Genomic DNA, 72,089 nt, shown 5'->3' with positions numbered 1-72,089 from the left:
ATTAGTTTTTTTACCAGGGGCATAAATGTATAAGTTTTTTTCTGAGCTTACACGGGAGCAGGCAACATAAAATTGTCCGTGAGTGAAGCATGGATCGCTGATGTCAATTCCTGCAACTTTCATTGTCTGTCCTTGTGCCTTATTAATTGACATAGCAAAACAAAGTTTAACTGGAAATTGGACACGTTTAAATTCGAAGGGGTACTCGTTTGTTATCATTGGTATTCTTGGGATATATACCATTTGACCACTCGCTGAGCCGGTAAGAATTTCAGCTTCAATAAGGTTTTTTTTCAAAGATAATATTTTTAATCTGGTTCCATTGCACAATTTGGGAGCATTTAAATTTCGCATGAGAATAATAGGCGCACCGATTTTTAAATCAAGTTTGTGTGGGGGGAGACCTGATGGATTTAATGAGTTAAGAAATTCAGTCGGGATATCTATAGCTTCATCTTGATTAGTAAGTGTATCTATGGAAATATAGTTTTTTTTATCAGCTTCGAACATGGAAAGAACTTTTTCGTTTATGATGTTGACGATGTCGTTTTTAGGGGCCAAAATTGCACGTTCACGGAGCCATTCATTGGATTTATTGGAAAGATGAGAAATTTCAGGATAAACTTTGTTGATTAAGTTATTTTGATCAAGAACCGAAATTGCAAATGTAGAATTTATGTGTATTATTTATATTATCATCATTATTATCGCTGTTAATATTGCAGTTATCTGGCGAGCCATTGTTATTTTGACTTAATCTAAGTAAACGTTGACGTTTTATTATATTCGATGAACGACCTAAATTAATTTTCCTTTTCATTGTGATAAATTTTAATAATTAAAAGAAACGAATAAAAAATAAAAAATTATAGAAATTATTGTAATTTACTTATTATTAGTACTGTTACAGGCATCTTGAATATTCGACAATTCATCGATAGTCGATACACAAACATTAAGCAGCGTTCCGACTTTTACGAAGCTTCTCTTAAAATGTCGGTCGGTCCGTCCTTCGTTCACCATAATGCGGTGAATTTCTATAGAATATGCGAGAAATTGTGTTTTTTTTTGTACTTACATAGATTATGTTATTATTATATTATACACATTATAAATGTTAAAATGTGTTATTTTATACATTTAATCTATGGTATTGATTTAAGTTAGCAACGAATAACGCTATGAACTATCACGTCGCGCAACGGTGATATGGAAGGGGAAGTTTGGGCGGCCACGTCTAGCCGCCGTCCGTTGCCGTACCGCGAACCTCACCCACCCAGTCTACGTAACTGGTCATTATTTATGATTATGATAATTGATAACTCCTTTGTTTTTAAAGTTAGAGAATCTATCAAAAGCCATAAACCTTCTCCGCAATGAGCTCTTCAATTTAAAAAAAAAAATCATAAGGAGCGGTTCAGTAGTTTCCGAGAACATATCACTCAAAGGTTTTCATTTTCACATTTATATATTAGAAGATAATTGTCGCGCCAGAAGGGCCTTACACTATAATTATTGTTTTGTTCTTGGTGCTAATTGCTAAAGGCATCTTATATTTATATTATTTTACTGTTGTAAGCCATAAAGGCCAAATATTATTATATTATCGTTATCATCACTGTATATTTTTGCCTTTATTATTGTTAAGCTGAGAATTATATAGGCACCGGTAGCAGCTGGCCAGCGGTTTCGCCGACAAATATGTGAGTTTATATATATATATTATACTTTATTCTGTTGGGCCAGAAGGGCCAAAATATTATATATTTATTTGTCAACCACAAGGGCTGCACATTTGCAATTTTATATTTATCTTGTTAAGCCATAAGGGCTTGATTTATCACTATTATTATATTATTTTCATTGTGCCATAAGGGCTATACATATTTATTACCCCACAAGGGCCGTGCATTATTTATATTTATATTAGTTATTTTTACACGAGCATCAGTTCTAATAGCTGTGTTTATTGTTATTTGGTTTGTTCGTGTCATAAGGGCCGAGCTTTTTATTATACCTTTTTCTGTTGGGCCAGAAGGGCCACAATTTATATATACCATTATAGCCATAAGGGCTTTGATTTATTATTTATATTATATTTTTATACCTACTGTGTTGCTGTGATTTTTTATATATTTGTATCATTATTATTTAGATTTGTATTATACAGCAACTAGTTATTACCAGAAACCTTGTTACCATTTTTATTATTATTTGTTTTATTGTACACACATCTACATACATACACACATTAATACACAAATACACATAATCCACAACATACACTACATAGCTCGACAGTATTTGCCCGGCAATCATGACCACTGCTGTTCGAGCTATTACACCACTACACACCCAGCTTGTACTCCATAATATATTTTATAGTCCTAGGTGTTAGTGGCGTAAAAAAAGAGTTTGGTGTCCGGACTCGTATATTATTATTATAATATACTCCGGCCCGTACAGCTGTAAGTAGGCAAAATATTCAATTTTCACTGAATGTTTGTTTTAGCATTTTCTATAGACCATAACATTTTCAAAATATTTTAACTCGTGTTGTACTATTCATAGGCATATGAAATTTTCGATTATTATTTGTTTTTTTAAACTTATGTCGATAAAAAAATTTTCGCTCCGTCAAAAAACTTGTAAATATAATACAAGGTTAACAGTAAGTTTTTGTTAGTGGTATGTATATTGCATAATGCATAGGAAGGTAAGTAAGTATTAAGTATGAACATGTTAATATTAAGTAAAAATTCTATCAAAAAATATTCACGAGTCAACATGCAGCCGTTAAAATTACGAAATGTATTTGGGGACTGAGATGTGCCATATTTATTGCAATTTTAGTCAAAACGTATTAAAATCTTATTGTATGGTAAGACATAACAGTGTCATCATGGGGAATATAAATGTAATGAAAAAAGTGATGCCATATTTTCAGTCTTAAGTGGGATTGATTTTAGAGTAATTAAAAATGTGTATTTAAAACAGTTTAAGCACTTGGGTACTATTATAATCATTGATTGTTGACAAATGTCAATAGATCATTCAATTATTTACACATCAATTAAAATTCATTAAAAATTAAAACTGTACATAAATCTTATTTAAAAAGTATAAGCTACCATTTTAAATTTAAAATCTACCAATTATCTCTCTTTTGGAAGTTCATACATTTTGAGGAAAGCATGGTTCTAAATTTTTGAAAAAAAAACCTTGAAATAATCAACAATACTCTTCAATATAATCTATAATTATTTTACGTTAAACGAATCACCTCCTAGAATAAACAAAATTATGATCTTTTAACGTTATTATAAACAAATATTCATTCTTAGTTATAATTTGCACTAATATTCATAGCATTCTATAACTAAACAAAACCAATAATGGTTTGTAGATGAAGTTTAAAAAAATGAAAGGAATCAAAATAAAATGAGTAGGGTTTTCAATGATATATGTATCAAGAGTAAAAAATGGAAAAGGTGAACTAGAATTTTAATATTATAATCATTACGCAAAATAATTTGTAATCCTAACATTTTTATAGATGCTTTACGAATATAATCTGGTTGTCCTGGAGATATCATATGTGAAATAATAAATACCCAATGTCCAGTACTTGATTGAAAAATATTTTTAAAAAGAAGATTAATAAAAATATCATTGGTTGTTTGACAGTCAATTGTAGGTACGTTTAAAAACGCACTGCAAGTCGTGTTTTATTCGTTGTATTTTTGTTTTTAAAATGTACAAGACAAGTAAACATTTTAAAGTAACGTCATCCCAGGTAGTATCATCGATGTAAAAGATAATAGATATTTTGAAACTATCATATTATTATAATTTGTTATTATCAGAGTAATGGAATTTATTGGAGAAGAGTGGAATTGACGGATTTACCGAAATTAAAAAAAATGATAAACAAAGAGTCGAGTGAATTGTTCGGCGAGTTAGACATAGCACGAATCATGTACGTACAATATATTTGTGTGTATGTTAATTTCCGGATAGTAATTGTATAATATTTTAGCACCGATAACCCTCTGACTTTGGTTCAGGTCAATCCCAATGGAAAAATTACAATTTTTATGTCACTATCCGATCGCCCCAACATCGGCTGTATCGCGTCCGACGACTGGACAGAGTGGTTTAATTATTTTTATGAGTACTATTATTATTATTATTTAATATTTTTACGAACTGTTTAATTTATAGATAATATTATTAATGTTTTTTTTTAATATCGTTGCAATTTAATGATCACAAAAACATCGACTTCACGTGATTTTCAGGCAGAAAAACGTCGAGCTAAACAACACACTGTTTGTTAACGCGCTCCTATTCCGGTGCGTGGAGAGTTTAATTCATTTGCCGGTGCTGCTCGAAACGGTTTACGTCCAGATTCCACAGACCAAAAACATCATACTCGTCAAATTACCTGGAACGAAAATTTGTTAGCATTCGTGTGTACACCCGGGCTGTACGTGACATATATATATTGGCAATAGTATAACACAGCGTTTTTTTCACCCAATATATAGGCGCAGAAATATGTTTGCCGTTTTCCACTTTACTTGCCAAAAACGTCTCCATCGATCCGGAATTCGGAGGTCCCGAAATTCTGTATCACGCCAGAGAGTTCAGCATAAATAAAATCAATTTACGAGTAGCCGAGTATATATTATATAATTAATAACAATAGAAATAATTGGTACTCGTTAAGTAAGTACTTATATTGTGGCACTAATAGCAAATTAATTTCGTTAATTTTGCATCTCTTTGGTTTCAAAAACACAACCAACTTAGGTACTTTATTATAACTTATGTACCTAGGTAACGAAATAAATTTCTAGTTGATGTTTCAGTTATTAAAAAAAAAATATTTTAAAAAACTCACGATAAACGTATGATTACACGGTAACACTTTTACGATAGGTTGCCTAATTTATATACGCTAATCGACAGTCGCAACCAATTGACTCGATAACCATACTAAACAATATTATATTTATTTATGATAAATTATTCTAAAACTTGAAACACATAGCTAATAAGTGTGAGGAACACATTGAAATAATATACTATAAATAATATAGTCACACTTAGTTGTTAATTTTATCCATTGTTCGGAATATTCACTAAAAAAATTAATTGTTTCAAGTTCAGTACATTAAAAAGGAACTTCGGGTGTTTTTCAAATGAACGCGTTCACGTTCATATTAATTTAAAAAAATTAATGCATTCACTGGGTCGTTCATTTAGTTTTTTTTTAATTTTTTTATAATAGAAATTATAATATAAAAATACTATTATATAATATAATCAGGCAATGATATTTTAAACATATATTTATTGAATGGTAAATAACATTGATATTTGTTAAAAATCCTTAAAATTCATTATAATACAAATGTCATGTCGAAAACGATTGACGTTAGAGTATCGTTCACTAAATATGAATGTGAACGTGTGAATGAACGACGGTCTCTCCAAACACTGATTTTATCAATATTAAATATGATAGTAGCCTCTAGGTTGTATGTAGGTATAAAAGAAAATTTTAAAAAGTATATCTATTTAATCAAAAATCATCGTATAGGTAGCACATTATTATACTTAACGAGTACCTACCAAAATTAATAATAAAATATACTTTATTCGTGAGTGGTTTAATGAGATGAACCAAGATAATAACATATTTCTACCGCTATATTGTCTCACAGGGTAGACGACTTTATTGACTTGAGGGCCTATTTGGGACATCGATTAGACTTTTTGGATGGTTTCTACGGCGAATATAGCTTGGCAAAAATACTAGAGTTCCCCGGTGAAGGCCGTATTAACTTAGTTCCTAACGTAAGTAAATCGCATTTTTTAACACTATGACACACGTAATATTCTGTTCAAATGTCGTACATACATAATATTATTACCTATTATGTTGTTACTTGTTGTATTCTTCACGACAAAAACGTTATAATATTATACACATGTACAAAAGCATCGTCAGCCGGAATGTTTTCATCTAAAAAAAAAATTTCGTATAAATTTCCCCCCCCCCTTCATATAATTTAATAACAATTTAAGAACCGGGAAATTACTAGCTGTTGCGCCACTGCTGTTTTTCTATTTTACCTGACTCAAAGTCTTCATAATATTATGTTTAGTATTTTTATTCAGTACGAAAAACTACTCTACAGTGCAATTGCAATAATAAAAATATTTTTCTCATACTGTACATGTATATATATACATATATTATGCAGAGTAATTGGTACGACAAAAAAGTGCCTCTGTAATAATATTTATTTATATTTAATATTAATATATGTTTAACAATAATAAATTAATAGGTAACCATTATGTTGTACTTGTTGATTAGGTCAAAACGAATGGGTTGATCACTGTGTACGTGAATTTGGATTATCCTTTGTTGGACAGCGTATTTGATTTGTATCAATACCCAGGATTGGTCGAGTTGAAAGACGAAAAAAATAAATCAACCGAGCCCCAGATTATATTACGATTAGCTACAGACCATTCCAGAATGACGGAAAAGGAAAAAATTTCAAATAACCCTTCCGAAATAAACGTCCAATAGTAAATCATAATGTTATATTGAGGGGATTTCACGCTATTGTTTCTGCTAACCACAAAGTTGATCTCATACCCACTTATTTGTCTTGTTATAGTATTATATACATTTTACGATGTATGAAAATCATTAACAGAATAATTGCTATAAAAATATTGAATTTTTAAACACGGTTTCTAGTAAAAAGAATTGTTTTCAGTTACCATTTCTTGATAATTAAGTTCTCAATAATGGGTTAGTGAATTGTATGAGAAAGTTGTGAAGCTGTGACGTGATTTAGTTAAGGGTTTATTAAGTATTGTATTAAATCTTAATATCGATAACCGTGTGCTTTTGTAGTGAGTTTATATCAAATCAGTTCAAACAGCTTACAGATAAATCAATAAAACCGTTACAAATGCTTTTTAAAAGTAATATTCTTCAGAAAGAAAGAGACACACATTCTGTCGATTCACAGTTGTCTCACAAACTCTCCGTTACTTCCAAAAACAAAAATAAAACCATGTATTCCGGAGAAATGCACAATAGAGAAAACAAAAGTTAGCATTTCTTTTTTTTTTTCAAAAATTAAATACGATTTAACAAGGTACATAAAAAATATAATTTTATACTGAATTATAATAATGAACTATTAATAATTATTACCTATATTATATAATATCAATTATTTTCATTATCATTTACAAATTACAGATATAATTAAGGATTTTCTAAAGTTTCAAAATAAAGAATCTAAAAAAACGAGCGACTCGTACTATGTTAGCAGTTTTTACGATTCATCAGAGAACATAACTTATACAAAAACAGACTATAAAAAAACTGCTTTTATGATCGAATTAATGTTGATTGACGTTGACGAAGAAAATAAGTACCCTGACACTGATTTTTCTTAAAATCATTGCTTTTATTGATGTCGATATCTGACAAAATGTTTTCAGAGCCACGTGGGACTATTTGTTATCAATTTATAGACATTTCACCGAGTTCCCTCAGTATGAATACTGTTTGATGAACTTACACACAATTGCAACTCCACCAGAACTTAAAAAGTTTTTTTGTGTATGTGAATATAGTTGGACGACACTGTATGATTTCTATTAGAGTTTTATTAATTCAACGTATGCATTTCAGAATGCCACATTGAAACCTAATCGATCTTATCCAATGGGATTACTTTACATACTGCATCGATCTTTTCTAACCGGGTAAGCATAATATTATATTGCTACTTACACAAAATTCTTGGTTGCTAATTTTTTCTTTCAGTTTCATCACTAATTTACTTTATTATTTTAGAACCTTCTCGTGTGTAATGGTTACCAAAGAACATTTGGAACTCATGGAACTCATGATTGAAAATCACCCCCTCAAACATGTAATTTCAAATAATATATCCAAATCGGTTTTTGAAGATACGAGATATAGAACATATATTTTTCTATGTAACGACCAACCCATTGGGTATTGTGTAATTCGGTGATTGCATAACTATTTAACTTATTCATATTTACATTCATACATTATTTGGATTAAAAAAATCTCTTGAATTTCCTAATAAGTATACTCACATAAATTAAGTAGATTCATAGAAATTATAGATCTAAGGTTAGAAGAATTTATTTCGATAACCAGAAAAATATGTATGTTTACACACTTTTGAAGACGTTTCTGTATTGACATATATAAGTTATTTTAATCGATACGTCAAAAACTCAATACAAACAAATAAAAATCCATCAGAAATTATATTTATTAAAATATTGATGATTTTTTTCACTTCTAGATTAAACGATGAAATTAAATTTTTAAGCAGTTACTTTGACGTGTCTCGTTATGCATACCCCAAACTGGCTCGTAATCACATGGCTGTTTTGCTGAATATGGATTTGCAAAGAACTTTCATTAAGAAATCCCGTGGCTTGCTCAAGTTTGTAATGGAACACAGTGACATCAATTGTTTGTTTTATAAACTTTATGCGGACCCGATAATAATGGAAGAAGTATGTGACTAATAATTTGACACGATTTTATGTTATACAAAACGTTGACGTTTCTGTTTTAATAATGAATTAATGTGTATTAATATTGACATTAAAAATTTGAGAATATTTGTTATTTTAGTGCGAATTGTCTTACATAACTGAAATAAAAGAACTAATACCTGTTAAACCTCGTGTTCCCATACAATACGATGATGAAAAAGTGACTTGTGAAAGTGAAAAGTTTGCTCTATTTCACATGAATACACGGTTGTGCAGTACTCAATCAATGTCAATAGATGCCAAGATTGTTGTGGTTGGAGCGTCTGTTGTAGCTCTATCTTTCTTAGAAAGTCTCTTGTTCAAGTAAATAATAACTGGATTTTTTAAAATTTTCATTAAAAATAGACCTAATAAATAATCATATAGAAAAAATCACGTGTATATGATGTCAAGTTTTCATTGGAAATGATTTTTTTAAATATCAGTACTTTTGCTTGTTAAGTTTAGTAATTATTTTACACGTTGAGATTATTCGATTGCGTTGTGCTACTTATTATTTTTCGAAATAAAATCTTAACTAATTTTTTAAAACGTATGAATTCTTTGACAAAAATATTTAGGCTGTTTATGCTGGCGATTTTCAATTTTAAAGAATCTTAAAATTAAGATATCATTATTAAAGTTCCACAAAATAGTTTTCATTGTATTTGTATTTATTTTGGGTGCATTAGAATTTAAATAGAGAACGTGATTCCTACATAAACTAGTATAGAAACTTATAAATTCAGTAATTATTTTGAAACTACAATCGAACTTCAGGAACTATGGTTTATAACTTACTTATTTAGTTGTTACTAATGTTATGAAAACAAAAATATATTATTTTATGGTTATAATTATATTATTTTTTACGACGTATTGATATGTACGTGCGCTTTAGAAAGTTAAAAGCGATAACAGATCACTTACTATAATGTTTATTTATTAGTCACATATTAACAAAGCAAAAATGTACATGTCATATGAATTGCCTGAATATTATTCCTTAAACCGTGCCCCCTTAATGAACGCCTTCAATGAAAATACTTAAATACACCATACTAAGTTGTTATCGTTGCATTGGTTATGTACAACTGTTTATCAAAAAGTATAAATGTCTTCTACGCTAATCTAGGGTTGACGGTATTAAAATTGGAAACCGGTATTTCGGTATTAAATTCTGGTACCGGCATGAAAAAGTATACCATAATGCCGGTATGTACCGAAACCAGGAACACCGTAATACCTGAAAACAAAAAAATACTAAAATTATATTCTGAAGGAGTAAACAATTTTTAAAAAGACATTATATTATAATATATGTAATATTGTAACATTATATTTATTATTTTATTATTTAGAAAGTGTATCAAAGACTTATATAACTTATTAAAAAAAAATAATAATACACAGTGTAGGTGATGTATTTATTTCAATTTACAGTAAGGTACCTAATTTAATTTGACATTAAAGTTAAATTTTTTTTTTTTAATCATCTTATTAAGACGATGAAAATAATAAGGATCTTTCCTTTTATAATAAGACAAGATAGATGAAGGAGTACTTTCCCACCTCAGGCTTTTTTTTTAAATTGATTTTATATAATATATATTCAGCAATAATCGGTATACTAAAAAACCATCACCAAACGGTACTCAGATATTACGGTTTTCCGGTATGTACCGGTATTACAGTATACCACAGCAGCGGCATTTGAGAAAAACTGGTATACTGGTTAACCGGTATACCGGTATTAACGGTATACAGAAAAAACCGTCAACCCTAGGCTAATCAATAAACGATTGTGTAACAAATTGTGAACATGAAGGAACATTGTTTATGACTTTTTTGCTCAAGAATTTAGTTAATTATTTTTTCATTAATCATGGTTAATTTGTTATTTTTAGCCCAGTTAATTATTACATTAGATTCGACAATATAGTACTCATATCTGACTGTGGTACTCCATATCAACTTAAATTAACTGACCTAGAGAATCGAATGACTCCAAAAATAGCACACTTTGATTACGAGTATATGATTTCTATTGGTTTTAAATCATTCGTGGATGTCATCACCGGTACAGTAACATCAATTAACAGGTCTGTACAATTTACTTTGTGTCAAAAAAAAATAACAATAATACAATTCTTGCACTGAAAAATTATATTAACTATTACCTATGTACTTTAAAATAGGCAGTTACTATTAGTTTAATCAATAAATATTTACTGTGCTGAACTTAAATGCAAAAACAGTAAGTTCAATTTGATTTTTTAGGTTTTCATTTATATTACCTACCAGTGCTTAATAGTCATAGAAACAACATATATTTTAGAGCTAACTCATTTTTTTTTAGAGCCGATAAATGCGTAACCATTAATGAGGAAGAAGAAGTATACTACGATTATTTATTTTTATTATATGGTGAACAATTTGGGTATAGTGCTAAGGAAAGTGAAACCAAATCTGATACTTCTATCAAGTAAATGGTTTAAAATATTTTATATATGCATTTAATATTTTATCGGATGTTATATTCATATTATAGATCGAACGGCGAAAATAACATACCTGAAAATTTATTTTTATTAAACTCTGAACAAGATGTCACCCATGCTTATAAATATATCAACTCAATTAAAAATAATAATAAAGGTAATTTTTTTAATTACAAAACATTAAGTTGAATAGGTATGTACGAACAAATACATTTACTATAATATTGCCTAATATGTACATGCATTGAATAAAATAATGTTAAATAATCTATATTTTTATATTACATTTCCAAAAAAATCCCAGCTTTTTAAAATGTCTTAGATAATGTTTAAAGTAAACAAATTAGTCGACATAAATTTTACCGTTATCATAACTGACATAACTATAAGAAATTGTATTGCTGATTAGATTCGTTATCTTTACTCCTTTTGAAACTAACCTGTATACATAAAAACGTTTTCACCTGTCTTAAAATTAAACATATTCAGAAATAATGTGTATAGTGAATAATTAACACAGTTATGATTTAAACATACCTATGGAACTTATAGTGTTTTTCTTGCAAAACAATAATTATTGTGTTGCCGTTTACCTAATTCAAGTGAAATTACTTTTTAATATCATATTCAAATCGTTATTGTATTGTTCATTTTTGGACCATAAATAAATATTTTTTTGTCAACAAATAGACATTATCGTATACGGAAAATACCTGGGATCACTATCGGTGATTAATGTACTTCTTGAAAGCAATATTGATAGATCTCGCATAGTTTATGCGGAGACTCATGCTAAAGAAAACATCCCATTTATTACTAATAAGTATGTAAGTAACTTATCCGGAAAGTCCGATTTACAACTATCAGAAATAAATTTAAAAGTGCAATGTAACACACCTAATTAGATTTTAAATGGTGTTTATAACGAACTGCACAAACAAGGGATACGTGTGTATAAGAAATGTGAATTTGAAAAATTCACATTCAACGGAGATCAAACGCGTATTCGAAAAATGACGTTTACAGCGGCCGGTAACGGACGACTTACCATTGATTGTGCTGCTTTGTTTTGGTTTGATCAGAAATTTGTTAGTAAAGTGAATTGGTTTAGTAAGTATTTGGTATTCGTTTTTCTTTAGTACGGCCTTTATTTTTAATTAACTCTGCGATGCAGGTCTGTTGGGATTCAATTATAGTTAAGGGTATCCAAGTAGATTCAACCTAATATTAATTAAAATTTAACTCAGCAATTGTTTGTTATTAGTGCAATGTGGAGTGGACAGTGAAACGCATATAATTTAATCTGATCTTTTTAATTTTTTATGAATAAAAGTTTCGAAAAATATTTTTTATGTGTCCTATAGTAACTATATAGACCTAACCTCTTATAATCTTAACATTTTTATCGTGTCAAATTTTATTTTAGTATTATAATCGAACAATATTATTAGAAATATATAACGTAGCAGATGATATACATATTAATTACATGATATGTACTATTGATCTCATAGGGGGGATGGGGAAATTACGTGCATTCAAGTTTATTATATTATTATTGTTGACTAATACTAATTACTAGGTACTAACTACCAGTACTGTAATTAGGATTTTAAACTGGATAATATGATGCTAGTTAATTATTATTTTCAGTTATAGTATTTACATTTCAATTTGTCTGATTTATGTTTTAGCAATGTTACAGTCCGCGTTAAAGTTTGACGGACATTTAGTGGTAAACACCTCGTTCGAGACCAACATCGAATATGTGTACGCTGCAGGGCCGATGGCGAGGTTCATGCATAATGATTCTCTTATTGTATCAAATCATATGCATTATAATAGATTAGAAATTGGAATTCGATTAGCCAACGTGCTGATGAAACGTTTGGGAATTATAGAAGATGACAAGTCAAACGATCGGTACGTTCAGCCACTTTTTGTTTACTGTCAATTACCTGGAAAATACTATTTCTTGCATACCGAAATGCCCGTTTGGCGATCGCTGAAGACTTATACCAGATCACTCAGTACCGGAAATGTCACTGATGGATATTTTGAAATTGTCATCAACACTTATGGCGACGTATTAGCATTGTCATGTTATTCAAATAAAGTGAGTTTGTATCGAAATGTTTTCCATACTTTAGGAAATAGTATAAGTTAATATGTGTTTAATATGTACTTAATCTATTTATTAATTTTGGCCCACTTCGCAGGATTTCAAGTATTTAAACCTAATAAATTTGTGCGGAAAACACGTGAACGATTTTAATGATATGATGGGTCGCTTCAAAACAAATTCTATTCCGTGTTTCTTTGATTACTTCAACCAACCTTGGTCGTACGTTCTATACTCGGACAGGTTTTGGAAGCTATTAGACGAAATAAAACTAAAACGAGACAATAAAGTACGAAAATATAATATAAATTTATTTTGAGAGTCATCATTCATAATTTGTATACATAGCGCATCAAAGAGTTCATGGGCCATGGTGACGTTGCCAAGTTGATGCCCAAGCTGAATGACGATACGGTACATTTTAAATACCTATTATTTGTACATTGTACAATAATATTATAGTTTATTGTCATATCCATATTATGAGATATTTACATAGATTTCACAGTTGTTGGGATGTTCCAATTACGACAGTAGTTTCGATAAGATATATGGGCAAAAGTTTAACACAATTTTGATGAACTTTGTCGTCAACAACGTGGACGATTTTCCAATGTTTTCTCATACCACTCATCGGAGGAAGACAATAGATGAATATAACACTGTGTAAGATCAAAGTACTCTATAAATTTATTTTAATACATCAGTGGTTGTCCAGGTAATTATTTCTTTACGAAATGTATCGTTCTGTAACTATAATACATAATGTAAAACCAATTTCATCATTTTTTACGTTCATGAAACACCTTATACCAAATAAAATAATTATAATTTGTAATGTCTAATATTTATCTGAGTCCAGTAGCGGATGTCATTGGGCCAGACTAAAGCCAAGCAGCATACTGTGTATCTTTATGTGAATCAATTCACCTAGTTTTTCTTATAATAATATCTATGCTTTCTTACATCTTTGGTTTTTAAAATTTGAAATATACATTAATTATATTAAGCCTTTTTATCAAGAAAGACTTTCAATGTTTATTTTATTTTTTTACCGATTCAATGACTCATTATTTCATTATAAAAAGTAAAGTAATCATGCATTCATCAAGAACCTAAAAGTTCATAAAATGATTAGTTAACAACCATTTTCCAAAAAAAAGTAAGCCTATAAAAGTAGGGATGTATACATCATGGGGTCCAAGCAGTGACTTGAAATTGAAGAAATTGAAGACAATACACAACTTATGTCATACCTTTATTAAAATATTATAAAATATGAGTATATTTACTTGTTTTTTTAAACCACAAAACCAATACATTTTTGACTTTTCATTTAATTTAATTTTTGTTCATTCCACCCACTCAGTTATACGAGATTTCACATTTATTAACATGAATAATTCCAACAGAATCGTATTGAGATTCGTATATTGACAACACGTTAACACTTTTACACTGATACACTATATAATAAATGTATATATGTTACGGGCAGTGGAAAATTCGGGCAATGTATACAATGCCCGGGCATTGTACACAGTGACCGGACATTGTATACAATGTCCGGGTATATTGGACAATGTAAATTGTGAAGTATTTATACAAATAATCTGCGTAATATATTTTGTAATATATTTTGATGATCCTGATATGAACTAATATGAACTTATAATCGCCATCTGATTATGCTTGCATGTCGATCAAGTCAATTTGACAGCGAGAATTCATTTCTGAAGATATGATTGGTTTTACAACCAACCCTTTTTTAGCTGTACTTCCCTTCTTTTTATGCGATTCGCAATTATTTAAGTATAACATTATTACATCTCTAGTTATATTTTTGTACTTTTTATTAATCTCGTGTTCCATTCTATTTCTACCTCCATGTCCAATTGACAAATGAACTTCATGTATACTATCATATAACTGAACATTATGTACATAATATTTTATTGCATTACCTTTAAATACATTTAAAATTTAATTTATTAAAAAAAAATTGTAATACTCTTATATAAATAACCATATAAACGAGTATAATTAAATTAGTATATAATAATATCATTGATTAGGTAAAATAATATTATGCAGATTATTTGTATAAATACTTCATAATTAACATTGCCCAATATACTTCGGCCATTGTACACAATGCCCGGTCACTGTATACAATGTCCGGCCATTGTATACATTGTCCGAATTTTCCACTTTGCCCGTAACATAATAATTATATATATTTAGAGTTTTACCTAAGCACTTTATACAATAACAATTTTTTAATTTTGGAGAAAAATTAGTAAAATGATGTGTCTTTGATTTGTCAATAATTTAATATAGAACTTATTTATGATGATATCTACTTAAAATTATATAAAATAGTTTTTGAAAATATAATTATGTCACTAACGTTGGTCGAAAATTGCCAAAGAGCCAACATCCTGCTTAGAGAGGGAAAATACCATTAGACAAGATGGATTTAAGTTGATAGTTAACGGATTTGTTCTATTTTTAACTTATACAGCCATATAAGACGGCAGTAGAATATTGTAGTTGCACACTCTTGTACAAATGTTATAACTATTGTTAGCTGTGATGAAATGTATTATTTTAGTACAAGGACCAACACAAAGGTGGGGGGGGGCAAAATATAAAACAATCATACCAATGGTAACAGGTGGAGTTAACTCTGTTGAAATGTCAGATTGGACTACTGAAGACTACCACCGGATTAGTCCACTTTGGGCCCATACTAGTGGATTAGCTCATCATCATGGTTGAACAGAGTCCAAGTACAATTTAGCAAGACAGATAAAATAATCGATCATGTGGTATTCGTGATTTCTCTTAGGACAGTAGACATGATTGATCAAACGTGTAGCTGGTCAGAGGTTTTTGGCAAAAAAAGAGTTGAAAATCGTGATTCAGGCCTTGAGAAATTGAGCATTGTCAAGACGACGGCGATTACCAGCAGACAGCTTACTTTGCGGTGACCGACTACTAGAGCTTTATATATTATATTAGAACAGGAGGGGAAAATAACACATAATACAGTTGAAACTATTTATATTGAGACTATTTACTTCATTAGTTGTGATAAAACTTTAAATTTATGTGTTAGTAAGGGAAAAATAGATTTTAATAAAGAAGGATTTTCAAAATTCCATACAAATTCCAACATAAAAGATAAACATCCAAGATGATCATCGGGAATTAGAGCAGCTTAGGATCGAAACCTCTACCATTCAACTTGTGGACGAATGACGATGAAAATACTAAGCTAACTGTGTGAACCTACGATGCCCGGACTCGCACCATTTCAAATACTTAAATCTGTCAATTGGTGATCAGACGAGAAAACTGTTCTACACTGTGCCATTGTGTGGATCGTAAAAAATACCAATGCTCTATGAGGACTCTCCTACATTGTTATGATGAGATTTTTCGGCTATAGAATTCCTTTGCCCAAGGTATGCGTAACGGTTGTTGGCAAACCTGTAAGTATTTCTCGACCGGTGATAGTGTGCCCCGACGAAGGCTTAATTGTACATCCAGTGCACCAAGTTGGATATGGTAAGAACTATTTTTAATGACTTCCAGGCTTCCGAGGGGGCCCAATACCTAAGTGACGCGGCCCAGCACCCTAACCTAACCTAATCTAATCTGGAACCTGGTTTGGAGAAGGTATTTGTGTGTATTAGTAGCCCTCAAGGTAAGGCTTGAGGAATGCCATTAACTCAGAACCATAATTGCCTATAAATGCAGCACAACGACTGATACAATTTGTAGGAGGCAAAGTTTTCATCTTGCGCTCCTATATGAGTAGTAGAGCTCTATGAGTTGGCAACGATATCGAAGACCCTATCAGGATGATTTATCGTGTGATGTCCCAAAGGGTTCTGTTATGTTCAAGGGACATCAGCCAGTGATGTGACTTAGCTCACAGCAAACTTTTTACTAGTAGGTATACTAGTATAACCTTAGGCAATGCTTTCAAATATAAGATGAGGTGCATAATGCAATAAAGAAAACCAAACTAAACAAGGGTGGAGGTTTCGATGGGGCACAATCTAAGTTTTTAATTTCGCAGGACCAAAAACTTACGCCTAGCCAACTACGTTCTACAATGATATTTTAGCTACTACAAAATTACAAAAACATTTTAAAAGAGCGAAAGTGATTGAGCTACTAAAACCTGGAAGGACGAATATGAAGCCACAGAGGCGCAGACTACCGGCGCGGCGTATATCACTGCTCTCTATAAAGAAGTTTCTCTTCAATAACGTTTCTATAGGAATATGAAGTCCAGATATTATGATACATTGAAATTATCAAAAAAACCTCCAGGTCTCTGCTGTACAAAGGGTAAAGTTTTTTTGAAACAAATTGCTCATCCACCTAAACCATTAAAAAGTGTTTTGAATTATTAACATCCTGATTCCCAGCATTTCCTTGAATCAATTTGTGCTTACAACTACGTTTTTCAAATTTATTGTCAATGAAGGCTAGCACGGGAATGATAGGCCTAAACCCAAACTATTGATAGGGCTCAATAAAGATGTCACGGAGAGGCAGCATGGTGTTGCTGTCACAAAGCTACAGGTTAAGAGAGAAATACGAGCCACTTTATAGAACCCTCAAGCAGGTATTAAATCACGAACCTCGTGAAGTCTCCATCTCTTAAGATGTGGGAAGAATCAAAGCGAGGGGCCACACATCATCGGCTCTAAATTGATCAGGTTTAGCGATCATGGTATTGCCTCAGTCGAGTCTCAATGTTTTTCGGGTTGACCTCCTCAATGACTGCTTCTGCTTTCTCCCCATCCCCATTGACGGTAAAAGAGTAGAAAAAAGTTTTAAGCGCATCGATAAGCTGTTCCGGGACGAGTTTACTCCTGGCGAAACCGATGTTAATGATCTCGAGGGTGAAAAAGGGCAGAGCTCAACCCGACCTGGATTCCCAAGAATGTTACCTCCTCACCCAGTCACCCTCACCCAGCGGGTGAAAGGAGGAACCACTCGAGTTAACTGCGGGGTCCGAACACCAACCGGCCGGTCGTCGACCAGAAAGGTGCAGCGATTCATACTTATCTGCATTAAGCCAGAGATCAAGCATGTCCAGATCGTCGTAGGCCTCGTCAATGAACTCTTGAAGCTCCCCCGAACTATCGGCTATAAGTAGTAGGCAAATGCAAGTACCCTGTGGTTCATGGACTCTTCCTGCAGGAGTACCATAACCTGATCCATAGTCGTAATGAAAAGGAGACTATTCGACGGCTCCCCCTGCTTGATGCCAGACTACACCAGAATGTCTTTAGCAGGGCTTGAAACCGAAAATTTTTTTTCCGGCTTAGGTTTCGGTTTTAGATACCGGTATTGATTTTTTCCGGTTTCAGTTTTGGTTTCGATTTCGATTTCGGTTTTTAACGGTTTTAACCGCTATTCAAAATCGGTATCGAAAATCAGTTTCAAGCCCTGGTCTTTAGTCATAAGTCTCCCATGATCACTGACGAAATAGCACCAATGTAGATGTACTGAGTGGAGAATAGAATATTCACACCAGCCCCACTCATATCAATTACAGCTCCAAAACGATGTGCGAAATCGCGCCGAATTCGTTTTAAAAAATGCACCAAGCAATTTCGTTGTCCACTCCGTAGATCCTGGCCTTCTCAGGCACTCCATTGAGTGGTTCCGCGTAATCTAAACTGCCGTCCAAACGCAAGAATCCTTTCTGGCATGAGTTTAGAACCTTGTTTGGCGTGAGCACATTTGTCAGTTGGTCGGTGACACATCACACATATAGTTTATACAGCACTCAGCTGAGTGAGATGAGTCGCAATTTTCCAAGGTGCTCCTTCGGGCTTTGCTTGTAAATTAGCACCGACACTGCTTTCGTCCATGTGGATGGAATCATCTTGTAACGGAGGCACATGTTGAAGAGTTAACAATATCCGTTAAGACTGTGCACTCCACGTCGAGTCTCTTCCAATACCACTAAGTTGAACCCCATTCTCTGTGTTCTCAAACTTAGTCCAATGCTAAAGCTGTCAAAATGTCTATCGTACATTCAAAATTGTATAATAAACAACCATTTGTTGTATCGAATGTATTTTTTAAAGGAGATAATCCTGTGCAATAGTGGATGTTATATCTATAAAGACATCCAAACAAAATGTAAAACTTTCCTAACAACCAAATTGAAGACAGTAAAAAAATCCTAATACCTCATCAACCCAAACTTTTGAAAACAATGTACAAGCATTTATCGGCAACAACTTTAAACGCGAAAACGTGAAAACCGTTCAAAATAAACAAACTAATAACCAGTTCCAACAAAACAATCTCGATTCTAAAATTTGATGAATCAACTGACTTCATTCAATAAATAACTTCAATCAATAATTAACCCACTTATCTCCCTGCTAACGACAGTAATCAATAAAGTTCCCTTAAAAAAAATAATTAACAATGTTTCTGTGGAACCCAAATGGTGTATTCCAACACAAAAATGAATTGCAATATCTACTCAATGAAAAAAACTCAAGTCCATTTCCTCAGCCTCCCACTAGCCATCATTATCGAAAAGCATCTCACCCAAAATTCAAACTTGAACATTATGTGATTACTCAATTACACAAAACTGAAAATCCCCTGGACCTCTGCTCATGCATGTATTGCGATAGTTATTTTTTTTGACATAGAATACCATGAATTTTCAAGCTTTCAAGAACTACAAATGCAAGCAACAATTATTTCTATGTGAACACAAAACATACAGATCGAAATTGCCACTATTTACTGCTCACTCGGTTACGAAATTAACAGCTAGGACTTCAACAGGTTTTTTTAACTGTTAGGTCATTCTTTCAAAACTAGTGTTGACTACATCGCAAAACACTCTATTTGGGATGGCAGGACCCCAAACCAAAGAATTTCAGCACACCTCAAGTTCTTAACGATAAATCTATTATCTTTCATTTTCCCATCCAACCCCCCAACACAATGACCAACTCACACAAATAGATTATCCGAAATACTTGATTCCTTTATTTTCAAAGTTCCCAAACATTTAAATTCCAACATCTAAAATATGTGTGATCTATCGAGTGATCACTATCCTATAGTTGTATTGATGGCTGGCGATGTGACACTAAACTCTAGACCTTATTTAAAAAATAAGCGGATGACTGGATATATTTAAATACAATTTGGACCAAAATATTAATCTGAAAATAGCACTTAAAACACATTCTAACGTAGACAACGCAGAAAAATGTATTTTTCAAACAATTCGACAAGTAGCCACTATGGTAACATTACGTATCAAGCCACATAACATAAATTCTTCCTTAATCTCAAGTCTCAATATAAAACCACTTATCATAAACAAACTTCGTGCTACAACCAATTTGCAAAATACACGATATCTAGTCATAAAAAAATGTTTAATTGTGCAACTAATCTTTTGAAGTATAAACTGCACATACATAAATCCGAACAGTTTCAATTGTACATGAAGTCTTTGGAACTAAATGACGGATCACTTTGGAAAACAACCAAAAGACTTACCAGACGCAGAGAAAATCTCTTTGACCTATCATACCGACTTATAAGTTTACTTCCAGTCCTTGGTAAACTTTTTGAAGAGACGCTCTTGAAAAGATTACTTACCATTTCCAAGATTATTCTATTATATCAAATAATAAATTTAGATTCCGCAATAGGTACTCTACAATTCAACAAATTCATCGTTTAGCTGATGAAATCTCAACTGATCTGGAGAGCAAAGAATACTGTTTTGGACTCTTTTTAGATATTGCGAAATCTTTCGATAGAATCTGACTTGAAATCTTACTTTATAAATTGAAACACTTATGCCTCCTCCCTAATATCTTATTTTAAAATCATATCAAAATGGATTCTTTGTCGTATGTCAGAGTAACAGTTTTTCATCCACCCACCCAATATATGCTTGATTTCCACATTGTAGTGACTTATCACCCGATATATGCAATGTTGGTGCAGCTGACATACATCAACCCACTAACACGATTCTTGGTTCATACAATGATGGCAGTGCTATTCTTGCTTCAAGTTCAAATATGAACCTAGTTTCAAAAGCTCTTCATGGTCAAAAAATAAAAATTGAAGAGTGGGAAAAAACGGAAAATCAAAATAAATATTGACAAATCTCTGCAAGTCACTTTCACATTAGAAAAATCTCTCCAATTGTGACCTCAATTACTCCATATAACATCCTCATCCCTGTCCGAACTTAAATTGAATACTTATAATTCAAAATACTAAATAAAAGACTAACCTAGGCTCCCTCACTTAAAAGAGAAAAAGTTAGCTAACAATAGACTTACCCTCCTCAACTCAAAAATAGCACTTCAAACAAGCTACTTGTACATAAGTCAATATTAAGACCAGTTTGGGTCTTATGGAATCACAATCTGGGGTACTTATTAGCAAACCTTCAAACATCAGACCAATTCAGGCATTTCAATGAATTACACTGAGCCTACTAACCCACGTACCTACATTGTATGTTCCTAAACTTTCTCTACACAAAGATCTAATAATAAGTACTATCACCAAGAAGTAACAAAAATAGTGTACAAACGCATCCACCAAAATTTAAAAACGTAAATGTTATTGAGACCTAACAAATTAGGAAAGGCGGTGTTACCAACGATTCACTTTCTCTTCACGTCACTTGTGTTATTTTAATCTTATTTCTTAGGTTCTTTTATTGTTAATTTGTTTAATGTAAAAATTGTGTACAGATTGTGAATTATCTTCAAGAAAAAAAGAAGTTTTATGTAAAATAATAATAATTTTGAATAATGTGCGTATTTATGTAAAAATATTTAAGAGGTATAATACATAGTGAATAGTGTTGTGAAAATATGATGTAGCAAGTGTGAACAAATTATTTTAAATAAATAACTACATGGTCTATGATTATGGCTTCTTTGTATTATAATATATATATAATATATATATGTTGGCACAAATGGCCATATTTAAATATGCTTATTTATTATTATTTGTTATGAATGTCACATAGGCACTTATCACTGTATTTTTATTATGTAGTGTGTATGCCAAACAGGCAATTGTATAATTTAGTATATTGTTATTAAATTGTTGAGCCAGAAGGGCTGAGCTTATGTTATATTTGTATGCTACTATATAAATTGTATATATTTTGTATCTACTCTTACTTTTATACCCAGCAAAATGTCTTACCGGAGACTTGTCGTATACGCCACACAAAGCTTGAAGTTATATTTCACAGATATATTTCGGTTTCCGATTCCCAAACCGTTAAACGAGTAAATATCGACACCTATGATAAAAGCTTATTTAAATTCCCCTTTTGGTGACCACTGGTAATGAGACTGCACTAAAAAATGATTTAACCAAACCCCATAGTATTTCTACTCATTAACTCTGAGGTCCCATTACTCTTGAACAACTGACTACGACAACGAGTGTTGGATTTTTGAATGTGAGATCTCATTGACCTAAATAAAGTCTTACTCTTTCTCAACGGACCACGATAACGAGTACTGGATGAGAAAGTAAATACTACAGTGTCTTGTTACCTTTTCCAAAAGTGATATTCACCACTAAAGTCTTAAATAAAAGTTGAACACAATTTTCGGACAGAAACACTTTTGTTGATATAATTTTAAAACAATCGTAAAATAAAACACTTAGCCATCGCACCTACGCTCACGCCGAATTCCAGACGTAAGTACTGACAGCGGTACTGCCTTGTGCAGTTGTGCAATCGTGAGTGCTCTTCTGGTAGTGGTGTTAAATGCATACAAATAACAAATTAGTGTCACCTCATCACATTTTAGCTTCATTCGTCTGAACAATCATTTATTTATTCACCAATATATATTTCTACATCAATACTATGCATTATATACATTATAATTTACAATTGTAAGGTTGTCTAAGGTAGATTCTACGTTACTAATAATACTAACAGATTCTTCTTACCTTTGTTACATTTTTACAGAAACACTCACTAATTAACACAAATTAGTAAAATATTAAAGATAGTAAATAATTTAAGATTAACCTACCTATACAATACTCAAAGAGAATACTTTGAAAAAGATATTAATTTTTAAATCAATAAGTGACTTACTCAGATAACTTTTTCATTGTTTAAGAAAAAACAATTTGTGGGAAATCTCCTTTTAAATATTCGTTAGATGTGAAAAGAAAAAAATTAAGGATATCAAACTATAAATAATTTGCATATTTTCGAGATTATGTTGAGTTTCTTCAAAATTTGAACTTTAAATGCATTTAAAAATACCGACACTGGTTTGGTCGTAATCTAAGGTATTTTATAATTTTTCAATTTTTCCGGGGCAAAGTCTGATTTTACTGAAAGCTAGTATAATATATTATATTGATTTGTATAGATCGCTGCAGTACCTATGTAACAATTGTCGTCATCGACATCTTACAGTAGTACAGTACTCCTTGCGTTAAGCACGGGTAATATGTTGAATGTTAGTAATGGAAAATGTGTATATATGTATGTAATATATATTATGCTGACGCGATGTTTAGCACACGTCATTTTAACCGACCATTACTCCGAGCATTCGATAGATAGAGTCAAGAGTTAATAGGTGGTGATGGTGGGTAGCGGAAAGTCGATAGATAAGTCAAGAGTCAATAGATGGTCGACAGTCGATGGTCTAAATTGGAAGTCGAGGGCTGACAACGACCTGAAGAGGACCGTGGACGACCAATCAACCCACATTGGATATCGGCACCCACGACACACTATGGCAGGATCGGTAACTCTTAGTTATAGTTTCTAAGTAAATCTGATGTTAAAACATAAATATATTACATTTATACATCAATATTAATAACAGATACATTATATATATTTACGTTGAGTACTTTGCTTCACATAAGATAACCCTGATCACTAACAATAATATCACCCACCGAGGTCGAGTCCCCGAGACCTCGTAAAAGTAAACAGATCGACACAGGTCGCGAGTAACAGAGCGATACGTGGAGAGAGGACGTTACACCTAGAATTTTTTTTTTACTTCGTGTTTCCGTGGGAGACCGATTGTTTATCTGCCACAAATCTCGGAAAATATTACTTTTGTTAATTCTAGAAATTAGTTCAGTTCATGCAACTGGAACTATTTTATTATTATTAAACAATAAGTTATGGATTCGATGATGTTAAACGACGCTTGGTACACGACGTGCCCTTTGGACGACTTCCGCTCGGTTCTGCGCCTGATATGTGTCGAGTTGATGAAGTTCGCTTGGCCCGCCATGACGTTGTTGTTTGTTCTCTTCTCTACGGTCAACGTAACAGCTAGGTTGGTAGAAAGCGTGCTGAATGTGTTCATCAGAGAGCCGGAGGTCGTGGCCTGTCCAGTGCGGAGGAAGGGCGTCTTGAAGTTCTTCAACAGGCGTGCGATCCGCCCGACACTCACTGCCACAGCAGCGATTCTATTATGGTGGTTGTACCTCAATACCGTTGTCAAACCCGTGTATTTCCTAGTCGCCGGGTCGGCGTTATCCGCATTCCAGTTTTGTGGCTCCATAATCGCAGCAATCCTGATGGGTGGTATTCGCTTGGGTAGAATATTTTTATAATCTACAATGATATACTATTTTTAAACTGCATGCATCTTTTAACATCAATAATTATAATAATGATTTACAAAAAAACGTTGTCTTTACTTAGGTACTTTTATTTAAAAATATGGGTACAACAACATTTATTTACGTTTTTACCTACGATTTTCTCGAGATATTACCGTTTTCATTAAGGTTACGTATTTGACTTATAGCATTATAGATTATATACATAATTATTGGATATCTCCAAGTTGACAAAACTTATATTAGTAAGTATGTTGTCTTGCCAAAACACGTTACGACTTTTTCAAAATTATTAAAATGAATAAGTTAAGTTTTTAGCGTAAATTATAAAAAATGCAGTATTTTAATAATATAATAGATATACAGGTTTGAGGTTACAGGCATACACAATAGAAGTGGCGTGTTAAACTAATTTTTGGAGAGAAGCAAAAATATATAAAAGGTACTGATTATGGATATTTACTACTTAATATTATATATCTTGGCATATCTCACATATCTCAAGTACGTAACTACTATTGTAAAATTTTAAATGTACAATGACGATACAATCGCTATAGGTATTTAATTAATTAATTATGTATTTTAAATATTGATTCCAGCAATTTGTTATTTCTTGTACAAATTGACTTATCATATCGATCAAAGTACCATTAAACTTGTCGGTTGACTCTGGGGGCTGTAAGCTATTATTAATTTAGTATTTTGTATATTCAGTGCTTTTAATGGGTCTTTTACTAATTTATTTGTAAAGTGTAACCAACTATCTCAATGTAGGTACTTCCCCTATCGCCCCGAACTGCAATATTACGTCTATGAGAAATGCTGCCGTTGATTTTGAGTCAGCAAGCCTATATGCCTTTGCTATGGCATACTTTGTAGTCGCGCATGTGACTACTAAAATGTATGAATATCCATTACTCGGAGGATTAATTGGCCCTATGTAGTCTATAGTGAACCTCTCGAAGGGTCTTCCTGTTATTTTTGGTGATGTTAACATGTGACCGTATCCGTATGTAGCCGTTTTATCAGTCTTTCGTAAGGTTCCTAAACCTAAATAAAAAAATATAAAATACATCCCTGTAAAATCGTCATCAGAAATCTTAATTTATATAAATAGTTGAAATTGAATGCAAAATGTTATTGTCTAAAAATATATCAACAATATCAAATGATGCACAATGCTTATATTCTAAAAAAAATAATATTGACATACCCTTGATTCAGTGTAATTAAAATTTTTATTTAATATCATATTAATTAGTCCTTTTTTCGAATAATTTATTCACTTTTATATATTATTTATATATTTATTTATTTATGTATGATAAACGGGTAATAACCCTTTTGTAATTGTACTCCGATACTATAACTCGTAAAAATATTGTACGTGTGTAGTTATAGAAAATAAATTTCATGATATTTTAAAACCATAAATGTAAGTCAGTGTAAAGATCGTCGTAGTTTTAATTTTAAAATTTGAAAACACATATGGTTTACCATTGTTTTACTTTCCCATAATTCAAATTTTTATTTCATATTTTGGTAATTTTTGTTACATAATAATATAATATAGGTACATAAATGTACTATGTTTGTAATGTATATTTTTTCTTTTATATTACATATAAATCACAGCTCTCTACTTATAACTAATTAGTGAATTATATACCAGCTGTAATTCTGTATAATATACCTACTATTATGGTATTGATCATTGTTGATAATGTTTTTAAAATTTTTTTTTTTATAATTCAAATCACAACGATGAGGAACTTAAGTAATTATCAGCATCCTGCCTGTCTCCTGCTGCTGAAACCGTCTTTAACTCTCTGCCCAAAATGCCGATTGCCAGAAATTGCTGGTACGTCTCTATAAGTAATTATACTTCAAGTGTTTGGCTAGTCTACAATGTGTTCTACACTACTGTCTCATAGCTAACATATGTCGCTATAATAGGTAACCACGGATCAATAATAGGCACTATAATTATAATAATAACCATAACAATAATAATAATAATAACTTAATTCTTAATTAACAACTAAATTGTATGGATTGTATAAATGTTTTTTTAAATTTTTAATCAGTAGGTAACTTAAGAAAAAAATGCTTAAAATAAACAGATAGGTTGCTTACTAATCATTTCTATGATTTCTCAAATAATATTCCGATGCCGATAGCACGATATATATGTCGTATATATCGCAGTATTGCAGCATTTAATAAAAATAATTGTGAAAGGCCATAAGTCTAACTTTTTGAGTTTATGAGAGTATTTTATAATACTTGAAAAATGCATGTAGGTACCTACCTATATTCTAATAAGTAGGTATGTTCGGAAGTACCTATTTAAGTTCTTAGTTCCAAACTCATATAGGTACAGAGCTCTCAGAGACTTAGATTCAAACTTTAAATCGCTTTTTCTCAAAACTAAATTTTGAGTTTTGCCAGTGTTGGTCTAGAGGTGCAAATTATACACACATACACACACACCTTATTAGTTATTATACATGACTATTGACTACCTCACCACATAGCTCATTAGTATTTGTGCGGCGAACCCAACTAATTCTAGCTGAGCTATAACGCCCCTAAACACACAAAAACACATAGGTCGATCAGTGCGTGATAAAGTGAATGTCAAAATAAATCTATAAAAAATAAAATAATAATAGGTAAATAAATCTACTGTGCCACGATAATGTGCCCAACGAAGTATTTCGGAAACCGGTCGCCCTACCTAATATTGTTTGTTCCCGGCCCTAATAAGTGCCTAGTATGTTTAAGTATGTAAAAATATATAAATAGAACAATATTACATCTGTCAACTGATTCATCAATTTTTAGAATAGTTTATTAAGGTAAGGGAATTATAAAAATATGAACAACTATTGAAATGGAATACTGATATCATTGATATATGTGTTGTTTAATTATTATTATTGTCTTGGTAGTTAGTACTTTGCATACAACAAATGCACCAATGTACACCATTGTATAATTTATATTAATCTATATTCTAATATTGTATAGCATTATAAGATGCACAATGCGTCGATGCCAATTTTTAGCACCTCCTGGTCCAACAGTTAAAAATAATATATTAACAAATAATATGGCAAGCTATGTGAGCCGCTAAATATGTGACCCAATAATATATATATATTACAACTTACAAGGCAGCTATTAGAGCTGTAATATGATTTATATGAATATAACAATACGAATAAAGTAATAACTCACAGATTGTGGATCGCGAACTGGCCAGCTGTTACAATCGCTATAATACTGAAAATAATACTAACACAGTTTTCAATTTTATGATAAAAACATTTTTCTTGTCATGTTATTTCTCATTAATTTCTTATATTGGTTATACAATACCTAACTTAACCACGGTGCCTATGGTTATAGTGGCCAATTGATATACATATTGATATTATATGAATATTATAGTATTATACTATTTGAACATTTTGTACATTTCTTATGTTGTTATACATTCAGTGTTTTAATGACAGATATTCTAATATGTTTCCAAGAAGTAGGGGTTATAAGTATTATCACCTACTTACTTCAAAGTTGAGTCATTTGATGAAATTATTAGTTAAATCACCAATAATTTAAGACATCGAGTAATTAATTTTTGTAATACCTTACATATTTTGAACAAAAGGGTCTTAAATTTATATTTTAAAATATTAAAAACCAACTTCTAACTATTACTTTAATTTAAGGTTATTATTTTCACCGAACTTTAGAAAAAATGTAGAAAATGTCAGAAACTGACTTATATTCCGATTGAGTTAGGTTTTGTATTAAAGTAACTCAACTTTAGCTAGTTGAAAAAAATATCTAAGATGCCCAGCTTTGGTAATAACCATAGGTAGGTACATGCTTACTGTAATTATTATTATAAAGAGAATGCTTAACCATAGACACCAAGTGTGCCCGACACACGGACCTCAGAAGTATTCAAACCGGCCCGTGAAAAACTAAAAAAATTGAAAATTGCCAATGTTCTTCAACTGCTGAAAACAAGTCAACATTTTAAATACTTTCTGATTGGATAAATTTTTATCTGTATTTAAATACAATTTTAAAGAGTTGATATGTGCAGTTACTTGTTCCCATCTAATTTCGATAAGAGCAAATTTATGTTCGTCTCATTTACTTGCTCCTATTTAGTTACAAAGTTATAGTCGGGGTCACAATGAATTAGCATTGTTTGTCATGTGTCAAGTAGCATTTTTTTGATAGTGGTATCCAAATCACAAATTTATATATATTTTTGAAATAACAAATTATTTATAATGTGGGTGTTATTTTATTTAAATTTTTTATATAGTAAGGTTTTCTTTATTTTTATGATGATATAAATTAACATGATAGCAGTGTTATAGAAAAATTACGAAAATCAATAGTTAACTACAGTACTACAGTAACAACGAGAGCGAGTGTTCATTTTTCATGCTGCCGAATATAGTTAACGTTGACCACATTACTTTAGCTTCTATTTTTTTTATTATTTGACATAATAAACAGTATATACAATTTAGCACAGTAAGTTTATATGATAAAAGTAGAAAATAACAGCTATGGTAGCTGTGATCAAGCAGCCACACATTAGGATATTTGACTCTAGGCTAATGATTTAAACTTAAGCTTCTATAGATAAAATAAACTGTAAATGTGTACATTATAAGTATAATACATTTAATATGTTATATTTTATAAGTTCTAGATAAGTTGCAATACATTTTAAATTTATTTTCAGAACAATAACATTCTTACTCTCGAGAAGCACTATAATTGATGATTTGTTAATAGAAAATCAATCTTAACCAGTGCAACAACAAACATATTATGTACACACATTTTCTGTTTTTTTTCATAATATTAAAGAGGAAAATTACAACAAACTATAATATATGACACGGCCCCAGCGCCTCATCACTCTCTCTCAACCGTACACACTGCCACTCTGGCCTAAAGGGGGAATATCGAGATTTAATGAATAATTAGCAGGTGGCCCTAGTGTTACGCGTCCGGCAGTCCGACGCGTGGGTCGCAGGTTCAAATCCCGTACCGTGCAATTTTTTTCATTAATTTCTCGATACCTCTCCCAAGACCGGCCACATCACCTGTGGTCCGATCATATACTTTCTCAAATTGAATGAAACGTTAGCGTTGTATACAATAGCACTTATGGTATAATACAAATGTATAATTAATTTACGATGCATTTTTTTTAAAAACAATTTATATTCATTTAAATATTGAATACAAATCAGATTGGATAATTAACATGATAATATTTGAATAGATATTAACAATCAAACTCTTTAACAGTTAATGCTTTTGGCGTTTTCTTTTCTTTTGAACATTTTGTGTTATGTTGAATACCAATTCTTCCTCTTCTTAGCTTTTATTTATGAACATCAAAGGGTGAAAATTTTCTCGTACTAAATCCTATTTAATACATAAATTAATTAATAAATATTGTTCACTCATTTTAATACAGTAAATTTGTTACATACTCTAAATTCATTTGTTTGCTTAGTAGCAAGTACATTTAATTGCCTTAGGATAGGTGTCATATCACTGATGGATGATATTGGTTTGTGCAATTTGTACTAAGAATACGAGTGATCGGACAACTGGCTCAATTCCATGGTGCATATGATTTAACAATGGTATTAACGCTTCCATAAAATAACAGACGCTTGAAAAAGGCGTAAGAAATAAAACCTCTTCCAACTCACTAGAAATTAAGTAAATTATATTAGTTTAACTTTTAACTCATTATACAAATAATAAGAATTATAAAATGAGATTATTCTAGTAAATTCAATTTGCCTAGAGCGTATTGTTTTAATTATTTCCAATAAATAATTGTCAGTGGTTTTAACATTAAAAGCAGTGATTATTATTGGTAATGTTGGTTTGTCACCATCTTTAATTTCACTTTCTAATAGGTTATCTTTGTATTCTTTGATCACATTTAAACATTCCAACAATAATTCAGCCTAAAAATAATAAAATTAAAAACATTTAGGAACAATATTAATGAATTGAATTTGTATTACAGCTTTCTCTGATGAAATGGTCTTTTTTTGTCGGCAATGCGAGAACAGATGACCCTCCATATACATTGGTTTCTTCAGTGGCTAGTTCTTTATCATCTTTTTCCCGCTCATCTTCTAATACAAGGGGCTCTTCCGTTTTTTCAAATTAACGTATAGCATTGCCTTAGCCACAACTCACAACATAATAACCATTTCCGCTCACAGACATATTACGGCATTCACCTCTGTGACCCTAAGCCAAATTAAATACATAACATATAGTAACACTCAAAAATAATAATAATTAATTACTTGAAATGTTAAAACTCTCTCAAAAACATCAGCGTCCCAATGTTTAATGTTTCCATTTTCGTCGGTAATGAAAAATTGATGGGTCATAGGAATAAATTTAATACTGGTCAATGTAGACCTATTAAGCGCCTATGACAATCTCCGTAATCTAAGCACCAAATTCTGATTGTCTTATCAGCACTTGCAGTTATAATGATTGATGAATCATAACTTATGTCCATATCATTTACTGGTAATGTGTGTCCATAAAGATCAATGAAGTGCTAAAAAAAATATATCATTTTCATTGTTCTACGGTCATAAAAAGTTTTTCGTTTATATATTTAGAGTACAATAATAACATTCACCTTCAACGTGTCCATAAAAAATATTTTGACTGTGTTATCTAAAAGAGAAACTGCCAGCAATTTGTTATCTGGGCTTACTCTTGCGCACTGTACATTTTCATCTAATTCTAATGTCTTCAAGTGTAACTATGTTAACACTTTTTTATCAGAACTCGGCAATGTTACTAGGTCTAATTGCCATAGTTTAACTGTACTATGACCACCACCTGTTACACAACCCAACTGTTGTTTGTTTAAAAAAAAAATTGTATTAGAATGGTAAAAACAAAAGTAAATATTATTTTTTACCTCATCTGGTAACATATTAATTGACTTTAAATCTTTTTGATGAGTAGAAATGCTTTCAATTATATCTCCTTCGGCTATGTCAATTACCAACAATTTATCATCTTCAAGTCCAGCTAAAATGTGTCGGTCTCCAGGGAGCACACATAAACACTGTACAGCACTAGACGTCTCAACAGTTCGAATACAATTAAGTTTTCCTACTCCACACTTTTATAGACTCTGAATCTCCAGCGAACATTGCTAAATTATCTGAACTAAATGATACAACTCGAACATTTGATCTATGGTTGTGTAACGAAATGTTGCGAATTAGTTTTACTTCTTAGCCAACTGCTAATGACAAAGAATAAAACGCTAAATTATTATCTTCCATACTTATAACAACCTGTTGAAATTATAAAATAGAACGATATTAAATATTTGACCATGATATTTAAAACTTTAATTGATTTGACATTACTTTAACTTGAGTATGATTTAAAACCGAATCGGCAGACCCTGTTTTGTGGTTTGTCAAAATAGGAGGTAATCGTTAAATCATATCTTGTAGCTCTGAATTTTTTTCATTTAAAAATACTGTATCTTCAATATGTTCATCCCGCTTATTAAACATATAAATTAACAATTAATAAAGACGTAAAACCAACGAAAACTTAGTTTTAGAAGACAATCACTCCCACAAAAACTATTAATGCTTGTTTATTCTAAAAATTAAAAGCAGTATTCTTATTCTGCCAAACTACATTTCAATGTACATTTTAACATTGATAGTCTCAATATGTTTTATATATTTCAATAACATAATATAAATACAGTGTCTCTCAGTAAAATATCTGATATATACAACCCTCACCAGTGCCTTGCCAATTCAACAAAAACAATGGAAAACAATTTGAGTTTTATAGGCTATATACAGCTATTTCATAAATAAAAGGGGTCTTCATACTTGACGTGTGTTATGCTGGTGTATCATATTAGCATATTATCCAGAAACCAATGTATTATTATTATTAATTTAACTTACTTAGAAGCCTTCTTCCTGAATTTTTGTGGAAAATTACATAAACATTCTAACGCTTCGCCATCTCCACCAAAGATAAACAACTTCAGCAATTGCTCCAGCAATTGTCCATGGCCTTGAACACAAAGAACATAGTTTGAATTATCTGTAGCTGAAGATACAACACAATCAGGACATGCACTCATTAATGATCCACTTTTTTCTCATTTAATTGAAGACTAAAAATGATATAAATCATTATTTTTCTGTTTCGGGTATAATCATAAACTAGTGAAATAAACATTACCAGCAAAATCCTGGAAGTTATCTGAAGTCAAAAGCTTAGACATTTTAATATCTGATTCTTCATTATTCATTTTTGATATCTCCCATGTACATAGTTCTGCATCATTGCTTCCAGCAACAACAAAATCATCATCACGTAAAATAGACCAAGTCCTTACCTAAATAAAATATTGGAAACAAAAATTAGTTTAGTCTAATAAAGCTAACTTTTCAAAATCATTCTTATAAATTATAAAAGCATGTACTTGTACTTATGAGTAAAATAGAATAAAGAAAATAACAATATAGTTATGTTTTCATGCTCATAAATAAGGCACAGACTTAAATTATGCAAATGTAAATTTTTATGTATTTCACGGAAAATAATTATTCTGATTATAAAACAAAGTTAATATTTTTGCATATCCGAGTGAAAATGAATAATGCTAATTGCATTTCTTTTGGATGGTTGCACAAAAGTTGCATATTTAATCCAAAGTTATTGCCTGATAGTATTTTCAATAATCGTCCAATCTTAAATATAACTCCCAGCCTAATGCCATATAATGTTGACTGTCTAAACTTTTTCGATAGACAATAGGTATGAAAAAGTAATTTTTAGATATTAATAACTAAATAAAGGTTAAATAGGTTTCCGTAAATTTAGAATACTTTATACACCATTTGTGCCTGTCCATTAGTTATGATTGTTGGTATTAAGATACTAGCTGTTCTGCTAGACGTTCTCCGTGCCAAAGATTTTTTTCTTTAAAAAAAATGTGTATGCCATATTTCTACTGATTATAATATAATCATTATATTTATGTACTTATAAAATATAATTTTGTTTGGTTTTTTCCCATTTTTTGATCTTTCATTGCTATTTTAAAAATTATAGTAATTTCTTTAGAAACTTTCATTGAAACCACCTTTTTATCAAAATTGTTTTTGAACTCTCGCTCAATAGCACAAGCTTAGTTTTTTAAAGAGAGAATAGAAAACAGATTAATTTACGTTTATGTATTTTTTTATATATATATGTGTCACCGGCAATATAGACAATTCCGGTATTTTGCAAACTACCTAGGCATTATGCATATTGCCGACCCATTTTAGGCAATGTAGATAAAACATATCATTTTTAATATCATTTTACATATAACCTAGGTATTTTATAAAATTATGTAAAATGCCAATTTCTTTTTAGGCAGAGTAACAAACAATTTCTCATAATCTGTTAAAACATCATATTAATTTTTATTTATTTAATTATACTTATTATTAATTATATATTATTTATATTATAAATATTTTTACACATTATAATAGTAATATTATTTATACATTTTACTTAAACTAATAGCTACTTATTACAACATGTTGTAGAAAAATGACATTTTGAAGGGCACAAAACATTATTTTTAAGGCAAATGCACTTTATTTTGACACTTGGTCTTACAGACACATTTTAGGAATCCTTGGATAGTTCCTGTGGACTGTTCCTTTGCGACAGTTCGTAATGCCACTTCTGTGTCTATTGGAATCTCGTCAATTTGTAGTAGCTTTTACTGGCATACGGTAAACTGACTTCTGGCATATAACTGCATCAGAACTCCATCCCGAGTTCCTAATCAATAAAAACCATCAGTTGTCACCTAAAAAAAAAAATTATCTTATAGTTATTAATATTAAACGCATAATTTTTAAACTTATTTATTACCTCTAAAACAATTGCCAGTATATTTCGTGCATCTAAACGTCCTTTATCTACCTCAGGAACTGGAACACGTACAGGTGAATGAATTTCCACCGGTAATAGCTTCTTATCCGACCACGCCATCATTTTTTTTGCTTGATTTTCCAGATTTTCCTTGGCTCTAGTTCGCATGACATTGGCGTTTTCGTTATTTAATTTGATAGTTGTAGCTAATCGTTGTTCTGTAATTTGTTTTGTGTCAGCTGATACTTCATTTTCGATATTTTGTGACAGTTCTGTAATTAATTCAGCCAACTGTTCTTCATTTTCTATCGTACTTATTACATTTATTACATCGTCTGATAAATTTAAAGTGTTTAGACCAATTTTAATTTTGCAGCCAAATAAAGCTTCATATGGAGACATTTTAATACCAGAATGATAAGCTCGCTTTTTCATAAGCTGGATGAATCGAAGTTCTTTGCTCCAGTGTCGGTTTTTTTCATCTTGCATCCATGTTGTCAACATATTTTCAATATCTTGATTTGCACGTTCTACACTAACTTGAGATTGACTGTGCCTCGGTTTGCATTGAACTGTTTTTAATTCGGTCTACATGTTTCTTAAATTAGACACTATTTGGTTTGAAAATTCTCGTCCATTATCAGACTGCAAAATAGTAGGAGATCCAAGCAACGTAAAAATATCTATAATATTATAGGCTACCTCTTCAGCCCGTTTAAGTTCGAGGGACTTTAAATACCGTTTATCTAAACAAAGACTACAGTCGGGATGGCAAACGATGTTGAAATTCTTCCACGGAACGTTATACCCATTTTAAATGATTTGAAACTAAACAAAAATAATAATTATTATATCAACAATATTACCTATACGGTAACGTACTTGTCGCTGATTCGTTATCACTGCCACTTCCAAACTTCCACAGACTGAAACGAAAGAGACTTCTCTAAAGAGTAGAGAGAGTTCTACCTACGTCTGTTTTGACTGGCTACTACGAACGACGGCCCTCGTAGATTGCGAACATTAATTGCCTCTCGTCGAGTGATTGATTTACCTGAAGGAGTGAGAATCATGGCAACAGTGACACGACGATTTGAAATGTTTCCATAGGTACTTCGATGTAGATCGTAGGCAGTAGTAAGTTCGTAACGGTAACGATAAATGATTTATTACCCAACAATGCTAAGGGCCGCTGTCTGACGTCTTGCCGAATAACACCGATCGGTATCACGCACGTCTCGTCACACCAGTGCATAAACAGTAAACACAAAATCACAAATATTAGCATCTGACTTGAAGTGACGAACGTTGCGGTTCGTTCCGTTTGCGACCAGTCAGGATTTAAAATGATAAGAGAACACTATCTCTCGAATCGTTCGGCCGCCGAATCGCCGGGTGGTTAAAAACACGGTTGTGTATCCACAGGTATACGGTTGAAAATATCGATAGCATTTGAAAATATTTTCAAACGGAACTGATATTAGTTGTAAAATACATCAGATCTTAGAGATCCCTAGTGTTGCATTAACCTTTTTCACCGCTGTTAAATATTAAATTATTGCTTCCAATCACTTCTGTCCGTACGACCGTCAATGTGACCGAATTTTTGCTAATTGTGTTTTTATTTACATATTTTCAAAGTAATATTTTGCTCAAACGTCTTCACTTTTGTACTTTATCATGGATCGAGCAGCATATAAAATGCTGTGTAAAGAACCATTAGCGGATAGGGAATTTTCGGATTACCGGGAAATATTTCTTATTGCCTCATAACAGAAATAATGAAAAATATACAAAGGCATAATTTTGTTTTAAATAATTTATTATTTTTATGGTTTCACATGGTTACAATAATAATTATAACTGCATACAACAATACGAAAAAAAGTGATCTGAGACCAACTATTCCTCCGAGACTATAGTACACACATAATATATGTATATTTATTTATAATTATACCTAGATATGTTCACATTTATGTCTGTGTTACAAATATATTTTTTAGAGATTTTGGATACAATATTTACTCACGAGAAACTTTGCTTTAAATTTTCAACCGTAGGATATAAAAATGTCATTACTTGACAATATTTCTAACTTAAAATGCTTTTAAAAAAAACTTTATAGGTATAAACGTATTTTTAAAACCTGATATTAAAACGCTAATGTAATAATTTATGAGGATTGAAGAACCTTGTATTATATTTTCTATCTGTTTAGCAGATCGAAATAAATGTAATCGATACTTACAGAAAATTTTTTTGTTTATAAGTAAAAATAGAAAATGTCAATCAATATAGTTCAATTAGATTCGAAATATTTTAAAAATTATACGACCATGTAAAGAATAAGCTAATATAAATATTTAGTGAACATTTTGAGTATTTACACCTGATTGTTTTTGAATTAGAACAAAATAAAAAAATCATTATTTATACATCGAAAAAAATTGGTAGAAAAACTTATAAAGAATTTTGTATTCAATTTTCAACTATGAGATAAAAAAAATAAAACCTTTACGAATGTCTAACTTAAAAGAATTTGCAAATGTTGGTGATTCTAACTTTAGACGCTCATAAAAATTTGTTGTGGATTTATGATTTTTTTTTTAATTACTCTAATTAAAATGTATGAAGAACCTTTAAATACATTTCAAGTTTTTTAATTGGGTCAAACATTTTTCAACAACAATAATTTATAAACTTATACAAATCAAAAATTTCTTATTCATACAAAAAGCTCAGAGTTAAGAAACTTTGAAAATTGTTTATTATCAGGAAAATAATCATACAAACATTTGAAAAATATTTTGTGTATCTGTCATTTAAGCAAAGTCAATTTTTTCAAAATCTAGTTTCGCTTAAGAATAACCGTTTTTCCTTAATAACGAAGTTCAAATAACCCCATAGCTGTGCGCCCGTGTAATCACAATAACATTTAGCGATGCAATTTGCCATCATTTCGACTTAAGTACTAAACTCATATTGAATTTTAGTTTATAACAACTTTACAAATATTTTGCATTGAACACAATATTATTTAAACTTAAAACTAAAATATCTGAAAATAACTACATACAATTGTTAGTTTAATATATACCTTTTTTATGTTTGATGTTTAATTCTTGAAACAACTAGTTTCAATAGTTAAGTCTAGACAACACAGGGGCAGTGTAAATACTATTATATTCTCACAGCAACAGAAATATTCGAACTAAAAAAAAAGAACCAACTATCCAATTTTAAATTAAATATTTCAACAGTTTTAAATTGAGACCTATTGATTTTAAATGAATCATAAAAAATTACAACTAAATAACTAAGTATCTCAATTTTACTACTTACAATTTGTTACTTTAGAATTTTTAACGCTTAACACTGGATGTTTAAATCAATTAAGGTTTCAGTTAGTAAAAAAAAAAAACAATGAAACAGAGTTTTTAGTATGCAACATTAGCGGTGGGATTTAATTTAACTACCTATCCCATTTCTAGGTGTGTGGGAAGTTTAAAGTTTGACTGTTTCTTAAAAGTGGCAACTAGATAGTATGGATTTACTTTCCCATCCGAAAAGATACTGAAGCTGAAAATCGAAATTCTATTCCAACTAGATACTTATTGTGCACACAGCAGGGACATATTCACTGGGGATATCGGAAATGCGGGATGGATCCCCCCTGACCTTTTTTTTTTTTACTATTTTGCATCTCAAAAACATGTATGTTACTTCAATAAAATTATTTAAGTCTCTGCACTTGGCAGTCGATCTACCTACCACTAAAAGAGAACGCTACACGTACCTTTCTAAATTTTAAATATTTAATAAAATGCTAACGTTCAATGGGTACGGATTAATTTAAATTAATCTTAGGCACAAACTTGTAACAGATTTGACTTTTAACAACAAGTCATTTTTTTATTGAAATAGTTATAAATTTTGATTCTGAGAAAAAAACATGATATATTCTTAATATGTATTTAAGTATTTATTGTGTACCTACAATTAATATACAAAGCAATTATTATACAACTGCATGGCACATATTTATTTTTAGAACATATGTGCTCTGTACTCATATAATATTCTAAATAATGTCTATTAATGTTCGAAAGTTCATCAAAAATTTCAACATTTAAATTTTAGTCTTTTCACGGTTGTTGTTGTAAATTAAGGAGATAGGGTGATTTTATTGCAATTTCGGGGCCTATAATAGGTACCTATTAAGTATTCCAAATAGTAAATCTAATTTTATATTATAATACTTATTTTACCTATAGTCAACAGTTATCCATTCCTACATTAAAGTTCATGATACCTAGTTAACTTTTGTTGTTATATGTGAGTTGTTGAATAGTAATATTTTTTAACTATTATAACATAACATAAATCTAAAAAAATTCTGAAATGTATTGGTGGTACTTCTAAACAAATAAAAAATTGAGTTTTTAAAATTTTGGGATAGTTATAATTTAAACGTAGGCAAAAATTTCAATATATTAGAAAATAACCTTTAGGAATTTAATAATTTATGTGCTAATTTGAGAGGGTTAAATCTTTTATAAGAAGCATTATGAGTGATTCTGTCCTTAAATATTTTATATGTTTTGGAAAAAATAATGTTTGAATGCCATATATTTGAAATAGGAATTTTGTTTTAACAAAATATTTAATCTCAAGTAGGTAACATATTAACATGTATGTTATATTATATATCACTAAAATATTGGTAACATATTTTGTGTTGATGAAGTAAAAGAATTATTATAATTTAGGGCAACATTGCCGATGAGGGGAGTAACCTAACCTCGAGTTAGTAACCACTGGTGAGTTCATATCCCCTACTCAAGAAAATCCTATATACACCTCTGGTACACACACACACACACACACACACAATACAACTCATCATTGTAAAATCAATAAACTCATCTAAGATAACTGTAACTTGACTGAAAAAAATAATGGAGTCCTACAATAAACAAGTCAAGATATTATAATATACAACAGGAGAAACGATTTTATTTCTTTAACTGTTGTGGAATGTTTTGTCTTAGGTGCCGACAATCAACCACCATGCTAATCAAAAAAAGCAATTTCAGTACCTATAGATATTTAATTTTGATTAACTAATTATTTATATGCCTATCGCCTTTGATAAATTAATAAATGACAATATAAAATATTATGACATACATTTTTCAATATGTTAAGGTTTAATTTATAAAATGTTTGCTGATAGAAATTTTTCAATAACTATCTGAAAATGATATTAAGAATTTCTAGCATCAAAATAGTGTACAATGTGCATTTTGTTGCCAGCTGCATTTAGGAACTGTCTGATGACCAACTGTTGAGTCATTCTTCATTGAATCGGGAGTTAATAATAATAATAATAATATATTTCTTGCAAACAACAAAATACAAAAGAAATTACAAATTAATACAATCTGCAAACCCCCCTATAAGCGTAATGCTTGTGGTGGGGATTGAGAATTTGAGTTCAGCATATTATATTATATACAGTATAGTTAACAAAAAAAAAAAAAATTCATAGGACAAAAAAGACATAGTAAAATATTTTTTAAGTAGATAATAGAACAAAATATAAATACGTAGATAGGATTATAGTAGCTGAAGTTTAGAAAAATCTATTTTTTTTTATAAATAACTTAAACATATATAGATTAAAAAAGTCATAAATATTAATTTTGCATAATCTACAAATTTGAATGGCAACGGATATACAACATTTGAGACCAATTTGGTTTTTAAAATGATGCACAGGTATATTAACATTATCTTTATAACGTTCATTATATGAGTGATCCACCTGGGTAATGTTTTGCTTAAATCTAAATAAACTAATTAGGGTGTTACTTACACATAGATTATCGATAGACGCTACATTAAGTTCTAAATACGCTAAATTGTTGCTATAAAACATAGGCTTAAGTAATAAAAATTTAATTAGTCTGTTTAAAGTAATTTTTAAACGATACCTATGAGAGTCATATGCTTGACCCTAAATGCAGATTCCATATGAGATGAATGATTGAACGAGAGACAAGTATAGAGAGACTTTGTTGCTTCTTTATCGTCTTTATTCATTGGTTCAATACCTAAACTAAAATATAGATTGGTAAAATAATTTTTACTACTATATAATTAAATATAAACATAAATATTTAAAAAATAACAAAACAATATAGGAACATACCCTTGTCGCAATAGTTTCAAATCACTTCTTGAAAGAAACGGAAATCTATGATTTCCTGACTGTAAAGCATGTTTTATGTGTTTTAAATATGTAATCTTTGTCTCATAGATTGCCATGTACGATGTCTACATACCTAGAAGATCAAAAAAACAAGACTCTTGTTAAAAAATTTCAAAACAAACTTTAAATTCCATTAATTTACTTACGTTGTCACTTTCCATCTGTTGCCACATTACTCTCTCTTTAACATCTAGAGCATAATTGTTCTTAATGATATAATAAACAATACTCATCTCTTCTTTGTGGGCATAAGGACTTTTTGTGCTTCATAAAAAAGATTTAAACATTAAACATAAATACAATAAACAATAAACACATAATATTTACTTCTTCACTGAACGAACCTTTGTTGAAAAATTTGATGGCGGAATATCATCAACATCATTGTTTGATCTAAAATTATAATATTTTTAATCAGCAATATGCAAGTCATAATAAATATATCATTAATACGGTTAAGAATATTTTTAACACGTTGACTGCCATGAATATTTATTATTTGGACGCCAAGTTCATTTTTCAGTGTCATTATAAACTTGTATGTATACTATTGAATTTGAAAAAAAATTAAAAATACAAAAAAAAATGTTAAAATAATGTTTTATACATCAAAAAATTGCAATTATTCCTGTTACGCCACAGCGCATTTTCTAGATCAGCGGTTCCCAAACTTTTACGACCACGGCACCCTTAAAAAATTGTGTAGGTTTTGCGGAACCCTAATGTCTAATCCAACTCAACTACAATTTTTCTAAATAAAAAAAGGAAAATCAATTCTCTAAACTCTCAAGTCTAAATAATATTTTAATGATACTGTTAATGACTTTTCATTATTAAACTTAGTTTAAAAAAAAATGTTCAATCAAAAATATTTTAAATAACAAACATTAAATAAACATAATTTTCTCAATAGTTTCATACATCTGGCGGAACCCTTGACATTTGAAAAATGTTGAAAAATTGTCGTCAACGCTGTTCTAGATCATTATTGTAACACCAAGGAAAAGTTAATAATATAAATCCAAATTAATTTACGGCAGCCTGCTGACGTATGGCCTCCTACAAATAATATGGTGCAGCAGCCGGCGGTCTAAAAATTATCAATACCTAATTATTTTTATACGGACACTGGCGGCTGCATGGCAGTCAACGTGTTAATACAAGAATTAAATGTTGATAATAAACATAAACAAAGTTAAATCTTTTAAATTCATGAAATATATGACAATTTTATTATGAATACATATTAATCAGATGGATAGAGTAGAGGTTACAGAAATTACAAGACACATATAAAAGTGTTCTATTGGCTATAAAAATTCAATTTAACATCATGGGTAAATTGATACGCAGTAAACATTTATAATGATATTCAAGGAACCGCAGGAAAAAGGTCATGAACTCAACAAAAAAAAAGTTTAAACATATTACTATGAATTATATAGTATTTTAATCACAACATTTTAACTACATACCCGACACTTGCTTAGATCTCAACTTATATATATAATTTTTTTATTTAATTAACAATTAAAGTGTAATTTGTTTAAGATAAGATGATGACTAATGTTTGATAACCATACATACCTTGTTACTTGAGAATTAGAGTTGGTAGATGACGACTTAATTTTGATTTTACAAATATTATTTTTGGTTTTTGGAACCTGGGACTGAATCAGACCACTTTTTTTCTGATAGAGCCAACAATCAAATATATCATCTTTTGCATAATTTGAATGGCTTGTGTTTTTAATTCTATAAAATAAATATCAATTTTAATCATAGTAAGTATTTTGAAAAAAAAAAAACAGAATTATTTATCATTATAATTATCTAGTCTAACCGAAAATAAAGAGGAGTATTATTTTCCGTAATCTCAATGAAGTGCTTGATGGCAATAATCGTCATTATTTTGTCTTTGTGTATTTAGATTTTACTAACTGTTGGAAAAGAAATTATGTCCACGAAATTATGTGAAAAACTTATAACTGTGGCATAGTAGTAGATTGGACTTATTACATAAGAAAGAATGCATAGTAAAGCTATGACAAAAAAATCTAGGCCTGATGAAAAATTGTTTTAATTGATGACAATATGTGTTCAAAGAGAAAAGAACAACTATTAACTAACCAGATTGAACACAGGTTGACTATGTGAATGTACGTGGTCTCAGTCATGAACATAAGAGAAAAATTCTCTAATATTCATGGAGATAGCAACAAAGTTATCTACTAAAGTTGAAGTTGTGTGACTTGTAGAGTTGTATGTCTACTTAGAGAATTAATCATCCTATATATTATTAATCTTTTCGAGAGTTAATTTACTTTTATAGTCATCCTCAGGGTGAATTATTATGAAGTTACAAAATATTGTTGACATATGGCAGCACATATTTAATTATATCACGTTTGGTTTCTGTACTAGTTAATGTAGGTACAATCACTAAAATTCTAGAAACATCACAACTTAACAGTTAAGTAAGCATACGTCATTACTCTGGAGGACATACATACCAAATGATGTAAATATCCGTCATTATTATTCAAAAGGTTAAAATACATTGATATATAAGACAAATTGAAACTTTGTTATAAATATAATGAACTTGCAAAAAATTGAATTTGCCCAGAAATTTAGACATGTTTGAACAATGATCATATAATAGGTATTACTTATTAGTAACATTGTGTTTTATATTATACTTCAATTTCTCCTCAGCAATAAAACCAAGATGACAATACTCACAAATATTTGGTTGGATCTGGATAGTCTTTGATTTTAAAGCAATCTTCAATGTATCTTATATCAAATGCTGGGATCTTTTCATGAAAATAATTTGGTTCCCCTGGTCTTGTGAGTACCATTGAATGATCATTTGGTGTATCAATCACATTTGCAAAGGACTTCTATAAAAATAAAATTTAACAGAAGTTTAAAGTTATTATAGAATCTATACATTAATCACTTTTACTATAAATAAAATATACAAACAGGTGGGTAAGGATGGTTAGGTTGTACCTAATACCTACCTACACCAATAGCTATATAAAACAAGAATGAAATATTATTTTATACCTAGTAGATACATAAAAATTATTAATATTTTTAACAAAATTAAGAGTAGTGAGCAATATATTGAAGATCTTAAAGATGTATATTGTACATAGATTGAATCAGATAAACCTAGGCATATAAGCATATTATAGAAGTGGGTCAATAACTTTTGAATTTTGAAAAATTGAATCAAACTTTAGGTGTTTGGTTTGAGTTTGAATGTCAAACATAGTTTTAAAAAATTGAAACAAAAAGTTGGAAATTTTATAATTAATCCAAACCTTAAAATAGGTAGTTTAAATTCCAAAGAAAAAATATTAATATTAAAATATTAATTATGTGTGGTTCGAGTTTGAAATCAATATTGTACTACATACGCTTAACAAGTTTGGATTACCATATTTTTTAGTTTTACTCACCTCTGTATAGACTATATCAGTGGCGCCGATCCCTATATCCAGGTATTGCAGTTGCAATACCTGTTAGGGGTGGGTGGGTGTAGTAAGCCTGCGAAACATACTGGCTAATATTATTTTAATTTATGAAAATTATAAATTATTTTATTTATCATCATAGCTAACATTATGCATTATGATAAATATAAGTGCTAAACCATTCAACCATTGAGTAATATCAGACTTCAGTTATAAACACAGATAACGCAATAGACGTAATATCCTCATTTGATTTCTATAAATAGCTAATTTTATTGCCTGTACCCAGTACCCACTACTCACTAGTCGGTCTTCGGCTGTCACTAATCACGACGACACTACTACAATATTTTTTCTTTATCGTTGTTCTCATTATCGATATCGACTACTTACCAGTAATTCAGTCATAACTCATAAGTATTATGTACAATATACTTCTCGCCTGACTTGCCTCTCGGTTCTTTTTATTTGTGACCTTTTGTGAACAAATTTCTTTTATTATTGACTGCTCGACGCGCGTCTGTGCTGATATTTTTGGTTTATTGGTTTTTTCATTCCGTGTTATTCTTTAATAACAATGATTTGTAAATACTGTGGCCGTGAACGTAAAATTACTGATAATCATGTTAATTGGTCCAGACATACCGTCGCTTGCAAAATCAAAAATCTACCAAAGACGGAGAAAATTACGACGAAGAAATGCAAAATAAATTCATACTTTACAAAAAAAAATAAAGTGGATACTGGTAAGTGGTAATTATAAAATCAAATTGCTCCCATAAAAATAATTTTTTAGTACCCATCAGCAATCAGTTAATGCAGTTTCATGCATTATCTGTAGAAAATAAATTTGTTTTAATTTAATACATTGGTTAGTTTTATTTTTTAAGAAGTATTGTATTGCAACAAATTACCTATTATTAAATTTAAATAAATACCTACCTACCTAACTACCTACTAATTTATTAAAAAATAATTTCTTTACTTAAATTTTTAAAAAAATTTAACATTTATAAACACTAAATAAAATTTCTTGCCTGAAGTTTTAAAAAGTTCTAAATTTACAACTTCTTTCAATTTAAAAAATTATCTTCAGTTAGTAAAGAGAGGATTGATATTTTATTTAATATTTTATAAGAAATTTCTTTTATGACTTATTATTATTTACAAAATATAGAAAATTATTTTTTAAATCTGTTAGTATATTTGTGATATTATTGAATTTATTTTTCCTAACTTCATTAATTATATGCAATTCTTGCAATACATATTTAATACACACATGCTCAATACATACATATTACACTTGTATCTATACCTAGGTATAATATAATAAATTTAAAAATAATATGGAATACCTATTACCTATATTTACTTCTTACTAGTTTTGGCTATAGGTAGGTACCTAATAATATTTCGGTTATATCATATTTTGAAATCTTTATTCATATCCAATCACTTGTTTCAGAAGATGCTGTTGTAAATCAATTGCATATAAGTACAAACAATAATAGGATTGCACCTAATTTATCTTCCCCTGATGAATTTAAAGATATTTTAAAAGGTAATATAAAGTATTTTTCAATTAAGAGTATAATAAATAATTCAATTGGTTTCGAATATAAGCTATTATTTACTGTACTCTTATGACTTAGTTTTACAATGTTTACAATATTATTATGTATATATTGTTTTGGTTATTTGAGTTATTTCATATTTTGAAATCTTTATTTATATCCAATCACATGTTTCAGAAGATGCTGTTGTAAATCAATCGCATATAAGTACAAACAATAATATGATTGTAGACAAAAATGAATCCGTTGAACCTGGTTTGAAATTATTTCATTGTGCTGTGGAGAGTGCACCTAATTTATCTTCCCTTAGTGAATTTAAAGATATTTCAAAAGGTGAGATAATATATTATTCAAACCTATGTATAAACTTTAAATTATATTTTTATTTTCTCTTTAAAACTTGTATTTTGGCTACAGAATGGAAAAATGATCCAGTTATTTTATTAAAATATGAAAAAGAATCAATGTCGCCAGAGCTGAGAAATCATTTTTTTTCTATGGGATCATGTCAGCCGCTACCAGAAGAATTACCTGAAAATAAATACCCAAAGGACACACTGGGTCGTCGATTTAATCATTTATGGTTTTACAGAATACTTCAAGATGGTACCAAAATTCATAGAGATTGGTTATCTTACTCTCCCTCTGCGAACAAACTATTTTGCTTACATTGTTTATTATATGGTAACATCATGCATCATAGTGCTTCTAAAACTTGGACCAAAGATGGATTTTGTACATGGGTAAATGGTATTTTAAGTATCAACAAACATGAAACATCTACCGACCATATATTATCTTCAGTAAAAATAAAAACTAGAGCCCAGTGTGCTCCAATTATTCCAAGTTTAGAATATGGGCGGAAAATGCAGATATCCTTCAATAGGCAAGTGGTTTCTGAATTAATAGATATTGTAATTTTTTTAGCCCAACATAATTTGTCTTTTAGAGGACATAGAGAAAGTTTTTCTTCTACATATAGTTCAAAAGGCAATTTTAAGGATATGGTCATATTAATGGCTAAAAAATCAGCTGTTCTCAGTGAACACTTAACTAAAATTAAAACTAATGGTAAAAAAGAATTGTCTTTTATCAGTTGGGAACGTCAAAACCAAATAATCGATTGTATTGCTCAAGATATTTCTACAACTATTAAAACAGAACTTTACAAAAGCCAATTATTTAGTATTTCCATAGATTCCACATTTGACTTTTCACGGAAAGAACAGACATCATTTATTGTCCGATATGTTGATGAAAACACAGGACTGGTTTATGAACGACTTATTGCTATCGCAGAGTGTGCATATACAACTGGTATAGATCTTTTTGAACTATTTAAAAAGGTTATGAGTAAATTCAATTTAAACTGGACAGAAAATCTTATTGGTCAGTCCTATGACGGCGCAGCAAACATGAGAGGAGAATTTCAAGGATTACAGTCTCATATTAAAAATATTAATAAACAATCTACGTACATTTGGTGTCATGCTCATCGTTTAAATTTGGTTGTAAAAAACGTTGTGTCCTCCAATAAATATGCAATAGATTTATTTGGAAACCTTGAAACTCTATATTCATTTATTTGGTGTTCAAAAAAAAGAGTTGCAACATTCAGAGAGCATCAACAAAAATGGATAAATGATCGGAAAGATAATAAAATGATGGCTCTTAAAAGGGTATGCACTACAAGATGGTCTTCTCATTCTTCAGCTCTTGAAACTGTTTTAAATAGATTTGATTCTACTGTTGCTACTCTTGAAGTTATTTGCAAAACAGAAGGACCAAGTGATGCAAAAGTTGGTGCAACTGCTAGTGGGCTATTAGAGTATTTTAAATCCTATCGTTTCTTGTACACAGCACACATCTATCAAAAAATATTTCATACCCTAGAACCATTAAATAAGATATTACAGACCAAAGACTTAGATTTGCTTGCAGCAACCACATTAATAGAAAATGCTAAAAAAAAAATTGCGGAGTTAAACAACCGAGAAAATAATAGTTTTATTAAAATTAAATTAGAAGTTGAAGAATTTGATAAAAATTGTCACATTGAGTTTGTTCCGTTATCAAGACCCCGACAAAGAAAAGTTCGTAAAATATGTGAAGAATTGTGTCGAGATGAACCAATAATAGACCCCATAAAAAAGTTAAAAATTGAATGTTTCTACACAGCTCTTGATAAAATCCATACAGAACTAAACGAGCGGTTTGGAATGAATAGTAATGGATTGCTCAAGGATATATCACTTGTTTCAAAAAAAAGGATTCTAGAAATAAGAAATAAAACTAGTTGTCTTCCAAAAGATGCATTTTTTGAAGTGTGTAAAATATACAATAAATATTTAAATCGTGAACTTTTAATTTCTGAATATATTCAATTTTCTACAAACTTTGAAGAACTCGAACAATCTATAAAGCTTCCAAATTATTTACATGAACAGGAATCTGTTAATTATGAAGAAAGTGAGAAGGAATCAGATACTGAATATACTAATGATTTTAGTTATGATTTAGAGGATAAAGAAGTTTCAAACGATAATAATAAAAACATGGCTAGCGTAAGTCACATATACGTAATGTTTTGTACTGTAAAATTAAATAGCATATTCCCAAATCTCTATTTACTTTTTAAAATTATAATGACGTTACCAGTTTCTAGTGTTTCAACTGAACGGTCTTTTTCAAAATTAAAGCTAATAAAAACTAAATTAAGAACTACTATGAATGAAAATCGACTGCAGAATCTCATGATGATTACATGTGAGCCAGATTTACACATCAACGGAGAAAACGTCATTGATTTATTTTCCAAAAAAAGCGACAGACTGTTAAAACAATTACAATACTAATTACTAAACTCTACATTTTTTTTAATAAAGCTAATTTTAATTTTATTTTTTTTAAATGAGTTGAGAATTTTTGTAAGAAATTTAAACAATTTTTTGAATTTCTATTATAATTTATAACTGGTATACCCAACACAGTGTAAAAAGAAATATGTATGTATTATTAATATAATATAGGTAGATACAGAGTATTTAGTAGCAGGTAGTAACTATTTTTTTATAGTAAGTTACATTGTATGGACTTTTGTTAAATAGCGGTTGGCCGTTAAATCTATATGACTATATATATATTATATAAACATAGAAAAAAATGTAAGTAATGACTGTAATAATTTTGAGGGTAGAGTGGCGCTGCAGCCCACCATGTCACCGGTTTATATACTCCACTGTCCGCTTTACACGGCCTTGCTGATAATCATTAAATTTACTTATTACTCGTAGTTATTAAAATTATAGATCTGATTGGTGGAAAAAAAAATCACTCAACCTACTGGGGGTAGGTGGGTGGGTATGCAGGTATGCTTTGCAATACCTCGAAAAACTGACTTCGGCGCCACTGGACTATATAATATATAACATTGTAAAACCAAAGTAAAAAATAACGATGCTTACAATTAAAAGGTTATAGTAGAATTTTTCTTGTGTATCCCAGTTGAGCACAAATGTCAAACTTGTAGTTTCAGAATTATGGAAATAAAAGATGTTTTCTGCCAAATCAAAATCCGTTAAAATGAAATCCATTTTTTCTGTAAGTACTTACTCTGAAAACTTGAAAACAATATTAACATATTATAAACAATGTTGTTAAAATGTTATGTACCTACTATCCATATAGTCACTACAACGCAGTCGCCAGTACTCACTATAATATAAGTATTAACTTATATTATTCTTTATAGGAGAAGCAAATAATTGATTGTATATTTGTAAAACTAGATTTTATTTAAGAATAATATCATCATGTCTATAACAGTTTTTTTTCTATAAATCAAATTTTGAACTCTACCTATTTACCTTCACTTAAAAAAAGTTTAGAAACTATATAAATACAAGCAACTCATGGCAAACAACTTTAAATACACCTTAAGTAGTGTCTTAATTGATGAAACAAATATAATGTACCTAACAACTTAAATCATGGCAACAATAGTTAGGTACCCCAGTTGGAATTATGATAAATTGCTATCAATTAAATTACCGTCTACATAGGTTAATTGACTAATTAGTGATTACCATTTTTGAAAAAAATAATATTAAATACAATTAACATAATGCCACAATATTAGGGCCAATAAAAACTACCGAGAAACATTGAAAAATCAAATAAAATGTTTTAAGTTTTAGTATAGGTTTTAGATACCTACATCATATCATATTGGATTAACTATTGTACTATTGAACTTTTAAATATTGTTGTCATTCTTACTTGTTAATCGTTGTGTATGTCAAGTTGTCGACTATGGCAATTCGTATTTCCCTTGTACCGTGATTTGTGAACGGCTGACGGTGTTGAGCGAGAAGTGATAAGTCAAAAGGGCAAGCTTAAGTTCAACTATGGTCAAAGATCTATGATATAATTGAAGATCTATCTATTGCGTTGGGGCAAGTGTGGCTGCACGAGTGGAATAAGTACCGATGCTTTCGGCAGGTAAGACTTTGTATTTACACAACAATAAAAATAAACCGACTTCCTCGTCAGAAGGAATTAGGAAAAATAATAAGGCCCGGTAAATAAACGAAAATCAAATGACGATTGAAGACACACACAAATGAGTATAGTTTATTGAATTTTGAAGGTGGTGGCGTATGCGTTACCCGGCGTGTCTCGGACGTAAAATCGCGGCTAAACTCGAACGACGGCGTGAGAGATTTGTTCAGTTGAGCGCAGCGGATGAATTACCTAACGCGCAGTTCGCGTCCTTGTCGTCCGGCCGGTCGTGGAACGGGCAGCTGGCAAGAAGTGGAGGAGATACACGATGCACTTGACGCCGGCTGCCAAGGAACAATAATTCTAGAACATGGATAATAATTGTACAAATGCACAGCAATCGTATACGACGTAAAATTTAAATTTAAATTAAATTTAAAATTTAAAATTAAACGAATACAATAATAAAATAAATAGTCGATAACATGAGTACAATAACACAATAAATAGTCCGAATACAGTTTATGTACCAGAAAGTTGTTGATAAAAACGGTTTAATCACTGTAAAAAAAACCGCTATACCTATATCAGTATCATAAAAATATACATATATCCGTTCGGCTTGGAGCAAGGTGAATATCCGCCCTGGTTTGGAGTAAAGAGTAAACATCAAACTACGTTATCAGCGGCCGGAGGTCAGCTGAGTTTAATTATATTAAAATTGTATTTGTTTAGTTAATGCATAATCTTCATAAGACCGCACCATGTTTTAAAAGTGGAATAAAATAAAAAAAATATATTTATATTAATTTTAAAAATGTTATCCTATAATGCCTTCCGTCTCAAACGACCATATTTTTAGATTGAGTCTACACGTAGGAACAAAAATTAATGTTTATTTAAGTAGATACTAAACTTGTATTGTTTTCTCTTATACTTAGGGTTGCCATCCGTCCCGATATTGAGCTCTCTGTCGCGTTGCAAATTTTGCTATATTGCATACAAATATGCATGACACGATCGACATAATCGTTAGGTATCGCTTGTATACGCCGGACGCTTTCGTTCGTTCTCAGAATTGTATCGGTCGGGCCGTAAAAAAATTTTCGGATTCGTTGTATTTACAAATTACGTAGGATACGGGCACACGGCATCGATAAATTGTCAGTCAGTAGCTATATATTATAATCGACGGTGTACGGTACGATTTTTTCTTTCGGCAAGTGCGTAAATTTAAATATACGTTTGTAACGTTTGTTTACGAAAATGTTTGCAGCGAGAAAGAGAAAGTGCCATTTTTTGGACGAATATATGAAGGAGTGGAGTTTTATAAAAAAAATAGCGTACGGATGAAGAAGCGCTTTGTATTATTTGTAATTGTTTTTTATCAGTTACTCTATGGACGTAAAGCACCACATTTCTACAACTAATCACAAAAAAAATATGTTGTATCGACATCATCGCCCATATCCAATTTTCAAAATTGAGTATTTTTATACACTCCATCCTAAAATCTCTAAAACGTCCCCACAAGACCCTAGCCAAATGTGGTGACCGACCCTACAGTCATACTCTAAAATCCATAAAGTCATAGGTATTGGTAAATGGTAATGTACTAATATACTATACTGAAGTTTGTATGTCACTATATGGTTACCTAATACCTTGTTTTTATTTGTGAACTTATGAATACTATAATACTATATTTGTACGAAATATTTTTAAACATTATATCATTATTTGAAGTAGAGCATAAACTGAACTCATGAATTTCAGCTGAAGTGCATATTGTAAAAAATAGTTTTGTTTTTATTTGAATATATTATATTCTTATAATTAGTCATAGCTAGGGATATAATATATAGGCTCTCTAGCTATAGCCATTGATTTAAAAAATAAAAGTAATAGATATGAAAGATTACTCAGTTATTTGATATGCACAAGTACTGTGTTTCAGACATAGGTGCAATTTCAACTTTTGACTTGGGATGGCTAACTTGGGGGGGGGGGCTACCTTGAGGAAATATATTAAAGGCAAGCAGACCCGTGGGGGTCTAAATATTGTATACGTATCTATCATATATCTATATCGTAAGTAGTTACCAAAGTATACATTGAGTATATACCATAGTCCATAATGATTATGTGACAGCAGTAATAAATAAAACATTGTAATAATAATAACTAATAATTTAGGGGCAAAACTATACATTTATTTCTATAATTTCAGCGATAATTTATATTTTATAATTAATATAGCCGTCTCGTAATATATAATATAGTGTAAATACAAAAAAAAAAGCAGGTAAGTGGATGTTTTTCTGCTGTACACAAGGTGTCTAGAAGGTCTAATGGATGGTAATAGATTTTAATTAAATTATATAATATCATTGTATACGAAAAACCATTTTGATTAAACAGTACATCGGTCTAGGATATTTTATATTGTTAATACATACTATTCATTTTTAATACGGTAGCCGGCAAAAGTTGAATTAATATTATTCCTAAATTATCAGTGACACTGGCAAAATATAAAATTTACTTATGTAGAATTTGGCTGTTTTGGAACCGAATTACAACAAAATGGCAAAAACCATTAATCTTTGTGTTAATATGTAATTTTGTCCAAATGTGAACTTAAAATGTCTGTAAAAATAACTATATATGTATAATTTTTTTTTTAGCTTTTTTATGTATGGAAAAAACTGCTTCAGTGGAAACTGGTTTTAAATTTCAATCCTTAGCTATAAAATTTGAAAATGTTATAAATTTTTAATTATAAAATCATATTTCAATTTTCAATTTGACATTTAAAGAAAAAAAAAACAAAAAAGAAATGTCCATCAACAGATTAAAACAAGTCAAAATATTTTGAATATGAATTGATAAAATAAATATATTGTGTAAATTTCAGCTGTCTACTATTATTTGTTTTTGAATTTCAACAAAATAAGAAAATCACTACATGAGAAATAGTTATTATCCAATGTTAAATTTGACTTTCCTGTAAATTTTTTTTTTTTTTGACAAAGGTGAACAAACTTATAAGGAAACTTGTATTCAATTTTTAAATCATAAATATTTCTAACACAAAATAATTTGTCAATTTTCGTAATTTTACGAATTTCGTCTAAATTCAAACGTTCACGAAATGTATTGTGGATTTTTGCTCAACTTTGCAGTAACTATAGAATATATTAGCTTTGGTAAGAACTTCATGATATTAAAGATTTGAATTAAAATGTATTACGATATTAAAGTTTACATGGGTTAAAATTGGTTGTTTATAAAAATACAATTTATCTGTGTATAACTGCTTAGTACCAGCCAGCACTAAGCATAACCTATACGATTTAAAGAATACATTATACATATGTTACTATATGTTAGAGTAATAGACAAAAGTGTTTTTAATATTTGGTCACCTTATGTAAAAATATATGTCAAAGTGCCACTGTTATGTAATAATAATTATTGTCATAATTCATTAATCCATCACATTAAATATTTATACTCTAGATTTTATCTATGACTAATGATTTAAAATACAATATAAATAACAAACAATTAGTACTTTGTACATTAATAAATTTCAATTTCAAAAACATGAATCATCTATTTATTATGGCTAGAAACCAAAAGTCACAAATAAATTTCGAAAAGTTAAGGTTTTAATGTATAGGTTTGATATATTATATGAACTGGACATGTTTAGTTATACATGTTGTACATACTAGTGAGTAACTAATTTATATAAAGAACAATGTTAATTATGAACATAATATAAAATAGGAACAGAAAATTCCACCTGAAGTGAATCATACGTTTGTAAGACAATGTACATTTGGCATGAAATATTAAAAAACAGTATATTTTTATTTTGAATGAGTGAATTCTTTAATAATTTTGTTTCTCAGCAAAGTTGTCTATCCTGCTAAGAATCCGCCGTCAACTACGAGGGACGTTCCGTTTATCATGGTAGAATAGTCGCTGAGCATGAAAATCACAGCGTTCGCAATGTCATCGGTTTCTAAAATATAGCATAAACTTAAAATTGAACATATTATATATTTTGTATACTTTTTTTTGAACAAGTGAGTACATCGAGATAAATTTTAATTTCAACACACTCTTAGAATTTCATTATACTCAAACCTGCAAATCTGCCCAGTGGGATTCGTTTCATTATTGGTTCGGATTTTTCGGGATCTGACCAGGCAATTTTACCCATACGTGTCAACACGACAGTTGGATTTACGCTGTTGGTACGGATACCACATTTACCAAGCTCGATTGCCATTGTTCTGGTTATTTGATTCACAGCCCCCTTAGATGCACAGTATGTTGTATGATCGGGTATGGCTCTCTAGAAAGTTAAACGTTAAAAAAAGTGTAAATCATATTATGGTCCAGTTATAATATTATGAGACACAAACACCCATAATATCTGATCTGACAACTATAAGACGTGTTTAATTTGTGTTTTTTAAAAACTTTTTTGATACTGATAAAATACTGTGTATAAAGTTCATAAGACAACATTTGGTGCATGTACACAATTTAGACAATACATTAAACTAGAAGTTATTTTTTCAGAACAATAATATTATCTCGTGTGGTAGGTTTAGGCTTATATACATCTTAATTATAGCCAAATAGCCTATATACTATAGTTGGGACAAATATTAAAGTAAGCACTTCATTATTAAAAACTTACCGCTGAAATTGTTGAAGAAATATTTACAATAGATCCTTTGATACCCGCATCAATCATATTTTTGGCCACTGCCTGACTTATTCTCACTATGGCTCTGGCATTAACATTCAAAGTCCTGAACAAAAAATATTTCATATATTTGAAATATTATAAAGTAATAGGTATAGAAATAGTAATGGCAACAGTGATTTCTTTTCAAATAAAATAATTTTGTCATAACTCATAAGTCACGACTCATGACTACTAGATCTACATTATGTTTCAACATTTCAGTCTTAATTTTATTGCTAGTATTTATTATTGATTGTGATCTAAAAGTGTACTCATATAATTATATACTCAGGAATCCTAAGAAAATGAGTATTTATTCTAGGGGTCGCCACAATTAAAAAGTTGAAGAAAACTGATCCAAATAACTGAAATTTAATTTATTTTTAACTTAGGGAAAAGAGGGCACATGTCCACAGAGCCTACCCAGCTACAGAAATGGTGAGGAAAGATAATTTTAAGTTCCAATAATCAGATTTCCTCGATGTAAATTCAGAACTCAAATCTTATTGAACCAATGTAAACAAATGTTATACAAACTTCCTTGTTAAGGGTTTAAATACTAGGTATATGAAAAATATTTTACTAACTTATCCCAACCATGTTTGGTGACTTCAAAAAATGGTTCTATAACAGCAACACCAGCATTGTTGACCAAACCATGCACTGGTCCGATGTCATACATTTTCTTATAAGTGTCTTCCCAATTTGAAACATCACAAAATATTTATTTTGTTCTTGGTAATGCTTTAGCAGCTCCCTCTTCCTTCTCTACCACTGCGTAAACAAATGCACCCAAATCAAGTAATCTCTGTGTAATTTTTTCACCCATACCTAAAAAAAAAGGTATATAGTTATTCATTAAATAGTTCACCAATCAGCTTCAAAAACGAGTTGATCGTTTATAGTTTTACAACTTATAATGAACATTACTTATAATTAATCAAAAATTAAATTCAGAGGTTATGACATAATGTAATATAGTATTATCACAATAAACTTAGGTTTAATGTTTTATAAAAACGAAAAAAAATAATATGAAAGATAAATATTTTGTTTGGAGTCAATATAAGGTTATTAACATACAATTTAGAATAAGAAAATATTTTAATATATTGTTATAATAACTTTAAAGAGACATATTCTGTATTTTTTACTATTAAGTTGATTTTAATTTGTGCACTGAAACTTACACAACAAAATATTTTGTTTAATGATATTAAATATTTTAGAGAATTTAATTTATTTAATTCTATTCAACAAATTTCTCAATATTTTACATTTTTATTAGTGCCCACGGGTCTTTGTAATATAGAATTTTTAAATTAAATTAAGAGTTGAGTACAAAGGGATACTCGTTGACACTCATCTTCACTTACCTACTAATTAATAGGTACTACATTTTATTGGTCCCATAATAAACATTTATATAATATCAAAATGCCCAGATAAACATTTTCAGAACACAAAATTACAATAGGGTAATATTGTAGGGTAATATTTAAAAAAAAAATGTAACTTACAATAATTATTAATTAACCATGCATATTAATTTCTCATATGGTCATACATTTGTGTTGATATTATGTTAAATGCTCGAGTATTAAACTGCATGCATATATTTTTTAGTATTATTTACAATACAAGTATGAGCCTGAGCTTAACTTTAATTTGTACACCTATGTGTGTATATACATAAACATACGGTGGCTTGTTGACAGCTATTTTGAAGGGCAGTTGACGATAATTTTAAAGTGTTGAGTGGGTGGGTGGGTGTGCTGGATTTAGTGAAAAATTGTAGTACAAGACTAACTTCATCTGAATAAGATATTTAATAAGAATAATTGATTCAATAAGTATTATATTATTAAGCAGTCAACTATATATAGTAGCCACTATATATATATATATATGTTACGGTCAAAGTGTATAAATCGAGCATTGTAATACACTGCCCGGGCATTGTGCACAATGCTCGTCATATTTGGGCAAAGCTGAATCTGATTTTAATTTGGTTACTTCGCCCGGGCATTGTAATATAAAAACCGAGCATTGTGTACAGTGCTTAATTGTCTGTGGGCAATGTAAGTTAATTGCGATTCCGCGTCTGTATAAGCTATAATTTTTCTTTATCGTTAAAACGATAACGATTATCGATTACATTCCCTCTACAATGGTATCTAACTGATGACTGTAGGTATTGTAACCGGCAACAGCTGATACTGTACCCATATGCGGTTTTGATATCTGTAATAATATAGTAAGGATAATAATTAATAGCTTATTGCTGCATGATAATTTTATCAGAGTTTATACCAACGACAATCTATACCGGAGATATAATATAGAATTTCCGATCAGTTGTATATTGTAATAACATCATTTAACGGATCGGTTGTGTTTAAACACATATTATTATTATTTTGAAATTTCTTAAAACTTGTATTTTTCTTAGTATTTAAAATGGTTGATTTAAAATTTTATGAAAAATTTAATACTCTTCTGAATGAAAAAAATTCGAATAATGTATTTATAAGTCAAGTAAAATATAACCAAGTATTAAAAGAAGTCAAACGGTTAAAAAGTGGAGCAAAATTAAAACCAAATGATTATAAATTATTGAAGCGCTATGATATATTGAATGTAAGTAATATTGATAAATTAATTGTTCCGGTAACTGATCCAAATACTATCAAATATTATGTTTATAACGAAGAGTTGTATAACATAATTCATGACGTCCATTTGCAAACTGGACATGGAGGTAGAAACCGGATGGAACATGAACTGAACGCAAAATATAAAAACATTACTAGGGAATGTTTAATGATATATTTAAATCTATGTGAATTGTGTCAGAGAAAAGGTAAGACTGTGAAAAAAGGGCTATTTGTTAAAACAATAATTTCTTCAGAAATGAATTCTCATTGTCAAGTAGATTTGATTGACATGCAAGCTCAACCTGATGGAAATTATCGATTTATTTTAGTTTACCAAGATCACTTAACGAAGTATGTTTTACTTAAACCATTAACACACAAACGTGCAGAGGAAGTTGCCTACATATTACTTGATATTTTTACTACATTTGGAGCTCCTTGTATCTTACAAAGTGATAATGGTAGAGAATTTGTTAACAAGGTTATTGAAAAGTTATGTAGTATGTGGGAAGAACTGAAAATCGTACATGGAAAGCCACGGCATTCACAAAGCCAGGGCTCCATTGAAAGGGCTAACCAGGACGTAGAAAATATGCTTGCAACCTGGTCAACAGATAACAAAACTAATAAATGGAGCGAGGGACTTAAATTCGTTCAATTTATGAAAAATAGAAGTTTACATCACGGAATTAAGTGTTCTCCTTATGAGGCTATGTTTGGTACACGTGCAAAAATAGGCCTGAAATCTACTTCTCTACCAGAAAGTATCATACATAAACTCAAATCTGATGAAGATTTAGTAACTGCATTGAATTCTATTATGACCACTCATGAAATAAATACTGAGAAACACATTGAAAAAAAATCTATTAATACATCAATTAATTAATTAAATGTAATTGCTCACTGTTCTCTGGTCATTCAGTATAATGCCCGGACAAAGTGTATAATTTTCCACATTGTCCATTGAAATTGGGCATTGTACACATTGTCCGGGCACTGTATTATAATGCCCGTTTATACACTTTGACCGTAACATATATAGGTACTTATATAATATTTATATAATATGGACTATAATTTCATTGTTTTTAACAAACCAGTACAAGATCCAGTCACTATAATTCTTTTGTCTTTGAAATAATCTTCCATTTTTTGTGGTACATTACAAGCCATATTCCTAGACATAATATTGACGACCATATTTTGTCCAGCTATTCTATGCGGCAGTTTTCTTAAAAAAGGCATCATTTTGAATACTTTGTTAATTTTTTGAGCGACTTAATAAATTAAGCTTCTGCTTTATCAACACTTATCTGTAATAAAATGAACATACAATAAGTTAATATATATTTTAATTCCAGGCAATTATATTATATTTATGTTGTAATCTTCTTAATTTTGTATTATCCACAATTTTAACATATTTCTTGTTATAGAGATTCAATTTTATGAATACAATAATTATATAAATATAACAAGTAAGCACCGAAGTATCATAATAATATAATATATAATTTAATATAATTAACTTAAAACAAAAAAACATTGGTAATTATATTGATTAAAGTACCTACTAATAATTGATTTATATTTAAATAAGTAAATTGAGTTGTTCAATTTGTATAGGTAGTTTATGGTAACATATTTCAATGATTATAAATCTTTAGATACAGGTAAGTCATTACTTATTTAATACCTAATAATTTATATAAGTACCAATTGATTATGATATATTGATTTAAAAATGTGATAACCTACGTACCAAACAATAAATAGTTACAAAGAAATTTTAAAAAAGAAACAATTAAAAGTAACAGGGTAGGTACCTAGTTGAACTATTCAGTTTTAAATGGTTTCTATTATATTGTACAACATAATATTTGAATCATAGATGTATAGATACAACATTTATCATTTTTACTCTTCGATATTATAGCTTTTTTAGTCGATGATATTATATCACATTTGAAAATATCATAAATAAACAATATTTCTGAATAGGAAATAATACATAAAAATAAATGACAAAAGAAAAAACAATGATTTCGAGTTTTTCTACCTAACTATAAATGTTGCAGCATTTTTTTTTTTTTAATCAGGTTCTACATTATTCACATCAAAAACTTTACATTTCATGTTTTATTTCTTTGGAAACACTTACAAGCAGTGGCATTTTTAGGCCAGGGTCACAAACATATCCCCTCAACGTATATCCAAATTAGCGGGAACACAGGACCTTAATCATTAAATTAAAAAAAAATTCTGACTTTTTTCAAAAATTTAAATTACATTTATTAAAAAAACAATTTGATTTGAATACGGAAAAAATGTGTACAGTGGTGGCGTTTATTACCTTGTATATTATCTAACTATACACGTCATTGGCTTTTAAAACGGCCATGGCTATACACATAAATTAACATAACTTGCAAGCAGTATAAATTGCAGCACAGCTATTTTAATAGAATATTATTTCTCATGCGACAACTATCATATACGCTTCTCAGCCCTATTACCTATTGATAATATTGTGATTTGTATGTCTCCTTACAATGCTTATAATTATTATTAGTTTCTAGAATCACTATTTAGGGTCAAAACTCAAAACAGACGATAATCCGTAAAATGCTACTAAAAACGTCACTGTGTGTTTACCACAATCAAACACAATAAATAAAAAAATCGAACGGCAGACGCCGGGCTGCAAAATCCGGTTGTCTGTTTGGACCCTTAAAAATCAATACTTTTTTAATAATTTAATTTCTATATCTTAAGGCCCTAGGGCCACCACCAAGTTTCTCGTTACGCCACTGCTTACAAGTTAGAATGTAACTACATATTTACGAAAGGTAATGAAACTATATTATCTTAAATGTATAATTATGTTTGGTTGATTTTAATAAAATATACAACACCACACATAAAATTATTAATTTGTGTAACTATCTATTTGTTTGATTGAAATGTCTACAAAGTAGAATAATAATATGCAATACAGGCGAAAAAAATTAAGTTGTAATACAAAAAAAACTTACCGCCAACCAGTAGAAGGTAATAATACAAATAATGCTACTTGCAGCGTACCGAAACACTACGAATACTGATAAACGTTGACGCAATGATACATCGGTAAAATGGTATCATCTATGGAAAAGAAAATCAGCTAAGTAGATGCGCTCTGGTGGATGATGACCAGATTACTGAATGTAGTTGATATAATAATATAATATGTGATAAAAAATAGGCTATTTACATTTTAATCTAGGTACCTACTTACTACTTTCCTAAATGAAAAATAAGTTACCGGAAATGTTGGCAGGTTACACGATTTTTGCGATTCTGGTATCTACGATAAGGAAATTAATAATTTTATCGTTGCCCAGGAATTGTAATAAATATATAATAATATGCAAATATAATTAAAATAAGAGCGTACTCGGACATTTTTTGTCTTACGTCTTACAAGTGCGTAACATACCAAATTTATATTCAGCAGACTACGTTTAGCTTCTTGTTTAGTTTAAAAATTAGAGTCAACAGACCTATTACGATTGATGAAACTTGATGGTAAGAACATTACCTGTGTTTGAATGTGAATTTGACCAAACTATTTTATACATCCTAGGCTTCATCGGTATTCGTATTTTTACAGTAACATGTTAAATATTATATACCTTCTCATACTATCGACTGGTAACTGTCCAGTGGAGCCATTGTGGTATATTATTTGTATATATATTATTGTATATATATTATAATTTTTATATCTGTTTGTATCGTCGTCTTTACGTATAATTATTATCTGTTGTATAAGTTCTAGTTTTACGCTCGTCACCAAATTAATATATCTGTAGGCGCCAGGTACGAAGCAATAATAGCCCGTCAGCCTGGTCGCTTTACTTCGCGTGCTCACTCACACACCGACCGACCTGTGTATTTGTGTGTATGTATGTATAGCGACTCTAAGGAAGTGGACGGGGTTGCCGAGCAAGACTAGAGAATGCTACTGTGTGTAGGTGTGTAGACTTAATACAAACGGTAGGAGGGTAACTCAAATAATTGGTAACAGAATTGATAAGTAACTGGTTGTTGTATTATTACTAGGGTTAGGATATTTATGCACTAAAAAATGTATGAATATGTATGCACTTATGCACTAAAGCACTAAAAATCAACTAAATATGCATGAACAATATGAAAATATGCATTAAAAATGAAGACATTTTTGGACAAAAAATGCAACAAACATATTTTATTATTATAGACAAATTGAAAAAAACTGAAAAAAATTAAATAAAATATAAAAAAATTAAAAAGAGTTGCATTGAATAATTAAAGTTTGTTTTAAATGTTCCGCTGTAAATCTTCGTCTGTTTGGTGCTAATACGTTTTTGAATTTATTGAACAAAAAATTTCGATGTAAAAAATTGTATTTATTTGAATTATTATAAGTTAATTTAGATTTATTATTATTTAATTATAATTTATATAATAATTTAATTTAAATAATAATAGTCACCTGAAAAAGCTCCTCTCCACTTCAACAGACGTAATTGGTGAAAACTTAAAAATAACGAAATCCTCCGCAGTTAATTCCTCTTCGATCCCCTCAATAATTTCAAGTTCTCCATTAAGTACTTTCGAAATTTGACATACTGTTTTGAATCCACTGTTTTTCTCTAGAATCGTTTTAAATTTACTACATATTTCGTTGCCGATTTGTCCACCGGCTTTGTTAATGTTATCTGTCATTATTAATGAAATTCTAAGAGTGTGTTGAAATTAAAATTTATCTCGATGTACTCACTTGTTCTAAAAAAAGTATACATAATATTTAATATGTTCAATTTTATGTTTATGCTATATTTTAGAAACCGATGACATTGCGAACGCTGTGATTTTCATGCTCAGCGACTATTCTACCATGATAAACGGAACGTCCCTCGTAGTTGACGGCGGATTCTTAGCAGGATAGACAACTTTGCTGAGAAACAAAATTATTAAAGAATTCACTCATTCAAAATAAAAATTTACTGTTTTTTAATATTTCATGCCAAATGTACATTGTCTTACAAACGTATGATTCACTTCAGGTGGAATTTTCTGTTCCTATTTTATATTATGTTCATAATTAACATTGTTCTTTATATAAATTAGTTACTCACTAGTATGTACAACATGTATAACTAAACATGTCCAGTTCATATAATATATCAAACCTATACATTAAAACCTTAACTTTTCGAAATTTATTTGTGACTTTTGGTTTCTAGCCATAATAAATAGATGATTCATGTTTTTGAAATTGAAATTTATTAATGTACAAAGTACTAATTGTTTGTTATTTATATTGTATTTTAAATCATTAGTCATAGATAAAATCTAGAGTATAAATATTTAATGTGATGGATTAATGAATTATGACAATAATTATTATTACATAACAGTGGCACTTTGACATATATTTTTACATAAGGTGACCAAATATTAAAAACACTTTTGTCTATTACTCTAACATATAGTAACATATGTATAATGTATTCTTTAAATCGTATAGGTTATGCTTAGTGCTGGCTGGTACTAAGCAGTTATACACAGATAAATTGTATTTTTATAAACAACCAATTTTAACCCATGTAAACTTTAATATCGTAATACATTTTAATTCAAATCTTTAATATCATGAAGTTCTTACCAAAGCTAATATATTCTATAGTTACTGCAAAGTTGAGCAAAAATCCACAATACATTTCGTGAACGTTTGAATTTAGACGAAATTCGTAAAATTACGAAAATTAACAAATTATTTTGTGTTAGAAATATTTATGATTTAAAAATTGAATACAAGTTTCCTTATAAGTTTGTTCACCTTTGTCAAAAAAAAAAATTTACAGGAAAGTCAAATTTAACATTGGATAATAACTATTTCTCATGTAGTGATTTTCTTATTGTGTTGTAATTCAAAAACAAATAACAGTAGACAGCTGAAATTTACACAATATATTTTATCAATTCATATACTTGATCAAATATTCAAAATATTTTGACTTGTTTTAATCTGTTGATGGGCATTTCTTTTTTGTTTTTTTTTTCTTTAAATGTCAAATTGAAAATTGAAATATGATTTTATAATTAAAAATTTATTACATTTTCAAATTTTATAGCTAAGGATTGAAATTTAAAACCAGTTTCCACTTAAGCAGTTTTTTCCATAAATAAAAAAAGCTAAAAAAAATAATACACATATAGTTATTTTTACAGACTTTTAAGTTCACATTTGGACAAAATTACATATTAACACAAAGATTTCAATGAAACGTTTAACTGCGTAGAATAAAATCTAACTTAAAATACCAAATGTAGTGTACAGAATTATGTAGATATAATTTTTATAGGCACTTAAATAACATCAAAATTATTACCTTATTATACTATAGATTCTAGGTACTAATTACCGACTTGCCGTTATTATTGTCGTATCGGGTTTATCATATACATTCCGATTAGAGGCTAATCAATAGCTGATTACGACAATGTTAATTGTGGTCATATTTGACACTAGGTAGGTACTAGACGTTGTTATTATTTTATGTATTAGTAGGTATTTATATTTAAAATTAACTGAATTGTTATATTGTAGTTTATATTTTTTATTTTATTAAATAGCTCATTAAAAATTGAAAACTTGATTGGGGGGCTGAGTGAGATTTAAAAAACCAAAATGGGTGTGAGTAAAAAAAGGTTGGAAAACACTGATATAGACCTATTAGCCTACTCCCTAGACTGTCAAATTTATTTGAAAAAATCCTACTAAAAAGAATTCTGAATATTACTGAAGAAACAAAAGTCTTATTCGAAACACAATTTGGTTTCCGTAGCAACTATAATCTATCAAATTCACGAAAAAATCATTTTTACTAAGAGAAAAGCAATATTACACTTGGGCCTTCTTAGACGTTTTCCAAGCACTTGACCAAGTCAGGTCTACTATTAAAATTGAAACTCATCCTAGAATCTAATTACTTCATCATACTTAAGTCCTACCTTGAAGATCGCTTCTTCTCAGTACGTCAGCTATCTCTTCACAAAAGCGAATTAATACAGGAGTCCCTAAAGGCGCAGTCACTGCTCCCCTGCTGTTTAATATTTTCATATATGGTCAACCCGAGCTACCCACATGTCTCGTTGTTGATTTTAACGATGACATTGCTACTATAAGCAATAGCAATTACCCCTCCGTTGCTTCCTTACACATACAAAAATATCTCTCGCTCCTCGAAAAATAGTACCCTTATATTTTTTTGCGGGGAGTGAAAATTAATAAGTCTAAATCGATACACTGTAAATTTACTCTTAGAAAGGAAAAATGCCCACCTATTAAATTAAAAGACCAAACTCTGATAGCCGCGTCGACAGGTCGTTAATTAGGAATCATCATTGATCAACGATGTTGAACATTGTGACGATCTTAAAAAAATAATTGAAAGATCTCCCAATCATCCAAATAATTTTATCATAACATACATATCTGGATATAGAGTAATAAGTTTTTTCACCTGCCAAGACTGTCAAAATAATTTGAAGCTTCACAACTTTGAAGAACTTAACAGAAAAAAAGTGTTAGAAGTACGTAGCAGAGAAGGATTATTATCTTCTAGCAATGGACTGAATGATTTTATTTCAACATTAGAATCAGTTATTATTGAATCGATTGAAACTAATAAATTAAATGTCTATACATTTTTTTTAAGTTGAAATTGTAATAAGAAATTATTGAAAACTTGCTACTTGTTGGTTGCATTGATCATTCATCCATTAAACACACATTGCTTGTCTAGTAGTATAAGGTCTATGGTAGTATAGGAACGGGGAGTCGTTAATCTAGTATTTTTTATGAGGACCACTTTTCCTGAAGTGTACGTCGTCGTAAGTAAATACCTATATATATTTTAATTAATGTAAGAAACGAAACGAAAATGAGTAAAAATCGTCATTTGTATATTAATCGGCTACTCAAAATTATAATAGAAATCCTTCGTCCTCGGCTGTTTCAATGTCTCCTACTCCCCCGTCCTCCATTTCACCATTTTCTATTCCTCCGTATTCGATCATTTTTCTTTCGACATCTTCGTCGTTGTCTTCGTCGTTGTCGTATACCCAAGTGTTCGTCGTTGTTGGGACCATGACCTTATCCGACGGCGGCACAGTAGGTACAATGTCATAAAATGACGTGCCAGGTGGACGAGCGTTTTGGGCAAATTTGAAGAGTTCGCAAAAGGCCAATTGGCGGACAACCTCAAACCGGCCCAGCACGTCCCGCTGGTATGCGGCCATCAGGCATTCGTTCACCCGATTCCAACTTGGCAGGGCTGTCAAGTTCCACAGCTGATAAGAATGGTACCACAGCAGCACACTATTTCTAGCCCTGCGGTACACAGCGTCCATGCACTTGGTGAATACGTACTCATCTCGGTGGAGTCGGCACAAGTCCGCGTCTGTCATGACCGCTGCCGGCGAAGACAGGGACGGTGATTTGCCATTACCGTCGTCGTCGCTGCAGCTCCCCGCCAGCTGCGCACTGCCCCACAGAAATCCAACGAACTGGTAACCACTCAGGCACCAGTTACCCATGTTACCACCGTACTTGCTGATCGATGGAGTCAGTTGAAAAGAACGAATCACGTTGTCCACGATGTCCAAGTACCTGCCAAATAGACTGATATGTATGATACTGGTGACTTCAGCTGAATAATGTTTTCCTCGTATCACATTGATTGCACTTCATTCAACTGCGATGGCTTTATTTTTTATCCAACAGTGACAATGCCATACTCGACTCATATACATACTATTGCGGCAAGTGGTAATAAACCAGCTTACAGAACGTACCCATTATCCAATTGAATTGTGGAAGCACCACCTAACAAAAACGTACGAACTTGTGGGTCCGTGGTTTACTACTGCATTAAATATTAACTAAAATGTATTGCTTTTACAATACAACAAGTAGTTGAGTGTATTATTTAATTTTTTTCAGGGGACATATTGTGCGTTTAGTTCGATTTATGGAGCCTTAGGTTTCTATCCTGGTCGTATCCGTCCACCCATCTGTTAGTTACCAGTTAAAAGTTACGATTGTTGATGAACTATTTATATTGTACATTAACTATATTAGTTGTTTAGAAGCTAGCAGTTTGGCATGCTCGCCAAGTCTCGAGTCTATACCATATCATATTATTCATATTGAATTGTATTAGTTTATTCATAATTCGTTTTGCTATCATAAAATATTAAATTAATCAAGAAAGATGTATACCTATTACCTACAATTGAATTTAAACATGAATGAAGGAATTCTGATATTGATTACTTTTGATTATATTGAACACAAAAATATTTTAATAGGTATTTAGTCATTTTTATGGGTCACATTTATTCTATCAAAATTATTTATCGTTATTTACCTGTCGAAGATCACGGACACCACGTACGGTTCGTCGGCCCACGTCAAGTGGTGTAGCTTGAACAGCGACACCAGGAAAGCACAGAACGATAGTTCGTGGGCAGGTCCGTAGGCCATCGTGAACGGGTCACCGAAGCTCCTTTCTAAGTAGACGGGAAGCAAAACGTCCCGGTAGTTGGCACGGCTACGACCGCCGTACGTCCGGTCAAGAAGCTTCCGTCCGTCGTCCCGCAGCTGGCATTGAAAATGGCAGAAACCTTCTGCTGCCGCTTCCGGGTTGTTGTCTCCGTAGCCCGCGGGCATGCAACGTTTAACCGCCCACTCGCCGACCGTCCGCAACACCGCTAACGCCCTGTCCACGTTGTCATTACGTGGCCGCCGACACCGCCACACAGACGCCGCCGCTGGGTAACGTTTGGCCACATCGTTCATGTGGCGGACGAACACCAAAACGTCAGCCCGAGCTTCGCTGCGCTCCCAGTCGAACATGTCCTGCGGTTGACATACCCGATGGCAAACCAGCTCCACCTGAAGACTGCCACCGGCAACCGGAATACTGGTGCCTGTCACCGGAACCGGAAACTTGAGGGTATCAGCGTAGTCTTCAGCATCCAAATCGGAGTCGATGCTGTAGGTCTGCATCGTGTTTTTATATTAATTACAAATATATAATATAATGTATTTCGTATTATTCGAACGTCCGCAGGTAACAATGGGATGCTAATATTAGTATAAGAGATTTTAAAGTGAAAATTTGAGGTAACTAAAAAAAGCTCCCGCATGACCTATATTCGACTATAATATCATCTACAATCTGTATTGTTTTTATCTATAGTAATATTACAAAGCAGTTGTTATGAAAACCTGTTTTTTTTATATAACTGTATATCGGGTGCCACAATCGTGGTGACGTAGTGAGAGCTAAGTAAACAAAAAAAAAACTCGAAGCGGATTTTACTTTGTAAAAAACCTTGAATGCTTAAATAGCTGATAAAAAAAATATGAAAGATAACTAACCAAGGTAAATATTAATTAATTTATTTGTTTTAAGAGTAACGCTAACCGTCTTTTACAAAAGAGCAAAAATAAATATAGTATAATATGATAATAAACAATACTAAACAATGAACTAAGTAACATTATTATAAATATAACAGTTAATAGAGAGGTAAATAAACAATAAACAATTAGAGGGCAACGACCAAACCATAATGGCAGACCTAGGGATTTTTAATCCTTAGCTATAAAAGTTGAACATTTCATACATTTTTAACTGCAAAATCATTTTTCAATTTGAGAAATTTTGAACTTTAAATTATTATACAACAAAAACATGCCAATGTATTTTCAATATTTTTCAACTCATATTGTAACAATATATCAAAGCCTTGAATTAAATTTTAATACTTTTTGACCCAACAAATACCATTTAATTCACATTTATAGAAAAAATGAAGAAAAATGACAATTGAGAATGTCCGTCAACCATTTAAAACATTGTAAAAAATACATTTGTTTGGATAAAGGAAGACAAACTTATAAGGACACTTGTATTACATTTTTAAATCTTCGATATACAAATAACAATTTTTATGAATTTTATCAAAATTCTAAGTTGTATTTACGCTCAACTTCTTTTTTAAATTTCCATTAACAACAAGTTACAAGGAACCTTGTATTACAATCACAAGTTTTTTGACCAAGCGAACATTTTTTTTATCGACTTCAATTAAAAAAAAAACAAATAAAAATCGAAAATTTCATATGCCTATAAATAGTTCAGCACAAATCAAAATATTTTGAAAAATTTTATGGTGTATAGAAAATGCGTACATAAATATTTAGAGAAAATTTCATATATCTAGGGTTATTTTTGTTAGAGTAACAATAAAAACCAAAATCTATTTTTTTCTAACACTGGTTTTGAGTACAAATTCCTGTTTTTCCTTCATTTTTTGTTTGCTTATCTTGTTGCTTTTGAAGACTATTGGGAATTTTAAATGTTGACCTCCGAATGCATCAACTAGAAATTTTCCCTTTTACTGCAAGAGAACGTGATGAAAAACACAAAAAAAATTAAAAACGCACATAATTTTAAAATCAATACATTCATCGCTCCGCTCAGAATTTAAAATAAGAAATAAACTTGACATTTTTGTCTGAAAAATTATATTTTTTTCAGCTACCTATGGATTATAAATACAAAACTTAAATTGAAATAAATTAAGTTTATGTATACATATAATATTACTGATTTCCGGAAATTGATTATAAAAATTAAAAACATGTCCTAAAAGAAGTGAAGATGTTTGCATAGAAATTATAAAAAAAAACAATTTAATTACATACATGAACCCAAAATTAATAAATTAAATTATTTTTAAAAAGTAGAATAATGACTGTCATTCTTTCAATTTTGAACTTAAAGCCAAGAATTATGGGTCAAATCGACTTTGAAAAATTCGGTCAATTCAAATCAAGTGCTAAAAATAGGTGTTTCCATAAAAAAAAATGCTCACAGTGGTAAGAATTTAAAAATGTCATAAAATATGTATTTCAGTATCTCTTAAGTTTCCCCCAAAATGTGGTCGTTGATTAATATTTAATCAGTAGAAACCTATTCAAGAATGAAATCACAAATGTTTATGATGTTTAAGTATACAAGGGAATGATAGTGAAATTTAGTTTAATTGACTCTGTGTAAAAAAATAACATACATTTAAATCCATACACTTTAGCGTTACCATTACTATGAAATGTACAAAGATCAACAAGGTGTTTTGAAAATAATAATATTGCTTTGTTAACCTTTGTTACATTGTTTTGAAATATTTACTGTTAAATATTATATTATTTCATGATATTGTTAGATATAAATTTTCTTTTAGATTACTATTTTTTTATAAGTACACTTTTGGCGTTTGCCCCTCCACGACGTGCGGTCGGTGTTTTCTCCTTTATCGCTTATCCTCTCCTCTCTTAACCGATGCATCGGTCCTTAATTACCGTCTACGTTACTCGCCTACTATCGAGTTGTGTGTTGTTTTTCGCGTGGGGAAGTCGGACCGTTGTTTCCTTGTAATATCACTATCAGGCTTGTTCAGCTACTTTCTTGTCTCTTGTGTATATGAGATGCTTATCATCTCTCTTTCCGGCGCTCTTTGATATGCCACTGAAATTAAATCCTTTTCCACATCCTTCGGGTTCTGGCAACAAACCCGTCACCCGAAGTACTTCTTCCTCCATCCATTCACATGATATACTAAAAGCTATTGCGACCTTGCAATGATCTTCTCATGAGAAACTTTTTAAGTTAAATGAGCAAACCGGTGCTAAGCACTCTGCTCAGTTTAATGAACTCAAGCTAAACCAGGGTAATATCTATTCCGAAATCTCTGATTTAAAAGCCAAAAACTCTAATTTCCATGCTGTATATTTACTTTAAAAAACAAAATACGCCTGCTGGAATCGACGCAAAGTGCGTCCTCCAGTGAACAAATGTAGTTATAATGTGATTGCCCGTCGTTTAATCTCAGAGTCTACTTCGCACACCCCTCAAGAAAGAATTGCCGATAATATGAAATCCGTCTCCGTTACTATGTTCAATCTTTCTGTCATAATATGCCCCTGACATTAAATTATTCAGGCTCTTGAAAAATTTCAACAACACCACTCGCCCTCTAAAAATAAATTTTAAATCGAAGGCAAAAGCAGTATCTTTTCTGTCCTCCCTTAGTAGCACCATTCTCTGCTTCCCCTTGTCATGAAATTTGTTCATGGCAGATCCAAACTTGAACGTAACATCCTGCATGATTTACACAAAGAGCTAGATCATTGCGAGCATAATGGGAAAATTAACTTATCCATCAAGTAAGTCAATGGTATACCACAAATCATTTTAACTTCTTCAAAAAACGGATCCGAAGGGCGCCTCAACCAGTCTGCCACTCTCTTGAATTCGCCATCTATCTACGCTCTCTCTGTACTCTTTGGATTCTATCAGTACAGCAGTGGCTTAAGAACTAAACTTCGCAATCTTATTTGGTAATGTATCTAAATTGTTTTATATTTATTTCTTTAACTGAAACTTACTTGGTTGAATAGTCATATTTCTTCTTGTGAACTAGATTTAAATAATTATATTGTTTATTGATGTGATAGAAGTAACAGTACAATTATTTTTTTAAGGGGTGGTGGGGTTCTCATTGCTTTTCGAAAAGATACAATTTCTTACCGAATCACTACCGTATCTAATAATTCCATAGAATATCTATTTGTTAGCTTTCTCTATTCTAACACCAACTATATTATGTTGTCTCTTCTGTTTATTTACCTCTCTATAGTCCCTCTTACTTATACGAATCACACATGGAAATCATTGAATCCCTAGTTCATGCGAACCC

General features: G+C 30.5%; 1 protein-coding gene and 4 pseudogenes across 1 annotated transcript; all 5 read right to left on the bottom strand.

Annotated features, from left to right (window-relative positions):
• Positions 1 to 30,198: 30,198 nt before the first annotated feature.
• LOC111032821 lies at positions 30,199 to 32,918 on the bottom strand (annotated as a pseudogene).
• Positions 32,919 to 33,268: 350 nt separating this feature from the next.
• On the bottom strand, positions 33,269 to 51,276 carry LOC111032828 (annotated as a pseudogene).
• Positions 34,570 to 35,544, bottom strand: LOC111032830 (annotated as a pseudogene).
• A 3,153-nt stretch (positions 51,277 to 54,429) lies between the features above and the next one.
• Positions 54,430 to 61,382, bottom strand: LOC111032824 (annotated as a pseudogene).
• Positions 61,383 to 66,242: 4,860 nt separating this feature from the next.
• Positions 66,243 to 68,328, bottom strand: LOC111032820 (serine/threonine-protein phosphatase 2A activator-like). The gene is made up of 2 exons (XM_022313279.1): positions 67,688 to 68,328; positions 66,243 to 66,927 (listed from the first exon to the last, which is right to left on the bottom strand). Exons 1-2 carry the CDS (start codon positions 68,326 to 68,328, stop codon positions 66,243 to 66,245), a joined length of 1,326 nt encoding a protein of 441 aa, XP_022168971.1.
• Between the last annotated feature and the right edge of the window lie 3,761 nt (positions 68,329 to 72,089).

The sequence above is a fragment of the Myzus persicae genome, unplaced genomic scaffold (genome assembly GCF_001856785.1).
Source record: "Myzus persicae strain clone G006 unplaced genomic scaffold, MPER_G0061.0, whole genome shotgun sequence".
Classification (NCBI taxonomy): domain Eukaryota; kingdom Metazoa; phylum Arthropoda; class Insecta; order Hemiptera; family Aphididae; genus Myzus; species Myzus persicae.
Note: the sequence above shows the minus strand (reverse complement) of the source record. Positions and strands in the feature narration are given on the sequence as shown.

Bases quoted from the DNA above. Each gene is read 5' to 3' on its own strand.
- LOC111032820 (XM_022313279.1), bottom strand. From the start codon at position 68,328: ATGCAGACCTACAGCATCGACTCCGATTTGGATGCTGAAGACTACGCT. The intron at 66,928-67,687 runs GTAAATAACGAT...TCTATTTGGCAG, and splicing joins GTGTCCGTGATCTTCGACAG to GTACTTGGACATCGTGGACA.